Source organism: Suncus etruscus, chromosome 19 (assembly GCF_024139225.1).
Source record: "Suncus etruscus isolate mSunEtr1 chromosome 19, mSunEtr1.pri.cur, whole genome shotgun sequence".
In the NCBI taxonomy this organism is placed as follows: Eukaryota; Metazoa; Chordata; class Mammalia; order Eulipotyphla; family Soricidae; genus Suncus; species Suncus etruscus.
In genome coordinates, this window is record NC_064866.1 from 15,355,019 (window position 1) to 15,427,107 (window position 72,089).

A 72,089-nucleotide genomic window follows, 5' to 3' on the forward strand; every position below is an offset into this window, starting at 1 on the left:
AAACAAAAAAATGTATTTGCCTCCTATAATACAATACTAACATGCCTGGGCATTCTGATACTGAACAGTAATACTAAAACTGAGTTCAAAATATGGAGATCTTGAGTCTAAGTTGGGTTTCTAGACTATAAAGTTTTAATTGGAGTTATAATAATATATATTCTCGGCAGAGTCCTGAATCCTGGAGTGGCCAACCGACACAAAGAAGAGCCAAATTAAAAGTGCTCGCGAGCCACAGGTTACCGACTACTGATATCTAGTATTGAATAAATAGCTGAGTACTGCATGGGGAAAGGGCGAATGCAGTCCCCCACTACCACAAATTACGCAGTGGAGTTTCCCACATTTGGAGAAATCACAGAGGTCAGCACACCCGGAGTGCAATGGGTAGCCTCGCCCTGGGGAAACCACCTTCGTGATCATAGATAGTATCGCCCCTGCCAGCATGCCTGCCAATGATCCTGCCTGCTTCAGAGCTGCCTGAGACTAGATTTCATCTGCGTTCCAGCCAGCCATCCTGCCTGCTTAAGAGGTGGGTCAGGACATATACACACTGATTCCTGCTGGTTTCTGCCAGGAGTCAGAAGGGTGCAGAAGCTATCTTGGGTCATGCTGTTTTCAGCTGCCTGAGACTGGAGTTCATCAGTGTTCCTGCCAGTGATCCTGCCTGCTTTAGAGGTGAATGTCAATTTTCTGGGTGACCCTGGAAATCACAATGAAGGTTTTGGAGGCCTCAAGCTCTTTCACCTTTGTCAGTAAAAAGATGGGAAGCCCCAACCATCTGAAAGGATTACCCATTTTAGACTAGGATTAAAGTTCTAAAGGATTTATGGAAACTCAGATGGCAGCACCCCTATCTGCCTGTCTTCTGTGCTGTGCTGCATTTTCGGCCTGATTTCATTCTGTGTGTTGCTTATATGCTGACAGCTCGCCTTCCCTGGAGCCTTCCCTGGAGGTGAGTTTACAAGCCCAGAAAGGGGAGGCCACTGAACTCTGCTGGAAATCAGATGCCAGCACTCCTATCTGCCTGTCTTCTGTGCTGTGCTGCATTTTTGTCCTGATTTCATCCTGTGTGTGGTTCATCTGCGGACGAATCGCCTTCCCTGGAGCCTTCCTTGGAGATGAGATTACATGCCCAGAAAGGGGAGGCCACTGAACTCTGCTGGAACTCAGATGCCAGCACCCCTATCTGCCTATCTTCTGTGCTGTGCAGCATTTTTTGGCCTAATTTCATACATGTGTGGCTCATTGGTGGACAGATCACCTTCCCTGGAGCCTTCCCTGGAGGTGAGATTACACACCCAGAAAGGGAGGAGCCAGAGGAGCGTGGCCTTTCTGCTTCGCAGCTGTGCACATCATTTAGCCAATTAATACAACCACAACATGTAGAAAAATGCACAATACAAGTGTGACAATGTGGAAACAAAGCAGGCCAGCACCAGACATAGAGAATGACAATGGCAACTCTGATGACTTGAACATGACCAACCAACTAGTCAGTCTCTCAGATAAGGAGTTTAGAGTCGCAATATAGAAGATGTTCAAAGAACTCAAAGAAAGTATAGAAGAGAACACTAATAAAAATTAAGACAATATGAAGATAGAAATCAGAAAACTCCAAACTGAAATTTCAGGTCAAATATCAGGTCTGAAAAACTCAGTAGATGAATTGAAAAAAAATATGGTTGAGCTTTCCCACAGGTTAACAGCAACTGAGGATAGAATTAGTATATTGGAAGATGAGATGAAAAACAATTCCATACAGCAGAAGAAATTGGAAAAAAGCCTTAAAGCAAATGATCAAACAATGGAAAAATTACTCAAAGAATGGGAACAGATGAAAATAGAAGTCTATGATAAGCTCAACAGAAACAACTTAAGAATCATTGGAGTCCCAGAGACCCAGGAAGAAAATTTCCAGAAATAATCAACGGTCAAGAACATCATTAAATAGAAACTACCAGAGCTAAAGAAAAATGTGATCAAATCCTGCATGCCGAAGAGTACCAACTAAAAGAGACCCCAGAAAAAACACCCCGAGACACATCCTAATCACAATGACGAATCCCACAGATAGAGACAGAATTCTGAAAGCAGCATGATCGAAAAGAGAAGTTACATTCAAGGGAACATCCTTGAGATTTACTGCAGACCTATCACCGGAGACATCAAGGCCAGAAGGCAGTGATGGGACATAGTGACAAAACTTAATGAAATAAATGCTTTGCCTAGAATACTGCACCCAGAGAAACTGACTTTCAGGTTTGAAGGAACAATACATGGTTTCACAGACAAACAACAGCTTAGAAACTTTACAGACTCAAAACCAGTCTTAAAAGAAAAACTGAACGGCCTAATTTAAGACAAGACTGACCAACAGACACACCAAATTTCGATATAAAGATGACACTAACTCCCAGGACAATTCTTTCTCTCAATGTCAATGGACTAAATGCACCAGTTAAGAGACACAGAGTGGCTAAATGGATCTAAAAGCTCAATCCAACTTTCTGCTGCCTACAAGAAACACACTTGAATAGTGAGAACAAACATAGATTCATAATAAAAGGCTGGAGAAAATTCATCCAAGCAAACAACACCCATAAAAAAGCTGTAGTGGCCATACTAATATCAGATGATGCAAACTTTATACTTAGGAAAGTTGTAAAAGACAAAGGTGTACATTTTGTATTAATCAAGGGATACATACAGCAGGAAGAAATCACTCTCCAAAACATATATGCACTGAATGAGGGGCCAGCAAAATATTTAAAAAAATTTGTTGACAAATCTTAAAAATATCAATAACAACACAATAATTGTGGGAGACCTCAACACGGCATTATCAACACTTGACAGGTCAACCAGACTTAAACCAAACAGAATATACTAGACCTGAAAAGAGAAATGGAAGAAAGTGGCCTAGTAGATATATACAGGACACTCCCCAGAAGCCTGAATACACATTCTTCTCTAATGTACATGGGACATCTCCAGGATAGACTACATAATAGCACATAAAACATACCTCCATAATATCAAGAGGATAGAAATTTTGCAGGCTACCTATGCTGACCACAAGACCCTGAAATTATATGTGAACTACAAATGGACACAGAAGAAAAACTTTAATACCTGGAAGTTAAACAGCCTAATACTGAATAACCAGTGGGTCCGAGATGAAATCAAAAAGGAAGTCAAAACCTTCCTGAAAACAAATGACAATGGAGACACAGACTATCAGAACCTATGGGACACAGCAAAAGCAGTACTGAGAGGAAAATTTATAGCTTTGCAAGCACATATCAGGAAAGAAGAAGGGCATACCTGAATAGCTTAATGACGCAGCTCATAGAATTAGAAAGTACTCAACAAAAGGACCCAAAAATAGGGAGACAGAAGGAAATAACAAAGCTGAGAGCAGAAATCAATGAAGTGGAACCCAAAAAATAAAAAAACAATTCAAAAGATCAACAAAAGCAGAAGTTGGTTCTTTGAAAAAATAAACAAGATTGATAAACCACTGACAAAATTAACAAAGAAAGAGAGAGAGAAACTTGATAACTCGTATTAGGAACGAAAAAGGAGAGATCACTACTGATATGGTAGAGATTCAAAGGGTAATAAGAAACTACTTTGAGAAACTCTATGCCACTAAAAATGAAAACCTGGAAGAAATGGCTAAATTTTTGGACTCTTATAATCTTCCATGGTTAAATCAAGAGGATGTAGCATATCTAAACACACCCATCACTATAGAAAATTAAGACAGTAATCAAATGTCTGCCCAAAAACAAAAGCCCAGGCCCTAATGGATTTACTAATGAATTCTTTCAAACCTTTCAAGAGGAACTACTACCAATCCTGGCAACACTTTTTCATTAAACCGAAAAAACAGCAACACTTCCAAATAGCTTTTATGAAGACAACATCACCTTGATACCTAAACCAGACAGATATGCTACCAAAAAAGAAAATTACAGACCAATATCGCTGATGAATACAGACGCAAAGATCCTCAACAAAATCCTGGCAAATAGGATTCAATGCCTAATTAAGAAGATCATTCACTACAATCAAGAAGGTTTCATCCCAGGAATGCAAGCCTGGTTAAACATCTGTAAATTTATCAACATAATACACAACATCAACAACAAGAAAAATAGAAAACACATGATCATATCAATAGACGCAGAGAAAGCATTTTATAATGTCCAACACCCATTCTTAATCAAAACTCTCAGCAAGATGGGAATGGAAGGAACATTTCTCAATATAGTTAAAGCCATATACTACAAGCCAGAGGCAAATATTGTCCTCAATAGAGAAAAACTGAAAGCCTTTCCTCTAAATCCTGCCACAAGACAAGCCTGTCCTCTCTCACTACTCCTATTCAACATATCACTGGAAGTACTTGCTATAGCGATTAGGCAAGAAAAAAATATCAAAGGAATCCAGATAGGAAAGGAGGATGTCAAGCTCTCGCTGTTTGCAGATGACATGATACTTTACCTAGATAACTCTAAAGTCTCTATGAAAGTTTCTAGAAACAATAGACTCATATAGCAAGGTTGCAGGCTACAAAATTAACACACATAAATCAATGGCCTTTCTATACACCAATAGTAATAAGGAAGAAATGGACATTAAGAAAACAACCCCATTCACAATAGTGCCACACAAACTCAAATATCTTGGACTCAACATGACAAAAAATGTGAAGGACCTATACAAAGAAAACTATAAAAATCTGCTCCAAGCAATAAGAGAGGACACGTGAAAATGGAAGCACATACCCTGCTCATGGATTGGCAGGAATAACATCATTAAAATGGCAATAATCCCCAAAGCATTGTACAGATTTAATGTGATCCCACTAAAGATACCCTGACATTCTTCAAAGAAGTGGATCAGGCACTTTTTGAAATTCATTTGGAACAAAAAACACCCTAAAGTAATCATTGGGAAAAAGAATATGGGAGTAATTACTTTCCCCAACTTAAAACTGTACTACAAAGCAATAGTTATCAAAACAGCATGGTATTTGAATAAAGACAGGCCCTCAGATCAGTGGAATAGGCTTGAATACTCAGAGAATGTTCCCCAGACATACAATCACCTAATTTTTGATAAATGGAGCAAAGAAAGCCTCTTCAACAAGTGGTGTTGGCAAGTGGCTAGCCACTTGCAAAAAATTGAACTTAGACCCCCAGCTAACATCATGTATGAAGGTTAAATTCAAATGGATGAAAGACCTCAATATCAGACCCGAAACCATAAGATATAGAGAAAAACACATAGGTAAAACACTCGAGGACATTCAGACTAAAGGCATCTTCAAAGAGGAAACTGCACTCTCCAAGCAAGTAAAAGCAGAGATTAACAGATGGGAATATATTAAACTTAGAAGCTACTGCACCTTAAAATAAATAGCGCCCAGGATACAAGAGCCCCCCACTGTGTGGGAGAAACTATTTACCAAATACCCATCAGAAAAGGGGCTAATCTCCAAAATATACAAGGCACTGACAGAACTTTACAAGAAAAAAAGTCTAAACCCATCAAAAATTGGGGAGAAGAAATGGATAGACACTTTGACAAAGAAGAAATACAAATGGTCAAAAGACACATGAAAAAATGCTCCATATCACTAATCATCAGGGAAATGCAAATCAAAACAACTATGAGATACCACCTCATACCACAGAGATTGGCACACATCACAAAGAATGAGAACAAGCAGTGTTGGCGGGGATGTGGAGAGAAAGGAACTCTTATCCACTGCTGGTGGGAATGCTCTCTAGTTCAACCTTTATGGAAAGCAATATGGAGATTCCTCCAAAAACTGGAAATCTAGCTTCCATATGACCCAGCTATACCACTCCTAGGAATATACCCTAGGAACTTAAAATACAATACAAAAAATCCCTTCCTTACACCTATATTCATTGCAGCACTATTTACCATAGCAAGACTCTGGAAACAGCCAAGATACCCTTCAACAAATGAATGGCTAAAGAAACTGTGGAAAAACAATGGAATATTATGCAGCTGTCAGGAGAGATGAAGTCATGAAATTTTCCTATACATGGATGTTCATGGAATATATTATGCTGAGTGAAATAAGACAGAGAGAGAGAGAGAGAGAAAGACACAGAATTGTCTCACTCTTCTATGGGTTTTAAGAAAAATGAAAGACATTCTTGTAATAGTAACTTTCAGACACAAAAGAGAAAAGAGCTGGAAGTTCCAGCTCACCTCATGAAGCTCAACACAAACAGGAATGAGTTTAGTTAGAGAAATAACTACATTTTGAACTATCCTAATAATGAGAATGTACGAGGGAAATAGAAAGCCTGTCTAGAGTACAGGCGGGGGTTGTGTGGGGAGGAGGGAGATTTGGAACATTGGTTATGGGAATGTTGCACTGGTGATGGGTGGTTCTTTACATAACTGAAACCCAAACACAATCATGTATCTAATAAAGTTGTTTAAATAAGAAAATTACTTAAAAATAATGTATATATTCTCAGATAAGTAAACTAAAATGAGGAATTGGGGTTTTGAAAATAATCTGCCCTTCTAAACAGACATTTCTCTTAAGTCAATAGACACAGGAAAAAGAGTCACTTATTATTGATTTTAATTTACTCAAGTCACAACCAGAGTAACTTCATCTCAAATCTGTGATTATTCTCAATAAGAGTGTGGAATACTCACACATTTGATGTTTTTTTATGTTTGTTTTGTTTTGTGGGCCACACCCAGCAGTGCTCAGGGGTTACCCCTGGCTGTACTCTCAGAAATCACTCCTGGCTCAGGGGACTCTATGGGATGCCAGAGGTCGAACCCAGGTCCATCATGGGTCAGCCACATGGGTCATACCCTACCACTGTGCTAACACTCCAGTTTGAAAGGCTTGGAAGATTTACAGAGTTAAGTATTTTGCTGGTATATGGTTGACTCTGGTTTCTTCATGGATAGTGCATATGTTCTTATGAGTACTTCCAGTCATGACTCTGTCTTTTATGTACTTTTTGAATTTTGATGTGCTTACTATGTTCTTAATTCTCCATCTTCTTAAAAAATGACTCATATATTGGGAATCAGGAGTTTATATAAAAAATATAGCCAGCCTTTTATTTCTCAAGACTTCCCAGGTGACCTCAAAGCTCATATAGTCCTTTGTTTGTATTTTTTCGTCTAATTTTTTGAGACCATCCTACCCAAATGAAAATTGAAGGCCCTAATCTGTTTAACTTGATTGTGGTAAAATGCCTCATACTATTTCTCCAGCATCTTAAAGAATTTTCTACCACACTTTGCAAAGATAATCAACAATCCACACCTTTCTAATTTGAGTAGATACTTCCATTTTAATTTTCTTTTGCATGATTTGCCCACGAATTATTTGCATGTTGTTCATCAAATATGTTGTGCTCTCTCTTCCAGAGTTGAAATATTTTAATGAACTAGTTGTACACCAGGAACAGTATATTTCATTCTACCTCTATATGAGAGGAGCCATATTATTGGAATTTGAGTTTGTAATGATGTTTGTTATATATGGGATAAATGATTAAGGGCTAAGAGAGTATCATTTTTTGAGACATTAGTTAAAATAGGTGTATTACTATGCTGAGAAATGGTTAGATCATAAAATTGACTAGTTATATCTAAATTAACAATTAGAGAAAATATTTTGTGATAACTGAGTTGTTTTATTTAAATGACAAAGGTCATTACCCTACTGTATTGTCATTATTAAACTTTGACTATTTGTTTCAGTAATCTGTAACCATAAAATATTTATTAAATCTTTTTACAGTACTTTATGCTGTTGATAGTCTTCCTTAATTTTTTCTATTGCCTATAATCAACTCATCTTTTTGTAATGCCCACTGAAATTCTGAATCTTTTTTCTGCTTATCTCTTTTAAAGATGAAATACTTGTTCTATTCCTGTACTATGTATAATTGCATCCATTGCATTTTTAAATCATATTATTGATTTTTACCAATTTTTACCTCTTGCCTAATTTTTATCCTGATATATCCAACTGTCTATTAAATTTATCTTTCTGGATATCCCATTAATAGATTACAATTAATTTTTCCAAACTAAAGCAACCACTATCTTTCCCTTCTCTTATTGGACCCATCACAGTACTCTATTTGATAAATGGTATAATCTTTTTCTCAAAAAAGAACACTGCAAATCACCCCAATCTATACTTGTTTACCCTCATTGTTTATATCACAAGATATAACCAAGAGTTTTCCTATTGAATAGTTTATGAAGAAGGAGTTCCCTAGCTAAATGCCTCCACTGCAGGCATAAAACAATAAAGTTAATACAGTGCTCCTGCATGCACTGAGTGGGCGATTGGCAGCTCAATTGTGCCTGGCAGCTCTGCTTTTTAAGATTTCTGGTGCAGAAAGTGACTTCCTACCATACCATAGCCAGAAGAATATAGAGCACCATGAATAATGCAGTCATCCCCCAACAAGTACTAAAACTAAAATTACAGAAAGCAATTCAGGCATATATGGGAGTCCCAGTGAACAAGTGATGAATGCAATTAAAGGGTTCAACCCCACTTCATGAATGCCATTACCTAGTAAACTGTAACCAAAATACATTCCAACAACATCAACAGAGGAAAGGTAAGGGTGTAATAAATAGTTCGTGAAACCTTATATTATCTCCATTCTTTATATAATGACCCTGGTTCAGGGTTCCATTATTTTACACCTGGTCAGCCCAGCATAGAGGGTTTTGCCCCACAGACTTTATTAAATTGTCAATTTAAATTTATTTTTCCCATTAGTGAAATAAGAGATAGCAACAAACTTCCATATAGGATTCTTTAAAGCAATGAAGAAAATTAGGTATAGAGAGGTTTTAGAGCAATTTGGCACTGAGCAAGTATACCAGAATACTGGCTATTTTGATCGGAGATTTGGCATTTCTAACTCATCTCCATGAATCTACTCATTTTGTGAGAGGTAATCTCTCAAAAAATACATTCTATGGAGCCTAGGGACAGCTCAGTGGCAGACCACCTGCCTTATAGGCTTGGGACCATGTTTAATTCTCAAATGCAGAGTATGATTTTCACATCTCTGCCATTTGGGATCCCAGGGATATCACCTACAGTGTGTGACAGAAAAACAGAAAATACAAATACAAGCACCATGGTTTAGTATTGTAGGAATACAATCAAGTGTACAATTCTACCTCTGTCATCATTATAAAACAGAAAACAAGGGGAAGGGGATATAGAACACATAAATGCATTTATAGCAAATTCTGTTCACTTCCAATTCATAATGTTAATAGAACAAATACATAATATTTCAAGGTAATACCAGTAGCAACTTGAAAAGAGATCCTAATTGATAAGAATCTTACTGAAAATAGCTATAGCAAAATGTAAGTTGAAGAATTTTGGCTTTGTGAGAAAATCAATTGAATTTTATTAAATAAATATTTATTATTTACCATTATCTTCTGAGTGGAATTTTCACATTAGAAATTCTAGTAACAAATTAGTGGTTATCCTATTTAGCATAAACCATTCTTACTGCATAATGCCCAACCATTTGTTTACTTATAGAATATTCAGAACAATTTAAAAATAGGAAATTCAAATTGAGTAAAAATTCCCTCTAAAAATCATAATATGAAGTTAACTTTAAGTATAGTATATTTAAATACTCTTGCCATTCTTTTTGCACACATTTTATTTCAATAACATTACTCTTTCTCTGTCACTCTCTCTCTCACTCTCTCTCTCTCTCTCATGCACTCACACACATGAACACACACAACCTTTGGTAACCTAAATAAACAATGAAACCATTTAGAAGATAAAAAATATGTAGGTGATTTTATTGAAGAACCTAGAAGGAAGACCAGAAGAATATTTCAGCAGTGCTATAAGTTGCTTGTCTTGTACAAGTCCCACCCAGTGGGCTGTGACATTATATAGAGTTACCCAAGTTTCTCCAAGAGTGATATTTGAGCACAAAGCCAATAGTAAAGACTGAATATATAGAAGCAGAAAAAAAAGCCTGTTTTGGGGGTATGGTCCAAAAAATCTTAGTAAGTAGATAACATCAGAGGGATAATATCAAGAGGAGATTCTACCCTATCCTTGTGTTATACAGTCATACAGTGGGATTGTCTTTCAGATATGCTTTCATTTAATTTTAAAAACAAAATAAATTCTTGACTTGCATATTTTCTATGTTCCATGAGAAATATACCATTAATAATTTATAGTTTAAGACTTCTAGTGAGGTAAGCTTCTTTCCTGAAATCATAAAGAACTGTATTAGGCTTTTTTCCCTAGAGAAGGCTGTGTTCTCTTAAATGGCTCTCCCTTTTTCTCTCCTCACATGTTACTAAATTTCTTCAATAAAAAAATCTTTTTGCTATGGGTCAGAGCAGTGGCACAAGAAGTAAGGCATCTGCCTTGCCTGCGCTAGCCTAGGAAAGACCATGGTTTGATCCCCTGGCATCCCAAATGGTCCCCCAAGCTAGGAATGATTTCTGAGTGCATATCCAAGAGTAACCCCTGAGCATCACTGGGTGTGGCCCCCCAAAAAACAAACAAACAAAATGTATTTGCTAGAGCTAAAGTGATAGCAAATGTGATAGCCAAAGTGATAGCACAGAGCAGCCACGAGGGCACTTACCTTCTTTGCATATAGCAGATTCATGTTTGATCTCCAATAACCAATATCTAATGATCCCCAAGAGCCTGCCAGGAGTGATGGTGAAGTGCAGATCCAGGAGTCATCCCTGAGCACTGCTAGGTACGACCCCCCAAAAAACAAAGAAACAAAAAAATTATTTTGCTGCACTAAAAATTATATAAAGGAATAAAACAGATATTTATATTTTGTTTTGTTTTGTTTTTTGAAAATAAATGTATCAATTCTCAAGAATTATTTCTGTCTTTGAGATCAGGGATCTTTTCTGGCTCTGGCCCTGTTCTAAGGGATCACTCTGAAAACTGAAGCCAATGTGTACAGGAGATTAACATTAACCTCTATTCTATGCCTCCAGTCCCAAGAACATGGGTTTCTTTTGTTTTGTGCTTTGGGGACACATCTGGAGATGCTCAGGGGTTACAAGACTTTGCATTAAGGCATGAATAATTCCTGGCAGTGGGTAGGTGACTATGTGAGAGGTTGGGGATAGAACATGTATCAGCAATGTGCAATGCAAGCAACTTACTGACTGTACTATCCACTGTGGACCTGAACAGATATTGCCTTGCCAGAATATAATCCGACTTGAAAGAGAAGGATAAATAAAGAAAGAGAAAGAAAGAAAGAAAGAAAGAAAGAAAGAAAGAAAGAAAGAAAGAAAGAAAGAAAGAAAGAAAGAAAGAAAGAAAGAAAGAAAGAAAGAAAGAAAGAAAGAAAGAAAGAAAGAAAGAAAGAAAGAAAGAAAGAAAGAAAGAAAGAAAGAAAGAAAGAAAGAAAGAAAGAAAGAAAGAAAGAAAGAAAGAAAAAGAAAGAAAGAAAGAAAGAAAGAAAGAAAGAAAGAAAGAAAGAAAGAAAGAAAGAAAGAAAGAAAGAGAAAGAAAGAAAGAAAGAAAGAAAGAAAGAAAGAAAGAAAGAAAGAAAGAAAGAAAGAAAGAAAGAAAGAAAGAAAGAGAGAGAGAGAGAGAAAGAGAGAAAGAAAGAAAGAAAGAAAGAAAGAAAGAAAGAAAGAAAGAAAGAAAGAAAGAAAGAAAGAAAGAAAGAAAGAAGAAGAAGAAGAAGAAAGAAGAAAGAAAACAGCAGAGAGAACAGTGAGAGTAGAGGGAAAGAAGGAAGGAGGGAAGGAAGAAAGGAAGGAATAAGAAAAGTAGGAAGGAGGGAAGGAAAGAAGGAAGGAAGCAAGGAAGGAAGGAAAGAAGGAAAGAAGAAAGGAAGGAAGGAGGAAGGAGCAAGGAAGGAAGGAAAGAAGGAAAGAAGAAAGGAAGGAAGGAAGGAAGGAAGGAAGGAAGGAAGGAAGGAAGGAAGGAGGAAGGAAGAAAGGGAGGAAGGAGCAAGGAACAGAAGGAAGAAAGGAGAAAGAAAGGATGGATGGAAGGAAGGAAGGAAGGAAGGAAGGAAGGAAGGAAGGAAGGAAGGAAGGAAGGAAAGGAATGGAAGGAAGGAAGGAGGAAGGAAGGAAGGAAGGATGGAAGGAAGGAAGGGTGGAAGGAAGAAAGGAAGGAAGGAAAGAAGGAAGGAAGGAAGGAAGGAAGGAAGGAAGGAAGGAAGGAAGGAAGGAAGGAAGGAAGGAAGGAAGGAAGGAAGGAGAATGGGCTTGCACATAAATAACATGGTAACCGAACCTATAAAACACGGAAATTTCCTTTGAAGAAAAGTTACAAAAGCCAACAGAAATACTACCCCAATGGAATTAAACTTCATTCTTCAGACCCTTTCCACTAGATAAAATATGTGGTTCATGGTTTTCTATAATTTGGGCTTCAGACTCGGAAAGCAAATCCACATCCTCCTATTTACATTCATTGGAAGGAAGGGGTTATATTAGGCAGCAGAAAACACATGACTAGTGAATAATTTTTAAAATCTGGTTCTTTCTAAGACACTGATCTCATTATTGGTTCACCAGACATGCTCTTACTAAATCTATTCACAATTAAAAGAAAAAAAACACCAGCTCATACTATTGAACTGTGCCTTAATTAGAGCAGCCAAGAATGTCTTGTATAATTAACTGGGCTTTGTTTATAATTATTTCCTTGTGGCTTAGGACTTTTTTCTGCATGTAACTGGGACAATGCTAATATTAACACTAGCCTTTGTGTTTTCTGTGAGAATAACTGAAGGACAGGCTACACCTGGGGAAGCAAAACCAAAAGACATGAACACAAAATCTCTTTGTACCTTCTGTTTTGCCTTGGGATGAACACAGTCTTGCTAACCTCTGACCAAATTTAAATTCTAGATGCTGCCATGTAGACTTCTTATGCTTCTGTCAAGTGAAAGAAGGTATAATTTTTCTTTGGGGAAATGGATTGACCCTTTTCCTTGGTGAGGTCTGTGTGCTAACTGTATCATTCAATATCTATCATTTCTAGACCCAGCCTATGCACTGGTGGAAGACACCAATATCCTTTGTTTTCCCATCAAATATGACCAAGATGATCAATATGAAAGAAGGAAAGGGGGTGGAGTGAGAAAAAGAGGGAGAGAGAGACAAGAATGCTATTGTTGTATTTATTCCCAAATTCTTTGCTGCAGTTTTATCTTAGGCAAGTTGCATTCAACACCCAAGTCAAATGTCTTAGCTCCTGTGAGAGACATATGTCCTCTTGGTTTCTGGGACTCACTCTCTCCTCTTATTATTTCTCAAGATATTACACTCCATCTTGTAAGCAGTTCCTATTTAACTCTTCCCAAATTATCACAATTTTAACATTACCTCTCTTTCTAGATAGAATCATTGACACAGCCTGACAACTAGCAAGATGGACTCCTTACCCACTCATAACTTGTTCTAGAAGATACTTGTGAGAAATTTGAATATTCATCAAATGAATGACTAACCAACCGTATTCAGCATACTACATGATTACTGGTAGATCTAGAGACACTGATCAATAATATAGGTCATGTTGAGTAGCATGAGGAATTTTATAGATAGTGACATTTTTTTGTTTCTTTCTATAATTCTTGCTTATTTTAGCTGGTGTGGTATTAGCATACACATATAAAAACTCTAATTTCTTATAACAGTCCTTCTGTCTTATGCTTCAGGTGTACACTCAGAGAAGTCAAAAGAAAAATAAGTACAGGAATTCTGTGTCTTTTATTACATAACTAACTGTTTACCATTATTGTATAACCCAATTATTTTTTTCATGCCTTAATGCTTTAACTTTGCTTTTCTGGCTGGCATTCTTATTTCTTACTTGATATGCTCAGAAGGATTATCCAAGATGTACCTTAATAGTTACTGCCTAATAGTGCATTTAGTACACCAAGAATGATCTCTGGGGGCCAGAAAGATTGCATGGAGATAGGGTGTTTGCCTTGCATGCAAAAGGACGGTGGTTTGAGTCCTAGCATCCCATATGATCCCCCTAGACTGCTAGGAGCGATTTCTGAGCATAGAGCCAGGAGTAACCCCTGAACACTGGTGGGTGTGACCAAAAAAACAAACAAACAAACAAAAAAAGATCTCTGAGCATATCTTGGTGTGACAAAATATAAAGAAGAGAGATCTAAAAATGCTATGGATATAGGAAGAGATATTCATTTTTAGTATATATCAAGGAAGTGTAATAAAAGATCACAATGAAATTCCTCTGTATGATCATTGGAATAAAGAACTAATTTGTTAAGAATTGGAAAATTAGGGGTAGGAGCGATTGTGCAGAGGTAGGGCGTTTGCCTTGCATGCAGCTGACACCTGGGTTCAATCCCCAGTGTCCCATATGGTCCCTCAAAGCAAGGTGTTATTTCTGAGCGCATAGCCAGAAGTAGCCCCTGAGCTTCACTGAGTGTGGCTCCAAAACAAAACAAGACAAAAAAGAATTGGGAAATTAGAATTCTCATAATCTGCTGATTAAGTGGCACATCAACTTTTGAAACTAATAGTATTAGGTAGGTTATATCACACTATGCCTTACAATCAATAATTCTACTCTTAAGTATTATCCATGAAAATCATATGCACAGGCACAACATGTACATGAAAAGTCATATATAATAAAGTACTCTGGTAGCATTACTTATATAACTAAAATCTGAAAATGTTCAAGTTACTTTCACATCAAATAGGCAATTTAATTGTAGCATGCACATATAATGGTGCAATAAAAATAAGCAATATAAATAAAATACGCACCAACTTGAACAAATTTCACAAACTGAAGATGTTGAATGAACATTGCATCATTTCATTGTAAGAAGTTTTTAAGTAGGCAAAATGAATATATGTCATGAAGTAAGACTGTGTGTGATGTTTTTCAAGCAGAAATGAAAAGATGCTATAAGGAAGAGCTCCACTGTGGTTAATTACATGCTATTTCATTATATATAGATAAGTTGTACTGACTTTGCTCAGATTGTGAGAACTCTCTATGCTATGAACTCATGATCATGATTTTCTCGCTCAAATGGACAAACATAATGATCTTAGGAGCCCCTGAGGACAAGAAAGGCAAATTCTTTAAAGAACCACTTGGGGCTGGAGAAATTGTCCAATGAGTAAGGTGTTTGCTTTGCATGAGGCTGACCCAATTTTTGTCTTCAGCATCCCTTATAGTCTTCCATATTTAAAGAAGAAATAAAAGGTATAGCTGACTTACAATTAAATATAAGATTTTGTACTCGCTTCAGCAGGACATACACTAAAATTGGAATGAATCAGAAGATTAGCATGGCTATTGCACAAGGATGACACGCAAATTCGTGAAGCATTCCATATTTTTCAAAAATAGAAATAAAAAATAAATATATGATTTTTTGTTTCATGTTAGCTAAACATTTGGTAATATTAAACATAGTAACATAAACATTTTGTTTTAGTAGCTTGGTTTCTATATTACATAAGAATATGATTATAAACAATATACTCAGCTGAACAATCTAAATCCATTATTAATCAAGCTAAGATGATAGTGTTATGTTTGTTTGTTACATAAAGTTCTCTTACATGAGCCCTAAAACTTTGAAACTCTTTACTGATTTCATCCCAACACATTGAATATGCAACATATATATGCTTATATATATGATATATATGACTACTCTATTCCCTAAATAGCTAAAATACATATACCGACTTTTGTATATACTTTTAAAAGTAGTGAAAACTTCAGGCAACACTGATTTTATGATTGGCAGTTTGTGTTATATAAATACTTGGTCACTCAATAACTACGTTCTTGCCAAAAGTAGAAAGGGTATAATAATTTATCACTGTAGAATTTATTAATAGATTATTCAAAATTACTTTTAATACTTTGAAATAAAATTATTGAAATGGGTAGAAAATGGTTTAACTCTATGTGAAATAGTTAAACTTTTCCTCTTAAGCATTTATATGCTTAAATTCTTGATAAAGTGAACAGACATAAATAGTGAATAAAGATCGCTGATATGATATATTCACTCCTATCTTCAGACTATGGTTTCTTCAAGTATGGATCTGTGACACATGTTAGGACTAGGTTTTCAGTGTCCTCACCTTATGATGTGAAATTTGTATGTAGAATTAAGCATCTGTCTTAATTTTCATATAATAAATAAAAATTATAAGTACCTTAAAAGTTGTTAGGGGGATTTTTTCAGGGAGGGACTTCAGAGCATAAAAACCGGCTAACCTTTGCAAAAGCTGGCTCCCTGTGGGTGACACCAGGCTGGGAAAATCCGCGAAAGTACACCGGCCCAGTGGGGCTCAGCTGTGAAAGACTGTGAGTGTGACCTGTCTATGTCTGTCTACTGTCCTCTTGCGTGAAACTCTTGCGAGTGGGGCAAAAAGAGCCTCCAGAAACCTCGCTCGCCCAGACGCCATTTTCAGGGAGGGACTTCAGAGCATAAAAACCGGCTAACCTTTGCAAAAGCTGGCTCCCTGTGTGTGACACCAGGCGGGGAAAATCCGCGAAAGTACACCGGCCCAGTGGGGCTCAGCTGTGAAAGACTGTGAGTGTGACCTGTCTATGTCTGTCTACTGTCCTCTTGTGTGAAACTCTTGCGAGTGGGGCAAAAAGAGCCTCCAGAAACCTCGCTCGCCCAGACGCCATTTTCAGGGAGGGACTTCAGAGCATAAAAACCGGCTAACCTTTGCAAAAGCTGGCTCCCCGTGTGTGACACCAGGCGGGGAAAATCCGCGAAAGTACACCGGCCCAGTGGGGCTCAGCTGTGAAAGACTGTGAGTGTGACCTGTCTATGTCTGTCTACTGTCCTCTTGTGTGAAACTCTTGCGAGTGGGGCAAAAAGAGCCTCCAGAAACCTCGCTCGCCCAGACGCCATTTTCAGGGAGGGACTTCAGAGCATAAAAACCGGCTAACCTTTGCAAAAGCTGGCTCCCTGTGTGTGACACCAGGCGGGGAAAATCCGCGAAAGTACACCGGCCCAGTGGGGCTCAGCTGTGAAAGACTGTGAGTGTGACCTGTCTATGTCTGTCTACTGTCCTCTTGCATGAAACTCTTGCGAGTGGGGCAAAAAGAGGCTCAGAGGAGCACGGCCGCTCCGCTTCGCTACACGGCCGTGCACTCTTTCTAAGGAAAGAACTCCATTGCAACAAGAAGGAAAAAGCACACTAAGAACGGTGCTATATCACAGAAGCAAACATTTCTCTCTGGACTGTCTTCTCTGTTGCATGCTCGGGCCTAAGATTTGACCCAGTGTGAGGCTTCATCCACGGAGGACTCCCCTCCCTTAGAGGCAAGTCAGCCCATCCAGAAAGGGAGGAGCCAGAGGAGTGTGCTGCCTACATCATATAGACAATGAATACCACTACAACACGTAGAAAAACCCACAATACAAGTGTGACAATGGGGAAACAACGCAGGCCAGCATCAGAGATAGAGAATGAAGATGACAATTCTGAGGACCAGATAATGACTGAACAACTAATCAATCTCTCAGATAAGGACTTTAGACTAGCAATATGGAAGGTGCTCAACAGACTCCAAGAAACCATGGATCGAGTTGAACAGAACACTAATAAGAACCAAGAAAATATGAAGGCAGAAATGACAAAACTCCAAACTGAAATAACATGTCAACTAACAGGACTGAAAAAGTCAGTAAACGAAGTGAATGACAAAATGGGTAAGCTCTGGGACAGGGTATCAGAAGCTGAGAATAGACTTGGTGCTGTGGAAGATGAGATACATAACAATTCCATACAGCAGGAGAGATTGGACAAAAAACTTAAAGCAAATGAGCAGACAATGGAAAAATTAGTCAAAGAATGGGAACAGAAGAAAATAGAAGTCTATGATAAGATCAACAGAAACAACTTAAGAATCATTGGAGTCCCAGAGACCCAGGAAGAAAATTTCCAGGAAGAATCAATGGTCAAGAACATCATTAAAGAGAAACTTCCAGAGCTAAAGAATATATGTGATCAAATCCTGCATGCCCAAAGAGTACCAACCAAAAGAGACCCCAGAAAAACCACCCCAAGACACATCCTAGTCACAATGACAAATCCCACAGATAGAGACAGAATTCTGAAAACAGCAAGATCAAAAGGGGAAATCATGTTCAAGCAAGCTTCCCTGAGATTTACAGCAGACCTGTCACCAGAAACGCTCAATGCCAGAAAGCACTGGTGGGATATTGTGACAAGACTGAATGAAATGAATGCTTCACCCAGAATACTATACCCAGCAAAACTCACTTTCCGGTTTGATGGAAGAATACATGGTTTCACAGACAAAAAACAGCTCAGAAACTTCACAGACACAAAACCAGTCTTAAGAGAAAAACTGAAAGACCTAATCTAAGACAAGACTACCCAAAAGACACACCAAATTTTGAAATAAAGATGGCGTTAAATCCCAGGACAATTCTTTCTCTCAACGTCAATGGACTAAATGCACCAGTTAAGAGACACAGAGTGGCTAAATGGATCAAAAAACTCAATCCAACCTTCTGCTGCCTACAAGAAACGCACCTGAATAGTCAGAACAAACATAGACTCAAAATAAAAGGCTGGAGAAAAGTTATCCAAGCAAACAACACCCATAAAAACGCTGGAGTGGCCATACTAATATCAGATAATGCAAAATTTATACTCAGGAAGGTTGTAAGGGACAAAGACGGACATTTTATATTAATCAAGGGGTACGTAGAGCAGGAAGAATTCACTCTCCTAAACATATATGCACCGAATGAGGGGCCAGCAAAATATTTAATACAACTGTTAACAAATCTGAAAAATAATATCAACAACAACACAATAATTGTGGGGGACCTTAAGACGGCTTTGTCAACACTGGACAGGTCAACCAGACTGAAACCCAACAAGAATATACTAGACCTGAAGAGAGAAATGGAAGAAAGAGGCCTAGTGGATATATATAGGACACTCCATCCCCAGAAACCTGGATACACATTCTTCTCCAATGTACATGGGACATTCTCCAGGATAGACTACATGCTGGCACATAAAACATACCTCCATAAGATCAAGAGGATAGAAATTTTGCAGGCTACCTTCGCTGACCACAAGGCTCTGAAATTATTTGTGAACTCCAAAGAGACTCAGAAGAAACACTTTAACACCTGGAAGTTAAACAGCCTCATGCTCAATAAGCAGTGGGTCTGAGATGAAATCAAGGAGGAAATCAAAAGGTTCCTGGAAACAAATGACAATAAAGACACAAACTCTCAGAACTTATGGGACACAGCAAAAGCAGTACTGAGAGGAAAATTTATAGCTTTGCAAGCACACATCAGGAAGGAAGAAGGAGCTTACCTGAGTAGCTTAATGACACAGCTAATAGAACTAGAAAATGCTCAACAAAAGGACCCAAGAATAGGAAGACAGAAGGAAATAACAAAGCTGAGAGCAGAAATCAACGAAGTGGAAACTCAAAAAACAATCCGAAAGATCAACGAAAGCAGAAGTTGGTTCTTTGAAAAAATAAACAAGATTGATAGACCACTGGCAAACCTAACAAAGAAAGAGAGAGAGAGAAACTTGATAACTCGTATCAGGAATGAAAAAGGAGAGATCACTACTGATATGACAGAGATTCAAAGGGTAATCAGAAACTACTTTGAAAAACTCTACGCCACTAAAAATGAGAACCTGGAAGAAATGGATAAATTCTTGGACTCTTATAATCTTCCACGGTTGAAGGAAGAGGATGTAGCATATCTAAACACCCCCATCACCATTGATGAAATTAAAACAGTAATCAAATGTCTGCCGAAAAACAAAAGCCCAGGTCCAGATGGATTCACTAATGAATTCTATCAAACTTTCCAAGAGGAACTACTGCCAATCTTGGCAAGACTCTTTCATGAAATTGAACAAACAGAAACACTTCCAAATAGCTTTTATGAAGCCAACATCACCTTGATACCTAAACCAGACAGAGACGCTACCAAAAAAGAAAATTACAGACCAATATCACTGATGAATGCAGATGCAAAGATCCTCAACAAAATCCTGGCAAATAGGATTCAATGCCTCGTTAAGAAGATCATCCACTACGATCAAGTAGGTTTCATCCCAGGAATGCAAGGCTGGTTTAACATCCGTAAATCTATCAACATAATACACAACATCAATAACAAGAAAAATAAAAACCACATGATCATATCAATAGATGCAGAGAAAGCATTTGATAAGGTCCAACACCCATTCTTGATCAAAACTCTCAGCAAGATGGGAATGGAGGGAACCTTTCTCAATATAGTGAAGGCCATCTACCACAAGCCAGTGGCAAATATTATCCTCAATGGAGAAAAAGTAAAAGCCTTCCCTTTAAATTCTGGCACAAGACAAGGCTGTCCTCTCTCACCACTCCTATTCAACATAGCACTGGAAGTACTTGCTATAGCGATTAGGCAAGAAAAGGATATCAAGGGAATCCAGATAGGAAAGGAAGAAGTCAAGCTCTCACTGTTTGCAGATGACATGATACTCTACTTAGAAAACCCTAAAAACTCTATCAAAAAGCTTCTAGAAACAATAGACTCATATAGCAAGGTGGCAGGCTACAAAATTAACACACAAAAATCAATGGCCTTTCTATATACCAATAGTAATAAGGATGAAATGGACATTAAGAAAACAACCCCATTCACAATAGTACCACACAAACTCAAATATCTTGGAATCAACTTGACTAAATATGTGAAGGACCTATACAAAGAAAACTATAAAACTCTGCTCCAAGAAATAAGAGAGGACACACGGAAATGGAAACACATACCCTGCTCATGGATTGGCAGGATTAACATCATCAAAATGTCAATACTCCCCAAGGCATTATACAGATTTAATGCCATCCCTCTAAAGATACCCATGACATTCTTCAAAGAAGTGGATCAGACACTTTTGAAATTCATTTGGAACAATAAACACCCTCGAATAGCTAAAGCAATCATTGGGAAAAAGAATATGGGAGGAATTACTTTTCCCAACTTTAAACTGTACTACAAAGCAACAGTTATCAAAACAGCATGGTATTGGAATAAGGATAGGTCCTCAGATCAGTGGAATAGGCTTGAATACTCAGAAAATGTTCCCCAGAGATACAACCATCTAATTTTTGATAAAGGAGCAGGAAATCCTAAATGGAGCAGGGAAAGCCTCTTCAACAAGTGGTGTTGGCACAATTGGATAGCCACTTGCAAAAAATTAAACTTAGACCCCCAGCTAACATCATGTACAAAGGTAAAATCCAAATGGATTAAAGACCTCGATATCAGCCCCAAAACCATAAGATATATAGAACAGCACATAGGCAAAACACTACAGGACATTACAGGCATCTTCAAGGAGGAAACTGCACTCTCCAAGCAAGTGAAAGCAGAGATTAACAGATGGGAATATATTAAGCTGAGAAGCTTCTGCACCTCAAAGGAAATAGTGCCCAGGATACAAGAGCCACCCACTGAGTGGGAGAAACTATTCACCCAATACCCATCAGATAAGGGGCTAATCTCCAAAATATACAAGGCAGTGACAGAACTTTACAAGAAAAAAACATCTAACCCCATCAAAAAATGGGGAGAAGAAATGAACAGACACTTTGACAAAGAAGAAATACGCATGGCCAAAAGACACATGAAAAAATGTTCCACATCACTAATCATCAGGGAGATGCAAATCAAAACAACGATGAGATACCACCTCACACCCCAGAGAATGGCACACATCACAAAGAATGAGAATAAACAGTGTTGGCGGGGATGTGGAGAGAAAGGAAGTCTTATCCACTGCTGGTGGGAATGCTGTCTAGTTCAACCTTTATGGAAAGCGATATGGAGATTCCTCCAAAAACTGGAAATCGAGCTCCCATACGATCCAGCTATACCACTCCTAGGAATATACCCTAGGAACACAAAAATACAATACAAAAACCCCTTCCTTACACCTATATTCATTGCAGCTCTATTTACCATAGCAAGACTCTGGAAACAACCAAGATGCCCTTCAACAGACGAATGGCTAAAGAAACTGTGGTACATATACACAATGGAATATTATGCAGCTGTCAGGAGAGATGAAGTCATGAAATTTTCCTATACATGGATGTACATGGAATCTATTATGCTGAGTGAAATAAGTCAGAGAGTGAGAGAAAAACGCAGAATGGTCTCACTCATCTATGGGTTTTAAGAAAAATGAAAGACATTCCTGCAATAATAATTTTCAGACACAAAAGAGAAAAGAGCTGGAAGTTCCAGCTCACCTCAGGAAGCTCACCACAAAGAGTGATGAGTTTAGTTAGAGAAATAACTACATTTTGAACTGTCCTAATATTGAGAATGTATGAGGGAAATGTAGAGCCTGTTTAGGGTACAGGCGGGGGTTGGGTGGGGAGGAGGGAGATTTGGGACTTGGGTGATGGGAATGTTGCACTGGTGATGGGTGGTGTTCCTTTTATGACTGAAACCCAAACACAATCATGTATGTAATCAAGGTGTTTAAATAAAAAAAAATTATGCAAAAAAAAAAAGTTGTTAGGGAAATTTGTAATATAAGAAAACACTTTTAGCAAAGTATTTGAAATACACTTAATAAGTTTTAAATCCATTTTACAGATATGATGTGTTAAAATATTAATATTTTGCTGATACCTAAATTTAAGTATAAATAATTCAATCCAAAAATCAAAGCTATGTTCAATAATCCTCTTCCATCGACATCAGGAGGTGATAATAAATTGACTTGACCAAGAAGAAAATTATATTTTAAAATAAACTTTTACATCTATGATTCACCCTACATATTGCTGACATATAAAAAATAAATGCAAATTAGTTCACTGTTTTTCACTTTTATTCTCTTTCATTATTACAGAATTCCATATGTGATCTAATTACTTCAATTTATTATGTAGAAAAGACAAGATGGGATGAAAAAACTAATAAAAACAAATCTTACATTTAACGTAACTTGCATCTATGTAACTTCTATCTCTCAACTTCACAATCTTGCAATAAATCCAACTTATTTTTCAGGTTCCTTGGTGTTTATATAGTATCCATTGTCCAAAAAATGTTTAATTTCATATAATTTTAGATTATATTTCTTATAACTACAGGAGAAATTGAGTATGTTTCTTAGTAAAGATGCTGAGATAAAGACTTATACTGTATTCTCTCATTCACGTCTCACATCATTTTAAAATTTGTTCTTTTATCATAATATTCATAGAAACCACAATTGCAGTTATTATTCCTTTATGTACATATGCAAATTACTCAGAACTGTTCATTTTATATTTTAGATTTGTTCTTTGGAAAAGAAATAGTCAATAGATGCTTTCTATGTCTAAAAATTTTGACACACACAGAGGAGTAAATCTTTTACTAAATTTTAGTAAATTTAATTTCAGTAATTTTTTTTCTCGGAAAGCCAAGGAAATTACATAAAGCTACAATATTACCATTGAAGATTTGATGTAAAATGGACTCAAATATTTTTCTGGTGAAAATCTACATTTTAAATACACCTAACTTTTAGAAACCCATCATGTTATCTGGCAGCAACAGTATAGAGGGAAACTTCTATTTAGTTTATTTTCTTTTCATAGGGGCTACACCCAAAGTTCAGGGAGATGGGGAGTAGTGTTGAAAAACTCATTTCTGGCAATATTCTGTGAGACAGAAGAGACCTTAAGATTTAGTATTAGAAGCTCCAGTACTCAGGGGACCAGGCAGTGCTAGCAACAAATTTCAGGCCTCTTCACACATGTCAGACATATATTCTACCCTTGAAGCCATATTCCATTATCTCAAGGGACTGAAAAGTTTTTGTTTGTTTGTTTGTTTGATTGGTTGGTTGGTTGGTTGATTTTTGGGCCTCACCCGGTGACACCAGGCATTATCCTGACTTGGGGACTATATATGACTCCAGGAATGAAATCGTGGTTCGTCCTAGGTGTGCAAGACAAATGCCCTACCATTATAATTACCTTTATTTAAACACCGTGATTACAAATCTAATTATAGTTGTATGATTACAGTCATGTAAAGAACACCCCCCTTCACCAGTGCAACATTCCCAACACCAATTTCCCAGATCTCCCTCCTCCCCACCCCCACACACCTGTACTCCAGACAGGCTTTCTACTTCCCACATTCATTCACATTGTTATAATAGTTTTCAGTGTAGTCATCTCTCCAACTGCACTCATCACTCTATGTTATGAGCTTCATGTCATGAACTGCACCTACCAGCCCTCATCTCTCTTGTATCAGAGATAATGTTAAAAATGTCTTTCATTTTCCTTAAAACCCATAGATGAGTGAAACCATTCTGCGTCTTTCTCTCTCCCTCTGACTTACTTCATTCAGCATAATAGATTCCATGTACATAGATACATGTACATATAGATACATGTACATCCATGTACAGGAAAATTTTATGACTTCATCTCTCCTGAGAGCTGCATAGTATTCCATTGTGTATATGTACCACTGTTTCTTTAGCCACTCATCTGTTGAAGGGCATCTTGGTTGTTTCCAGAGTCTGGCTATTGTAAATAGCACTGCAATGAATATAGGAGTAAGGAAGGGATTTTTGTATTGTATTTTTGTGTTCCTCGGGTATATTTCTAGGAGTGGTATAGCTAGATTGTATGGAAGCTCAATTTCCAGTTTGTGAAGGAATCTCCATATCGCTTTCTATAAAGGTTGTACTAGATGGCATTCCCACCAGCACTGAAAAAGAGTTCCTTTCTCTCCACATCCCCGCCATCACTGCTTGTTTTCCTTGTTGTGACGTGTGCTAATCTCAGTGGCGTGAGGTGGTACCTCATAGTAGTTTTGATTTGCATCTCCCTGACGATTAGTAATGTTGAGCATCTTTTCATGTGCCTTTTGGCCGTTTGCTTTCTTCTTTTTCAAAGTGTCTGTTCATTTCTTCTCCCCATTTTTTGATGAGGTTGGTTGTTTTTTTCTTGTATAGTTCTGTCAGTACCTTGTAAATTTTGAATATTAGTCCTTTATATTATGAGTATTGGGTGAATAATTTCTCCCATTCAGAGGGTTGCCTTTGTATTCTGGGAACTATCTCCTTTGAGATGTAGAAGCTTCTCAGCTTAATATAGTCCCATCTGTTTATCTCAGCTTCCATTTGTTTGGAGAGTGCTGTCTCCTCCTTAAAGGTGCCTTTAGTCTCAATGTCCTGGAGTGTTTCACCTACATGTTGTTCTATATACCTTATAGTTTTAGATCTGATATCAAGGTCTTTAATACATTTGAATTTTACCTTTGTACATGGAATTAACTGGTGGTCTGAATTCGCTTTTTTGCAAGTGGCTAACCAGTTGTGCCAACACCACTTGTTGAATAGGCTTTCCTCGCTCCATTTAGGATTTCTTGCTCCTTTATTAAAAACTAGGTGGTTATATGTCTGAGGAACATTCTCTGAGTACTCAAGCCTATTCCACTGATCTGAAGGTCTGTCTTTATTCCAATACCGTGCTGTTTTGATAACTATTGCTTTGTAATACAGCTTAAAATTGGGGAAAGTAATGCCTCCCATATTCCTTTTCTCAAGGAGTGCTTTAGCTATTCGAGGTTGTTTATTGTTCCAAATGAATTTCAGAAGTTTTTTATCCACTTCTTTGAAGAATGTCATGGGTATCTTTAGAGGAATCGCATTAAATCTGTACAATGCTTTTGAAAGTATTGCCATTTTAATGATGTTGATCTTGCCAATCCATGAGCAGGTTATGTGCTTCCATTTCCGTGTGTCCTCTCTTACTTCTTGGAGCAGTGTTTTATAGTTTTTTTTTTTGTATAAATCCTTCACATCTTTAATCAGGTTGACTCCAAGATATTTAGGTTTGTGTGGCACTAATATGAATGGGATTGTTCTCTTAATGTCCATTTCTTCCCTATCATTAGTAGTGTATAAAAAGGCCATTGATTTTTGTGTGTTAATTTTGTAGCCTGCCACTTTGCTATATGAATTTATTATTTCTAGAAGCTTTTTTGTAGAGTCTAAGTAGAGTATCAAGTCATCTGCAAACAGTGAGAGCTTGATTTCTTCCTTTCCTATCTGGATTCCCTTGATATCTTTTTCTTGTCTAATCGCTATAGCAAGTACTTCCAGTACTATGTTGAATAGGAGTGGTGAGAGAGGACAGCCTTGTCTTGTACCAGAATTTAGAGGGAAAAGTTTTTAGTTTTTCTCCATTGAAGATAATATTTGCCACTGGCTTCTGGTGGATGGCCTTAACTATATTGAGAAAGGTTCCTTTTATATCTATCTTGCTGAGAGTTTTCATCAAGAATGGGTGTTGAACCTTATTAAATGCTTTTTCTGCATCTATTGATATGACCATGTGATTTTTATTTTTCTTGTTGTTTATGTTGTGTATTATGTTGATAGATTTATGGATGTTAAACCATCCTTGCATTCCTGGGATGAAATCTACATGATCAAAGTGAATGATCTTCTTGATGAGGCACTGGATATTGTTCGCCAGGATTTTGTTGAGGATCTTTGCATCTGTGTTCATCAGGGATATTGGTCTGTAATTTTTTTTGGCAGCATCTTTATCTGGTTTTGGTATTAAGGTGATGTTGGCTTCATAAAAGCTATTTGGAAGTGTTCCTGTTTTTTCAATTTCATAAAAGAGCCGGGCCAGTATTGGTAGTAGGTTTGTAAAGGTTTGTAAGGTTTGAAAGAATTCATTCATGAATCCATCAGGGCCTGGGCTTTTGTTTTGGGGCAAATTTTTTATTGTGGTTTTAATTTCCTCAATAGTGATGGGGGTGTTTAGATATGCTACATCTTCTTTATTCAACCGTGGAAGGTATATGAGTTCAAAAATTTATCCAATTCGTCCAGGTTCTCATATTTAGTGGCGTAGAGTTTCTCAAAGAATTCTCTGAAATACCCTTTGAATCTTTGCAGTATCTGTAGTGATCTCTCCCTTTTCATTTCTAATAGGCATTATCTAGTTTCTCTCTTTTGCTTTGTGAGTTTTGCCAATGGTCTATCAATCTTGTTTATTTTTTCAAAGAACCAACTTCTGCTTTTGTTGATCTTTCAGATTGTTTTTTGGGTTTCCATTTCATTGATTTCTGCTCTCAGCTTTGTTATTTCCTTCTGTCTCCCTATTTTAGTTACTTTTGTTGATCATTTTCTAATTCTATAAGCTGCGTCATTAAGTTATTCATGTATGCTCCTTCTTCCTTCCTGATGTGTACTAGCAAAGCTATAAATTTTCCTCTCAGTACCGCTTTTGCTGTATCCCATAGGTTCTGATAGTTTGTATTTTCATTTTCATTTGTTTACAGGAAATTTTTTATTTCTTCTCGGACTCACTGGTTGTTTAGTAGTAGAATGTTTAATTTCCAGGTGTTAAATTTTTCTTCTATGTCCCTTTGTAGTTCACATCTAACTTCAGAGTCAGGTCAGCAAAGATAGCCTGCAAACTTTCTATCTTCTTGATTTTATGGAGGTATGTTTTATGTGCCAGCACGTGATCTATCCTGGAGAATGATCCATGTATATTGGAAAAGAATGTGTATCCAGGTTTCTGAGGATAGAGTGCCCTATATATATCTACTAGGCCTCTTTCTTCCATTTCTCTTTTCAGGTCTAGTATATTTTTGTTGGGTTTCCATTTGGCTGACCTATCAAGTGTTGACAAGCCTGTGTTGAGGTCTCCCACAATTATTGTGTTATTATTGATATCCTTCTTCAGATTGGTCAACAACTGTATTAAATACTTTGCTGGTCCCTCATTGGGTGCATATATGTTTAGGAGAGTGATTTCTTCCTGCTGTACAAACCCCTTGATTAGTACATAATATCCATCTTTGTCCCTTACAACTTTTCTGAGTATAAAGTTTGTGTCATCTGATATTAGTATGGCCACCCCCACTTTTTTAATGGTGTTGTTTTCTTGAATGATTTTCCTCCAGCCTTTGATTTTGAGTCTATGTTTATTCTGACTATTCAGGTGTGTTTCTTGTAGGCAGCAGAAGGTTGGCTTCAGTTTTTTTTATCCATTTAGCCACTCTGTGCCTCTTAACGGGTGCATTTAGTCCATTGACATTGAGAGAAATAATTGTCATGGGATTTATTGCCATCTTTGTGTAGAAGTTTGGTGTGTTTTTTATTCTGTCTTGTCTTTAGAATAGATCTTTCTGTTTTTCTTTTAAGGCTGGTTTTGAGTCTGTAAAGTTTTTGAGCTGTTGTTTATCTGTGAAGCCATGTATACTTCCTGAAAGTGAGTTTTTCTGGGTGTTGTATTCTTGGCGAAGCATTTATTTTATTGAGTTTTGTCACTATATCCCACCACTGCCTTCTGGCCTTGAGTGTTTCTGGTGACAGGTCTGCTGTAAATTTCAAGGATGCTCCCTGGAATGTAATTTCCCTTTTTGATCTTGCTGCTTGCATTATTCTCTCTCTGTGGGATTCATCATTGTGATTAGGATGTGTCTTGAGGTATTTCTCTTTTAGCTGGTACTCTTTGGGCATGCAGGATTTGGTCACATGTTTTCTTTAGCTCTGGTAGTTTCTCTGTGATGATATTCTTGACTGTTGATTCTTCCTGGAGATTTTTTTCTTTGGTCTCTGGGACTCCAATGATTCTAAAGTTGTGTCTGTTGAGCTTATCAAAGACTTCTATTTTCATCTGCTCATATTCTTTGAGTAATTTTTCTATTGTCTTATCATTTGATTTAAGGCTTTTTTCCAATCTCTTCTGCTGTGTAAAGTTGTTATGCATCACATCTTCCAGTGCATTAATTCTATCCTCAGCTGCTTTTAACCTGTTGGAAAGCTCATCCATTATGTTCTTCAATTCGTCTACTGAGTTTTTCAGACCTGTTATTTGACCTGATATTTCAGTTTGGAGTTTTCTGATTTCTATCTTCATATTCTCTTGATTTTTATTAGTGTTTTGATCTAAACTTTCTTTGAGTTCTGTGAGCATCCTCCATATTTCTTCTCTAAACTCCATTTCTGAAAGACTGCTTAGGTGGTTGACCATTGTTGTCATCAGAGTTTCCATCTTTATTCTCTATGGCTGATGTTGGTCTGTGTAGTTTCCCCATTGTCACGCTTATGCTGTGGGTTTTCTACATGTTGTGGTGGTATTAATGGCTAATTATTGGCGGCCACGCTCCTCTGCTTTGACCCCTTAGAGGTGGGCTTAAGGGGCCCAGCAGAGTCAGCTTCATTCGCAACTCCGGTCCAGAAAAACTCATCTCAGCAGAGGCAAGCTGTCAGAGGATGAATGCCAGAGAAGATCAAAGTTCCCAGGTTTAAGCAAGCCGGGGGAAGCCCCAAAATGTCTGCCAAGTTTTTCTTTCTTTCTTTTTTTAAAAGAGCTTTTGTAATAAATTTGCTGGCAACAATGGTAATCCAAATGTAATAACTAAAGACAATTTTTCCCAGTTAAACCTCTACACTTTGGTGCAGGATTCCTCAAACTGGGGGCCCGCTGGCCACATGCTTCCTACCTAGAAAATTTATCTGGCCCACCAGGTGTTTTTGCTGTCGCTGCCTATGCTGCATGTCACAGGCTGCAGAGCACATGTGTGGAATGTTTGCTGCACTCTCTGACCCCCTTCTTTCTCTCTGTCTCTCAAATTCTTCTCTCTAAGTCTTGATCAGGAGTCCTCAAACTATGGCCCATGGGTCACTATTGTTCATAGTTTTTTTCTTTTCTTTCTTAATTAAATAATTTTTATTTTGACCAAAGTGAATTACAAATCTTTCACAGTAATATTTTAGGTATATTGTGACATTGAATCAGGGGCATTCCCACCACCAATGTTGTCCTCCCTCCACCCCTGTTCCCAGCATGCATAATATGGTCCTCGAATGGTCTGAGGGACAAAGAACTAGAAATAACTACACTAACAACTACCATGGCAATGTTAATTAGTGATAGAAGTTGAAGGCCTGTCTCGAATACAGGCAGGGATGGGGGAGGAAAAAGATGGAGGGCATTGGTGGTGGGAGGTTGCACTGGTGAAAGGAGTGTTATTTTTATGACTGAAATCCAAATGCAATCATGTTTGTAGTCATGGTGCCTAAATAAAGATACTATTTAAAAAAATTTAAAAAAACTGGAGGACCCTGACTTTGGTGACTTTTACTTATTACTTCCAATATTATTTTAATGTTGCAACAAAGTAAATTGAACAATAAGACTGTTCTAATGATGTATTATGCACAAAACTGACCATTTGTTTTTCTAGTGTGACTGATCAAATGGTGGGTTTGTCATTATGCAAACATAGCCCAAATGGGACAGATTGATAGATGACAGTATTAATTTAGTAAAATTTCCTATGTGATCTAAGAAAAGTTTTTAATAAATTGCCCTGATGACTGGTACCAAACATTTACTCATTCATTTATTCAACAAATGGTGAATGTAGAGACATGCAAGGCATTGCTCTGCCATGTAACATTTTGGAAGGAAGTTCCTTAAGAAAACAAAATGAAGCTCACCACAAAGAGTGGTGAATGCTGTTAGGGAAATAACTACACTAACAACTACCATGACTATCTTAATGAGTGAGAGAAGTAAAATGCCTGTCTTGAATACAGGCGGGGTAGGGGAGAAGAGTGAGAGCATTGGTGATGGGAATGTTGCACTGGTGAAGGGAGGTGTTCTCTTTATGACTGAAACCCAACTACAATCATGCTTGTACTTATGGTGCTTAAAGTTTTTAAATAAGAGAACAGTTCCTTATCTGCTTTCCTCTTTGTTATCCTAGTACTTGCACATAGGTTTTTTTTATTCAAGGTAAAAACTTGTAATTATTGCTTTCATAATTACTTTAGATGTTATCATCACTATATAAGAGAGTGACACAATAATAGAATGCATCAAAGTTTTTTATGTTTATGTTACATTGTCTGTAAATAGAGCTTCTTGTCCCAGTGGTAAAAAATATTCAAATAAAGAAATCCAAATAATGAGAATTCTTTTTCATAGTAAAAATGTTTTACTATGAAGAGACTACATCATTTTCTAAATTACTATATATCTACATATAATAGTATATAGAATGCCCCATATTCTGGAACTAAGGACCTGATCATTATATCAAATAATTTCTGGTTCTTTTAATCATTTCTAAAATGCTAGCAGTTCTTTTTAATGTCTAGTCAATAAGCAGATTAAAACATAAATGCCACTAAATATGCTTTAAATATCAGCTCCATTGAAATATTTCTAAGTTCTGTATCCTCTTAAAATAATCCCTATTCAAAATTGAGAGGAAATGTCATCCATATGAGTTTCTTCAGAATTTAAGCTCTGATTATACAAGGAATTATGTACTATAGCTTTGTGAATTGGATAATTAAAGAAGTACAAGATTCTTTGTTGATGACATTTTAAGCTTAGAAAGTTGTTATCAATGCTACAGTAAAAATCATTTTAAAATAATGTTGCACATGCTGAGTACATTTCTAACCCCAATTAAAGCTAGCACCTTAAGATGAAACTATGAATAAAGGCAAAAAAAAAAAAAGCACAATTACATCCATTAAGTCAAAGACCCTGGTGACAGAGATGCACAACGTCTATCTGCTTTGATGAAATCTTAGTAGGGAAATGGAAAGAAGTATAAAATTATAATGAAATTACTATTTCTAATGAAATAATGTTCTCTCAAAGAAATTTAATTGATTCAACTGTGAATTAGTTTTACATGTCATTTGAATTGATTTTTAAATATTTCCTAATCTCTTTTTTTATGGGCCTTGGTTTGAGCCATATCTGGTGTTGCTCAGGGCTTATTCCTTTCTCTTTGTTTAGGGATCATTCCTGGAAGTTCTTGGGGGATCATACTGAAGTGATAGGGTTCAAACTGGGTTGGTTGTGTGCAAGAGAAATACCTTAACTATGTATAGTAGAATAGAGCAAAGCAGAGTATAGAAGAATAGAATAGAGTAGAGTACTTATAGTATCTATCTCTCTTTAATCTTTATTTCTGAAAGTCGTATGCAAAAAGGAAGTTTCACAGGGTCTCAGAATAAAACTGATTTTGTCGTGGGTAAAGTGTCCCTAAACTGGACATATATCACAAATATGATCTTTAGCTCAAATTTCTGTTTTCTTAAACTGGTTTTTATAGTCTCTAGAAGGACTCCTCCCATTTTTTGCATGTTTAAATTTTTGCTTCCCCTTTTTTTTTTCTTTTTTTTTTTCTTACCTTCAAACAGAACCACATAACTTGAACCATCTTATTCTGCCTCACAAATTGAGGAGGAAATAATGGAGGGCACCAAGACCAAACAGGCATATGAACATTGAGTAGAAATAAAAAATGATCAGACTTAAACACCAAATCCAAAGCCAACTGCAACAGAATCGATACCCAATCTACAACAAGCTAGATACAGAGGGACCACTTATACTAGCAGCCCAGAGGGCAAAGGAGGGTTGATATAAGATTCATGCTGGGAACAGGGTTGGGGGGAGGACAACATTGGTGGTGGAAATGCCCCTTATTCAATGTCACTATGTACCTAAAATACTACTGTGAATGATTTGTAATCTGCTTTGGTCAAAATAAAAAAAATTAAGAAAAATTTTTATACTACTGAAAATAAAAAAGTACCATACATGTTAATATCTGATAAAGGATAAGGAAGATTTTGACACTGGTTTTCTATTATCAGAGACTTTCCCTAAAAGAATCCATCTCTGTTCTCTTTTCAGTTATTGTACTTTGTCTTCTGCATTGTATTCTATACCAATAACCAGGCACTGTATTACAAATTCCTAAATTATATGTTTTACTAAGGTTTTTTAAATGTTGTATGTTGTCTTCAGCTTTAAAAACATCAAACTTCTGAGGGCCTGCATTAATGACTCAATAGACTGCATCCATGAGTCTTGTATTTAAGACCTGATTCACTTGGTTTCTTGAACACTACCAGGAGTGACCCCTGAGAACAGAATTAGTAGAAAGTCCTGAGCACGTGTAGTCAAAAAATAACCCATATATATGCATGTATAAAAATATCATATATTAAATATATATAAGTATATGTATGTAAATGCTGAACATCATTAATCTTTTTTCTTGGAAGAAATTTTTCATTAGTCCCAGAATATAGTATATAGTGTAAAGGTCAACTGACATTATTTATTCTTTAATTTTGCAATGAATAAAAGTCAGATAGGTTAAAAGTCTTGCTTTAAGTCACAAAACTACCACCATAAAGATTGTTGTTCTAATTATGACATATCAAAAAGAAAAAGAACTGGGGAAAAACTGTATTGCTAAGGATACGGTAAAAAAGAAAAAAGGAGAACTCTTAGATCTATAGAGATAGTATTGCAGGTAGGATACTTGCCTTGCATATGGTTTATCCAGGTTCAATACTTGGTACCATATACAGTTCCCTAAGTCCACCATAATAAACAAGAAATAAACCTTAACCACAGTCAGGAGTAAACCCTAACCACAGCCAGATGTGGTCTAAAATTTAAAAACACAGAGAATTCTCATCCACTACTAGTAGGAATGTTGTCTTGTTCAACCATTATAGAAAATAATATAACTAGTTTTCAGAAAAATTTAAACTTGAGATACCATGTGAAAAAATTAACTTCTCAGTTTCTCCAAGATACCTCCAAGACACAAAAACATTTATTTGAAAGAACATATGCACTCACTGGAATTCTCAGTACAGTACTTAGAAAATCCAAATAAAGAAAATTCTTTATATGGCAGTGCTTAGGATATGGATTTAGCCAAGATGTTCAATGATAGACGATGGATAATTAAGGTATAATATATATGCAAGAAAGTACTATGCAGCTGTAAAAAATGAAAAAATCATGCAATTTTCTATAACTTGGATGGAACTACTTAATTTCATGTTAAATGGAGTAAAGTTAAAGGAAGGTCAGACACTAGTTGATCACATATATTTGTGGTATACAAAATATCATAAGATACCAAAGATGAACAATCCATTAACCCTAGATTACAGAAATGAAAAAGCCAGGGAAGAAAATAAATAGAGGGGGAAAGCAAAAAGAGGTGAACAGAAGATAACTGTGATAAGGATCACACATTAGTAGTATAAAGGTGTGGTTTATGTATGTATTTAAACTACAGAGACATCAATACTGTAAGCATAATAGCTGAACTTTAAAATACGGCTGGTGGGGCCGGAGTGATAGCCCAGCAGTAGAGTATTTGCCTTGCACACAGCCTACCCAGGGACAGACCCGGGTTTGATTCCCAGCATCCCATATGGTCTCCTCAAGTCTGCCAGAAGTGATTTCTGAGTGTAAAGCCAGGAGAAACTCCTGAGCACCACTGGGTGTGGCCCAAAAACAAACAAACAACAACAGCAACAACAAAATTTATGTTAAAAAAGAAGGCTAGGGGATAGTAGAGAACCTGGGAACATTGGTGAAGTGAAGTTAACACTAGAGTGGAATTTATGTTGGAACATTGTATACCTGAAACTATTACAGACATATCTATAAATTACAGTACCTAAACAAAAATGTATGTAAAAACTCACCTATAGGTGTATTGTTGTATATAGCCTCAAACTTCCAATAAATTGAAAATTTTCCCATTTAGACTAAAATGAAGTTATCAAACTTCTTGAAACTATAGCCCAAGAGATGGCCTACGTGAATAAGAAGGAAAAAAATTATGTCTTCTGTTTGCTGAGGAGCTGAGATACCCAATAATCACCTTTTTCTTTTCTTTTTTTTTTTTTTAATTTTTATTGTGGTTGAAGTGAATTACAATTCTCTCACAGAAATATTTGAGGCACATAGTGACAATGAATGAGGCGCATTCCCACCACCAGTGTTGTCATCCCTCCACCCCTGTTCCCAGCATGCATCCCACATCTCCCTCCTTTACCCCCGTAATGTTAGTGCAACTGTTCCCTCTTATATAGCTTCTTGTAGGCACCTTTTCTTAACTGGCACCAAGCCGTCATAAAATCTGGCAGTGGATCTCACCTTCAGTAAAGCACCTTTTGAAGCAACTTGATTGAAAGGATAAGAAGGGGGCTCTAGCTGTCTCTTGAGACCACTGACATCTGGGACTGCTGAAACCAAATTAGATGAACCCAATAGCAACTCAAGAGAAAAGGTCAAACAGGTTTGGGTGAGAAATTCATGATTTGCAAATGTCAGCTAAGATTTGGAGAAGCATCTGGCTTTTGGTTATATATTTGAAATGAATAAACACTGAAATCTGGAAGATCAAACTCACTGGACCTAATCCACTCAGGATTTAACAGCCAGAAAAAGAAATCCTGGTTATGGTATGAATTCCACAAACTTTTAAATCATTTACACACAAAAACAAAGAAGCACATATGTATCTATCTGTATACATATGTAAACATGTCTATACATAACTCCCACACATGCAAATATGTGTATATTTCTGTACATTTTCTGTAGCAATGCATGTAGGCTTGAGTGTGTGTGTGTGTGTGTGTGTGTGTGTGTGTGTGTTTAAATTTTCCAAAACATTGGGCCAGTTGGCCATGCATTAAGTTTCTCTTGGAAAAGATTTGCTTCATATCTAATAGAAATATACAATCTGGTTAAATGTTGCTGGTAAAATATCTAACACATGGATGGATTGAGATTGTGAACAAGTAGAGAATACTAAAGCAGTTTGATGGAGATAGACCCTTTGAAGGGAGGCCAGAAAACATTCCATTCCAAAGAGAGAGGATATGCATCTATTGTTTCTCCAGCTGGCTAGGCAAAGGCAAGAATGTTTCCTACTAAACAGCCTCATTAACATAAGCATAACTACAGGGTAAGATTTCAAGCTCATTCCAAGTGAATTCAAAGGGGTGGGGGAAGAAGGATGCTGTTAATATGCATAACTCATGCAGACAATGATATGAAGTTAATTCATTTCATCATATTATCACCATAGCATATTAACTTAAAAGAAATAATAAGACAACATGGAAATGTTTGCATATTAGAGAGAATTCTCGTTGTACCCTATTAGCACCATATCCTATTAGTATTGCATTAGGCTACCATGCTGCCATGCTAAAATGATGAAATCCCACTGTGAAAACTGATATTGAATTCTTATAATGTTTCAGAATCATTTTTAGCACCGGATATAAATAATTCATGGGAGCAGATCTAATGAATTGATGGAAGAAAAAAAAAACATCCCTTGGCATTGTGAGCGTATTTATGAATGTAAAGTCACGAGCAAATCACTTTCTCATGGAAGGTGGGCAGGGGCTCTCGTGTGACATCTACTTCAGAGCTAGTTATTAATATAATAAGGAATTCTAGGTCAAGTCCAATTGAAATATTCCTGAAAGGGCATTTTATTCTAGAAAAGATAGAAAAATATCGGCTGGTACTCCTCTGTCCTTTCTGAATCTAGATTATAGATGAACTGAAGATCTAGAGAAGTAGTCACAGCCACTAGCCAGCTCCACAAAATTAGTTTAATACCTAAGGGCACAAGTGACTATATATATATATATATATATATGTATATATATATATGTATATATACATATATATTTTTTGCTTACTCCCAATGTCTTTGTTTAATCCTTAATCAACCTGTGTTACAATAATTTGATTCTCCATCTATTCCGATCACTGAACTACACTTTTTGAAGTCAAGGATCATAACTTATTCATATTTATAATACTAATCCCTTCGCCGAGTACAGTGCATGACCCTGAATGGGAAGTCAGTAAACATGAAATGAATAGATGGATGGCTGAATGAATATATTTATTCTAAAGATTCCCATGTAGAAATTGGGATAAAGGAAGGAGTGAGTCATTTATGTTCAGACCTGATTGTTTTTGCTAAATTGAACCTGTGTTTGCAATGCTGAATATAATCGGTGCAGTTTCAGTTTAGAAAGGCGTTCTAATTCAGTGGAATTCTTCTGGAGTTAGACAAAATTGTTTAAGTTCTTGCTTTAGATTAATGTCTATTTTTTTTCATACTGGCTTTTTTTTTTCATACCACATATTGCATATTGGTGTCAGTGTGCTTGCAGAGAACTAATCCTAATGCAATTTCAGCTCCCCAGGATGGAGATTTCCTGCAAAGAAAGCTGTCATGTAAAGCACATTTCCTTCCATAGAAATATCACAGGTAGTTACGGTAAATTGCAGGGCATAAGCCAATGACCTGTTTTTTGGTTCTCTGTGTAACTGGCTTGTGGGCACTGTGATTCTTTGCTACAACTCTCTGGAGTTCACTACACTTAAGCTCCACATCCCTCCTGGCCTATTTCCTAAATTCTGTTCAACAAACAGAACACACATAGCCCCCAGTTCTAGGCCCTCTTTCTGCACAGTTAGTTTCAAAGTTAAACTAAATGGAAAAATATAGAATGAATTTATTTTCCTGGATGAATAGGTAGGTCTGTTTTTCTCACTTTTTTGTTTTTGTTTTTGTGTCACACCCGATGACACTCAGGGGTTACTCCTGGCTATGTGCTCTGAAATTGTTCCTGGTCATATGGGACCCCAGGGAATTGAACCATATTCTCTCTTAGGTAAGTGCATGCAAGGCAAATGCCCTACCACTGCACCACTGCTCCGGCCCCTTTTTTCTCACTTTTGTGCTAAAAAGTGATATTCCTACATGGGACTAAAGGAGACTGACTAGCCCACCACATAATACAGCCTTACTGTGTTCATAAGTATGTGTGCACCCCACCATACACACACAAACATTATTAGTCATTTAAATTTGGTTAGGTATTCTTTCAATTCTTGGATCCATTCACCAATCGGAGTATGTTTTTCATGAGGCAAATAGACTAGAAAGTAACTTAGAAATACGAATCTCCTGAACAAAGGCTATGTGCAGAAAATGCTAGTTCACTCGTTTTCTGGTACACAGCTTGCTGCATTAAAATTAGGTGAGCAAGATTCTGGAATAAAGTCTCATAGGTGCTTCCTTGTGATTTATTTTTATTTAATTCCCCAAAGTCTCAGACTGACTATTGTCAGTAGTCAATACTGAGAGCAGTACCATAGCTTTTGTCCAGAAAGCAGGTGGAAAGGAAGACCAACATAAAGGATACGTGTTTCTCCCTCTCTCTGATGAGTTAACTGTTATTTTTACCTCTCTTCTCCAGCCACTAGGACGTTGCATGTAGGTTGGCAGGTCAAATCAGATCACGCAGTAATATATGCGTGGCATGGAGATTCATTGATATGGCATAAGAGACAAATGAAAACACAATCTCTATTTCACCAATTAATTAAAAAGCCATCTTCTAAGCTGTGCATTTTTTTCAAAACACAAATGCAAAATTGTGAAGTGTAGTTGATTTTAACATTGAAACCAAGAAAATGATCAGCAAGCAAGATGAAGCAGTGATTTTTTTTTTAGCCACAATTTGTTCTTTCTTTGCTGAAGGATAGATTTCAGTTGCTCAACTCTTCTTCTTTTGTGGTTCAATGATCACTGCAGGCAAATTGCTTACCTTGTTTCTAGCTACAAAACACAGGTTAAAAAAAATTGAAGTTGAAAAAGCTCATGTCTTCTCTTTATTTTTTGGACAAAGAAAGATAGAAACATGTTTTCTCTGTTTTTCTTATATTATTTTTTTATTTCTATGTACTGGTTGAGCACCAGTTCCCTATAGTATGGCTTCATTATTTGTTGCATTGACATTTTACTGTTTAGAAGACTAAAACTCAAAGACATTAAGTGATAACTTCTGTGAATGGTGACTAGATATACAGATGAAGTTCATCTCATTCCTGAACCTATGTTCCTGATGACAAAACAAGTTTAAGATCATGTCTAAAACACTGACCTAATAGTAAGAACCAATTTCCCACCCAGACTTAACAAATAACAGGTAAGATCCTAGGCTCTTTCCATCATTCTGGAAAGAAATATTAAATGGATTAAATCGATCTGAGACCTTCTTCATGGTCAAGAAAAACAGGTGAATTAAAATAAGCCTACTTCCTTTCTTAGTCATTTACTATAAAAATGAAAAAAAAAATGGTGAGTTTATCAACACAGACCAAAAAGAAAACAAAGAAGCTTGTCTTTAGAGCTTAAATTTTGTGTGATTTCTTAGTGCATGCATTGGAATCAATGTCTTAGGTTTTCCAAATTGTGAATCTGTAAAATAGAAAAAACACCTAACTGATAGCGTTAAAAAAATTAAATGAGATTGTCACAGTGGCTGCCACATAAAAACGCTCAGAACTTGTTACTTTCTTTTCTTCACACAGCAAGAATCTGATGTGGATCCAAGAACAAAAGTATCTTTTGCCTATTCTAAGCTTTCCATGCCCAGGCCTACAATGTCTTATCAAATGTTTTTCCTATGGATCCTATGAACTAATATAGCAGGAAGGGTGCCTGGTTGCATGCAGCTGACCAGGGTTCTATTTCCAGCTTTGCTTTCCTGCATCCAATACAGCTTCCTGAGTACCGTTATAAGTTATTCCTCAGTGCAGAGCCAGGAGTACACGCTGAGCACAGCCAAGTGTGTCGTAAGATAGATAGATAGATAGATAGATAGATAGATAGATAGATAGATAGATAGATAGATAGATAGATAGATAGATAGATAGATAGATAGATGATAGATGATAGATAGATAGATAGATAGATAGATAGATAGATAGATAGATAGATAGATAGATAGATAGATAGATAGATGATAGATAGATAAGTGGCTTTCCAGTTTAAAATTTTAGTTCCACCATGCTTTTAAGAGTGATTCCAAGAGTACTAAGAGTTAGGAACAACATGTAGAGACTTACTTTGTTTTTCTATGTGTTTGCTTTTGGGTCACATCCAATGATGCTCAGAGGATACTCCTGGCTCAGCACTCAGAAATTACTCCTGGCAGGCTCGGGAACCATAGGGGATGCTGGGAATCAAAAAAGGATCCATCTGGGCTTGGCCTCTTGCAAGGCAAATGCCCTACTACTGTACTATTGCTCCCACCCTCTAGAGACTTCCTTTTGAAGTAGCATCATGAGCCTAGATGATGGGTATTACCTAAGTGATATCTAATGTAAGATATTCTTAAAAGTAAATATTTCACCAGAAGATACACCCAAACTGGTGTTTTTCTTAATGGGCTATGTCCTGTGAAAAACCTGGTTCACTGTTTACCCATTTACTTTTCTGGCCAATTTTCAGTTCTGATAATTTGGAAACAATTCTCATTCTAAATAAAAATCTATAAGGACTAAACCTTCACTGTTGTTAGATGCTTCACCTCATACAATCAGTCAGAGACATGCATTCAAGCGCATCTTAGCATCAATCAACCCTGGGTTGATTCTGAGAGACATAGGAAGTATGTGGAGATTCAAATAGCACCTTAGGGATCACCATAATGCCTAAACCTTGTCTGAAACTCAATCAGATCTCACTCTTGAAATGAATCCTACGAGAGACTCAATACATCTATCTCCTTATTGGAACTGGTCTCACCAAATAACCACATTTAAAGTTTCTACTTCAGGGGCCGGGGAGATAGCATGAAGGTAGGGCGTCTGCCTTGTATGCTGAAGGATGGTGGTTGGAATCGCGGCATCCCATATGGTCCCCAGTGCCTACCAGGGGCGATTTCTGAGCGCAGAGCTAGGAGTAACCCTTGAGCACTGCTGGGTGTGATCCCAAAACAAAAACAAAAAAGTATCTATTTCAGTGTAAACACCAACTTACAATGACAACTTTGATATTTAAAAGATTAGCTAACAGGCATTCACAGTGTCTGAAAAAAAATGAGAGATCATTTTTCACCCCTACAAAACTCACAGCTCATCAAAATCTCAGTCAAAGTATGTGTTAAACTTCAAGCTTTACAAAAAAACTATCTCAGAGTTACATAAGGCATAATTCTAGACTATCATAGCAACTGCAATTTCCTAAAATTGCCTGTATAACTAAATTTCTCATCTTATTTTATTTTATTTTATTTACTTTTTTTGGTTCAGGGACCACACCCAGCGGTACTCAAGGATTACTCCTGGCGTCTGCACTCAGAAAGCACTCCTAGCAGGCTTGAGGGACCATATGGGATGCTAGGGATGAATCCATCCCTGGTCAAGCACTTGCAAGGCAAATGTTCTGTCGCCGTGCTATTGCTCCAGTCCCTAAATTTCTCATCTTAATTAAACCATTCCTCAAAGACTCTATCCTCCATTATTTCTCCAAGCTAATCAAGTATTCAGGAAGTGTCCTTGTAAAATAATCAGGACACTGCAAGGTGACCCAACACATCATCACTACTTCTCAAGGTATTTCACCTTTCAATTAACCAAAACAGATCAACATTCACTGCCACAAGAATTTCTGCTTTTAATTGGGTGTCTGAGTAATAAAGGAACCAAAGTGTGCATAGTGCCCACATTGTTTACATTCAAAATAATAGCCTCATCTAAATGTCTTCATGAAAATGTCAAATTCATTTCTGATGTAACAGAATATGTTCATCGCTAATCATTTGTTCATTAATATCTTATACTTCCATCATGCCATTATTGGTTCTAATAATACCTAATTACAATAATAAATATCTAATTTTAGAGATTTGTTTATTTTCTAATGAGACATTTTTCCCATTTTGATTCTGCCATTATTCATGAGTAATCATTGCTAGTCATAAAATAGAATTATCATTAAGCCTATATAAACTGGAGCCAGATTCTTAGTGAAAGTAGGAATTAAACTTTTCCTGCTTTATGTTCTAATTAATTTTTTTCTCTGTTATGTGGCACTGCTCTGAACAATATTGAGGAAAAATGTAAAGCAGAGGGCTGGTATTCAGAGCATTTTCATAATTATAAATTCGCTGTAGGGAAGTTTAAAAAATCATATAATTGGGGTTTTATTCTTCTACACTCAGTAGGAACCAAATAAGCTTTTATCAAAAGACTTCTGATTTGTCAGTATCTTGCTACTCGAAGACTTAATCTTATTCTCCTGGTCTACTGTTTAAGACTGAGCAAAGTGGAACAACTAAAAACCCTTTCTGGCTTTGGCTTCCAGATTTACCTCCTTCATTTTGTCCCTTTCACTGATCATAAAAGCCACTGCACAGTAGTTCAAGCTATTTCTATAGGCCACTATTGATTGCCAAAGATTTTCACTTCATTCTATATGTATATATTGTTTTTCTACTTGGATTGACCTTCTTTTCTTCAGTCTCAGAACTTCTGCTTATCAATTCAAGGGCAATACACTTCTCTATGAAATTTTATTGATGCTCTTAAGAAAACGTTTTTTATTCTTCTTTTACTATAAAATTAGTTTTATGGGATTGGAATGGTGGCGCAGCAGTAGGGCATTTGCCTTGCATGAGGCTGACCTAGGATGGACCGTGGTTCAATCCTCTGGCATCCCATCTGGTCCCCTGAGCCAGGAGCGATTTCTAAAACCAGAGTCAAGAGTAACCCCTGAGTGTCACTGGGTGTGATCCAAAAACAACAACAACAAAAACAAAAACAAAAAAATGGTTTTTACATTACGACTTACCATTCTAGATTTTAGATTTTAAATATAACTTTTTTGGGGGCGGGGCCTTGGGCAAGGATTGGAAGGGCTTGAGTCATACCCAGCTATGCTTAGGACTTACTTATGGTAGTACTCAGGGAAACCATATGTGGTACTGAGAATCAGATCTGGGCCAGCCACATATAATGCAAGTTCTTACCTGCAGTACTATCTCTGGCCATTTCTTTATTTTAATTAGAACGTACTTTCAGTTCCATTAAATATTAGTATTACCCATAGGAACAGTGAGTTCAATAATGCATGCTAATTTTCCATTTTTTCTTATTTTATTCTTCTTAATCCCTAATTTATTTTCCCTAATCTATTATTTTTAATGGCTTAAAACAATAAAAATGTTTTCACCCACTACTCTGGGGGCCAGAGATCCAAAGTCAACTTCACTACTTGCAAGACTAGTTTCCTCAAGGGTACTTGGGGATAATTTATTCTCTTTCCTTCTCTAACTTCTCAATGCCATAGTACTCTTTAGCTCATAACCCTAGCTTGCATCATTTCTATTTATTCCTCCCATTACCAAGATTCCCTACTTCCTCTCTTGACTTTACCTCCCTTAAAAAAATACAACCTTGTAATTATATTTAAAATTCACCCAGATACCCCAGAATAATATAGCTATCTCAATATCTTTAACTTAATCATACTTATATTAAAAAACATATTCAAACAAAGTAACCTATTTCCACAGAAGGTAATAAGTACTGAGAATTAGGAATGTTAATTAGATTCCTAATCAAGAATAAGGTATCTTGATGGGGGCAAAGAGCAGTTATTTAGGCTATGACCCCTGAGAATTATTGCTAAAATTAATCTGACACAGTATATTCATACCAGATATGCTGCAGATAGTTGTTAATCAAGCTAAAAGCTAATCCAAAGGAAATGAGAATATCAAGATGGAAACAAGTTTTTTTTGTTTGCTTGTTTGTTTGTTTTGGTTATTTGGACCACACCCAGCTATGCTCAGGGGTTACTCCTGGGTCTGCGCTCAGAAATCGCTCCTGGCAGACTCAGGGGACCATATGAGGTGCTGGGGATCAAACCTGTCTGTCTAGGTTGGCTGTGTGCAAGGCAAATGCCCTATCACTGTACTATCGCTCGTTCTCTAAAACAAATCTTAATACTAGAAGCTACAGGTGAATGAGGCATATGCTAGAAGATAATGCCAAGGGATTTTTTTTGGGGGGTGGGGCTCTGGGGGCATTGATGGACTTAGTAAAAGTGGTTTCAAGATCTAATTGCTAAATGACAGTGGAACTAGATTTATTTCCCAAAGTTGCCCAAGAGATCTGTACAACAGAGAATTCAACATCAGAAAACATGAGTATCTATAAATATCAAACCAGTTCTGTATTTCAACATTTCACTAGTTTCAGAGATTAAGCTTTCTTTATACAAGAAGGTCTTCCCTGGCCTTGTCAACCTGCTTGTGATTCCTGGTTGCTTTTATTAGTCCTGGAATTTTTTTTAATCCTCTCATAGTTACCCAATTTCATAACTTATTTTAGATCTGGTTTCTCCAAATGGTTGAATTCTTGAATGGTAGATGCCCTGTCTTTCTTGTTTCCTTCTTAATCCCATGGCTCCTTGCACGAAGGACTTCTTCAACAAATACATATTAAATGAAAGAAAGCCAGAAAAACCCATGAATGTGATTTTTAAAAAAATGAGATCGCAGTCCACACGTGAAGCCGAACTGAAAGGGAGCTTAGAGATCTGCATTTTGGGTTTGAATTGGCATCTGCATCAGCAGAAAATACTGCTAAACTAGTTGCAGGAGTGTGCAGTGGAACCTGAGTCCTAGAATTGCTGTCAAATTCACAGGAGACCTCTAACTGTTATTAGTCAAATTCATATTTAGTGAGGATCTTCATCCAGCTCTTCTAAATCCCATTTGCACAGTAAGAAGTCTCTAGGAAGCTTTCTTTCTTTCTTTCTTTCTTTCTTTCTTTCTTTCTTTCTTTCTTTCTTTCTTTCTTTCTTTCTTTCTTTCTTTCTTTCTTTCTTTCTTTCTTTCTTTCTTTCTTTCTCCTTCTTTCTTCTTTCTTTCTTTCTTTCTTTCTTTCTTTCTTTCTTTCTTTCTTTCTTTCTTTCTTTCTTTCTTTCTTTCTTTCTTTCTTTCTTTCTTTCTTTCTTTCTTTCTTTCTTTCTTTCTTTCTTTCTTTCTTTCTTTCTTTCTTTCTTTCTTTCTTTCTTTCTTTCTTTCTTTCTTTAATAATTTTTATTGTGACCAAAGTGAATAACAAATCTTTCACAGTAATATTTAAGGTACATAGTAACAATGGTGTAAGATTCCGGCAAGATTTGTGCATTTGTTTTGTTTTATTTTTCTTAATGTTCTTTGACTGAAAGTTCAAAATTAAGGTGAGAATTCTATTTACGGATGATTGTCTTCCCATTGTAACTTTACCTTGTCCTCTTTATTTGCATCTTTGTTCTCATAATAAATAATAAAATTTATAAAAAGATTCCAATGAATATTCAAGGCTGACTGATAGTTTTTCACCAACTTGGCATGCTTAGGAAGAAACTAAATTACTCAAAAGATAAGTTAAAGGTCTAATTCACACAGTCAGGAGGACTGGCAGAAGTATGTGTATATTTGTGTGGTTGTGGGTTTTACATGTGTGTATATAATGCCCCACTCCCAATCTCCCTTATTGCAGGGTTCTCTAACACACAGTAAATTCAGGAAGGGAAGAGAAATGGGGGAAACAAGTTTGAATTTAGACACAGCCTGAGCGATCCTGGGAAGTCGATGAGTGGATGAGAGATGACTCAGATGTGAATTCCCTGCTGGCTCCCATTTTCATCCCCTTGGGCAGTGTGTAGGAGAGGTAGAACTGCATGAAGAGAGCATTGTCAAAGAAAATATCCCGGCTGATCTATTTTAGTTAAAACAGCTTTTTTCCCCCCAGGTACTATGAGATTGCTTGTCTGCCAGGGTGTCGGCCTTGAGCAGGAGCTGGGCACCAGGGAAAGGTGTTTTTAGTGCAGAGAGAAAATAGAAATAAAGAGGAAGGCTGAGCCATGGGGCGCTGGTAGGGGAGAGAGTGAGCACTGAGCACAGTGATGGCTCCAAGGCTTGTTCTTCATTGCAAATATCCCTGGGCTAGAGCAGATCTTCTGCTCTCGCTGTGCAGGTGGAAATTAGCATTTTCTCTCACCCCAAGAAATGTCTACCCTTATTTATATTATCATATTGAATTCGTCCAGTTTTTCTTAATTCGCTTATGAATTTATGCTTTTTTAAAAAAAATATCCTGACTACTCTCTGGAAGGAGTGAATAAATATGTATAGCACATAATGTGTATTGTGGTTGGCTGTCAGATTGCAGGATTATGAAATAACCCTAACGAGTAGACACTAATGTTTTGTACCAAGACTTTGGACTGTGTCAGAGGTGACAAAAAATAAGAGTTAAATATTGGGGACAGAGAGAGAAAATGCAGTGGAACGGGTGCTTGCTTTGTACAACACTGATCCCTGTAAGATCCCTGGCATCCCATACATCTCCTGAGCCCAATAGGAGTGTTTCCTGAATGCAAAGCCATGAATAACCCCTGATCACAGCCATGTTTGGCCCCCAAAACAACACAAAAGCAATAAAAGGAATTCTAAGTATCAGCAGTGGTAAGGTAGGAAGAAAGGGATCAAGTAAAGAGCACAGAAGATCAGAAAATAATAATAATTAACAATAATAATATATGTGTATATATAAAGTGTATTTGCCATTCATCTGTGACAAGGTAAATACAGTTACCCAACCTAATTTAAAATTCCTTTTCCCCCTATGTTCCTTTCCCTTTCTTGCAGCTGTGTTAACCAGGGGTTGCATATGTGTGTTGGTGATGTTCTTTATGAATGGCATACCTGTGGGTGCATTGTATAGACAGGGTACTCGCTGGTTGGTTCTTCTAGAGTTGTGGTGCTTGTGAAATTATAGGGAAGAGGAGTCCTCAGTGGTACTTACAGGTCTCTGTCCATCAGAAGTGCAATCCTAATCATAGTTGGGTGTTCACTTTTGTTTGGCTGGCCAAAGTGGGCAGGAGACACCATACTTCATTATGTTGCTAGATTTAGTGTATGTAGGCATCACCAGGGATTGAACTTGTGGTGTCACACTTACAAGACAAGCACTTTTGAACACTGAGCCACCATCCTGCTGTGGATTGGAGTACTCAACTGAGAAAGGTGGATTGTCTCTCTACATACAGAGGTAGTAAACACCTAGGGATTGAAAGTTTGCTGATTTCTCGTTTTGGTCCCTTACTGGTAAATGTCACAGGTATGTTAAATGTTACAGGTAAAATGTCACAAGAAACTCTTGGGGCCAAAGAGATAGCACAGTGGTAGTGCATTTACCTTGCATGTGGCTGACCCAGGAGAAACCCAATTCAATTTCCAGCATCCTATATGGTGCCCAAGCCTGCCAGGGGTGATTTCTGAGTGCAAAGCCAGGAGTAATCATGAGCACCATGGGATGTGTCCCAAAAGCCAATCAATCAATCAATTAATAAACAAATAACATTTAAAAATAAAGAACCTTTTATAAAATCTATCTTTATGGGATCTTCTACTGCAAAAAATTCATTTTATAGCAATATCAGAGTTACAACAGTGCCTAGCATTTTGTCATAAAATGGATCCTAATACAGTTTGTGGGGACTGAAAGTTTTTACATTTTCACAAAAGTATAGTGAATTAACCTAGCAATGTAAATATTACTACAAATCATAATACCACAATAAAAGTAATATAAATAAACAAAATAAAATGTATATTGAAATGATTATCTTAGTATAAGAACCCCATTTTTCTTTCTCTTAAAAATTGCAGAATAAAAGATTAATTCAAAGAATCTCTAACAAAATGTTTTTTCCCTTCTTTCAGAGGCTTCTCTGGTGATGTTAATGCTTCGATCAAAGCAGGAAGGTGATGTTTTGTTTCAGACCTCACAGCTAAGTCACGTATAGACTAGGCATGTTCAGGGCTGCCTGTGCTAAGAGAGCGAGGGAGTGAGATGGGGACTATCTATCTCAAGCAAACAGCCCAAAATGCACCTGAAAGGCACAAGTCAAGGGCGTTTAGTGCAGTAGGTAGGGCACTTGTTTTGCATACAGCTGATCCAGGTGTGATCCCTGACATTTTACCTGGTCCCCTGAACTCTGCCAGAACTGATCCCAGATGTAATCAGGAGTAAGTCTGAGCACAGCCAGCTATGGCCCCCCAAACTAATTTAAAACCAAAAAAGCTCAAATGCAGATGGGACAGATGGGAGATATGTCTCTATAGGGGTTGACTTTGCCTACACTTAGTTTTGATCAAACTTTATTTCAACACATATTTAATATTAATGACATAATATTACAATTATTAATACCTTGAATTCAAGCTCAGAAATGAGAAGTTTCTGAAATTGTCCACTTTGCCTTTGCTCTATTCAAACACACAAACTAAACACAGTGACCTTAATGTTCTACTCTCTGTGATGAAACTATATTGGCTTCTTGATTTCAGAAGCCATTTTTTGCTTAGAGTATCTCCTTTTGAAGGCAGGTCATTGTAATGTCTCTCTCTCTCTCTCTTTTTCTTTCTCTCTCACTCTCTCTCTCCTTCTCAAACACTAGCACTTTATGATAGAAAATCTTTTTCAAAGACCATTGCATTCTTTGTTTCTTTTTTAATTTTGGGCCATTCCTGGTGACACTCAGGGGTTACTCCTGGTTATGCACTCAGAAATCGCTCCTGGCTTGGGGGGCTGGGGGATTAAACGGTCCATTCTGAGTTAGCCACGTGCAAGGCAAACATTCTTCTGCTGTGCCATCACTCTGGCCCCATCCATTGCATTCTTTTTGAAATGTCTTTCCAATTCTTTGGGTGGGTCAGAACCTAACTTCCTTGAGGATTTGTTCTTAGCTGAAAAACCGTCATTAAAAGTTACTTTTCCACTGGTTAAAACCAATTAGCAAACACAGATAGCCTATTATTATTTACACTTCAACCCAACATCTTTCTCTAGACCTTTGTTTCAACAGAGTTCAGACTGCTCTTTCTATTCCTGTAAACTTGACCAAGTCATTCTTGCCCTTTTTAAGAAAAACTACAAAATTTTTGCTTTGACCACATATATGTGTTTATTATTTGTTTGTATATGGGTGTATATACATATGTGTGCATATTCTTGGGAAACAAAACTTTATTTTTCTGCTTTTAGGTTTTCAGTGACAAATCTTTGGTCATGGGTGCCCTTTTATTATGTTTTCACACAAGACCTGAAAATAACATGAACTGATAACTATTTCTACTAGTCACTGACAAAACTTAGAGATAGTATTACTCTTAACATATGCCAAGAAATTTATGTTAAAGTTTGAAGTGTATATACGTGTATAAAATAAGAACTATTTAAATTAAAAAATAGAAATTTCAAACTCAATTTCTCTTACTTCTTTTCACCTGTGTCTATTGTATGCACCTTGGGGTGTATTTTTTTTTTCTTTTCTGTGCTCCATGTTACATATTCTCACCTGGACAAGTACTTTAATTTGTTTAAAGGAAATTCAGAAAACAATTCTCGGAAGAAAATCTGAAGAAAGTAATTATTCTAGAAGAAATGCTCAGCTGTGTATGGAAATACATTACAGTTCATCATTGGTAGTCAAGAGAAAAACAAAGAGAAGAAAAGGAGATAATTTTGATCTGAAAAATATGTGAAGAATAAATTTCCACATACTAATTATAAAGAATCAAAGGCAGAGCAGATAAATTATATATAATGTATCAGAAAGTAAATTTAGGGTGCAAGATATAATGCACATATAGGACTCTTGCCTTGTACCGCTAGGCTTAGATTTTATTCTCCAAAGTCCAGCCATGAGTAATCCCTGAGGCTAGACCAGGAGTAAGCCCTAAGAAATTCTGGATAAGGCCCCAAAACAAAAGAACAACAATAAAAGTAAAATTTAGAAATTGTTACATTTACAAAAGAATGAGATAACAATAAAAAATATATCCCAGGGGAAGTCAAGAATATTAATATAAGATGTGCCTATATATGTGAACACTTATTCTAGGACATATATGATGATTTGTGTGCCCAAAATTTTGAAAACTGCCTACATGAAGAGAGCTGTTGCCTGCCCTGTTCTGGAATATCAGGACACTTTATTTCTTTCTATATTCTTCCCTTCCTCTTTCCCTTCATTCCTCCCTTCCCTCTCTCCTTCCACCCTCCCTCCTTTTCTTCATCCTTTCCTCTCTCCCTTCTTCCCTCTCTCCTTCCTTCCTCTCTCCCTCTCTCCCTCCTTCCCTCCATTCTTCCCTACCTTCTTCCCTCTCTTCCTCCCTTCCTTACAACCTTCCTCCCTTCCCTCTTCTCTCCTTCCTCTCTCCCTCCCTTCCCCCCTCTTCTTACTCACTCTCTCCCTTCTTCCCTCTCTTCCCCTTTCCTCCTTTCCCCATTCTTTCTTCCTTCCCTCACCCATCCTTCCTTCCCTCCCTTCCCTTCCCTCCCTTACCCTTTCCTCCTTCCCTCCTTCCTTCCCTTCGTTCACCCTTCCTCCTTCCCTCCCTTTTTCCCTTCTTTCCCTCCCCCTCCTTCCTTCCCTCCTTTCCCCCTCCTTCCCTCCTTTTCCCCCTCCTTCCTTTTCTCTTTCCCTCCCTCTCTTCCTTCCTTCTTTCTCCCTCAATGCCTCTTTCCCTGCCTCTTTCCCTCCCTGCCTCTTTCCCTCCCTCCCTCCCACCTTCCTTCCTTCCTTCCTTCCTTCCTTCCTTCCTTCCTTCCTTCCTTCCTTCCTACCTTCCTTCCTTCCTTCCTTCCTTCCTTCCTTCCTACCTTCCTTCCTTCCTTCCTTCCTTCCTACCTTCCTTCCTTCCTTCCTTCCTTCCTTCCTTCCTTCCTTCCTTCCTTCCTTCCTTCCTTCCTTCCTCCCTCTCTCCTTCCTTCCTTCCATCCGTCCTTCCTTCCTTCCCTCCTCCATGTCATTGCTCAGGGGTTACTTCACTCAGGAATTACTTCTGGCTGGATCAGGGAACTGTATGAATTGCTGGAGATGACAAACACCCTACCTACTATACTATAGCTCTGGCCCAGTATCAGGGCACTTTCTAAAAAAAGATGTTTTAATGATGCAAATTCTAGATTACTTCTTACTTGCTCTAAGCAGAATAAACAAAGCACTAAACCCATTAGAAGGTACTTGTGAGGCAGTCTTAAGGGCCTTGTTCTGATGACTATGAAATTAGAATTAGTTCTCATTTGGAAAAGGGTTTTGTTATTCTATTTAGTTTAAATCACAGCTAACAATCCTTACTTTACATGAACTATTGTTAGTTTCTGCATTCTAGTAGGACTCAAGCTTTTCAAATAAGACACTTGAACTGTTCTCTGCAGATGGACAGATATCTACTTATGAAAGGCAATATGTATCACTTCAACATTTATATTCACATGTAAATTTGGCATTTGATTTGTTTACTAGAAAACATTCAGAGAGTAAAGGGTTCTAACTCCTCTAAATTATGTATAAAATCTGCTGATATTTCTTATGAATTTCAATCTTTCTCCCAACATTTAGAAAAACAAGATTGGATTTCCCCATTTTCCTTAGTTTGTAAATCAGGCAATTGGTCCTGAAGCTCCAAGATACACAATAACCTTTAATAAATAATTTCTTTTTTATGAACTGTGTATGTTTTATGAACAATTGTGTATGAGACATTGCATTTGTACATGACTATCCACCCAAAAAAAGTTTGAATTTGGGGCCGGAGTGGTGGTGCAAGCAGTAAGGTGTCTGCTTTGCCCACCCCAGCCTAGGACAGACCATGGTTTGATCCCCCGGCATCCCATATGATCCCCCAAGCCAGGAGCAAATTCTGAGCTTATAGCCAGAAGTAAACCCTGAGCACCACCGAGCTTGGCTTAAAAACCAAATTTAAAAAAAAAAAAAGTTCGAATTTATCACACTTGAATTTATATGTCAACATTTTCACAATGCTTTGGGAAATGGATAGTACAATGTAGTTATAATAATGCATTGGCCTGTTCAGTGGGAGGGAAGAGGTCATTAGGGAGGGTCAGAGGGAAACTGGGACATTGGTGGCAGAAAATGTGCACCTGTGAAGGGTGTTATACATTATGTGACTGTAACTCAATTCTGAACAACTTTATCTGCAGACAACATGTATTATGAACAGCCTGTAACCATGGTTTTTATTTATATTTTTAAATATTATCTTTATTTAAGCACCTTTACAAACATGGTGTGGTTGGGTTTCAGTCATAAAAAGAACACCCCCCTTATAAACCATGGGGTTTTTTTTTTGTTTGTTTATTTTGGGGGAGGGCACACCCATTGATGTTCAGGGGTTCCTCCTGGCTATACACTCAGAAATCGCTCCAGGCTTGAGGGACCATATAGGATGCCAGGGGATCTCTCCTAGACTAGTGCTTGCAAGGCAGATAGATGCCTTACCTCTAGTGTCACCATGCTGGCCCCCAAAAACATGGTTTTAAATTAAAAAAATAAAAAATATATATATTGCAGTGGCCTGAGTTTCATTATTTGTATCTATAGAAAACCTCACTGAATCACTGTGGAATAGAACAAGACATATCTAGAGTCTTTATCACATTGCCTAGCACTTGTTCAATAGATAGGAGACAGAAATGCAAAGAGGAATTTCCACCACCATATTAGAAAAAGTGTCAATCTGTGGCCTTACCTCCACATACTTAAATTAAGTGTAAGCTGTGTGTCCTTTGGCTCTCTGATTTTATAGCCATCTTCTGACCGGCTCTAAGACAGTGAGATTCAATGGTGAAAAGCTTCTAGAAGCTACACACCCTTAAGGGCAAAAAGATTCAGTTATAATAATCATCCTTGTCAGCACAGCAGGATCCTTGTCTCACACATCTGCCTGAGTGCAATGCTTAGGATAGCATTAGACAAGTATCATTTTGTCAATTAACCTTGTCCCACTCTTAGTTTATTAGAGCTTAAGCAAATGCATTTACTAAACCAAGAGGGTCTTTTATTTTTTTGACACCATACTCGAAGATTTAAACACAGCCCACCTGCACTTTCCCCTTACAACAGGCGGAGTTGTGCCTCTGTGGTAAATTGGATAACCCTGTGTCACGGTGCATCAGAATATCATTTTAATTTATGGAAGATCTGGGTTTATTTAGCATAAAGAGCAGCAGATGTCATTGCGTTTAGCTCTTCTTTTTCATAGTCAGTAGGTCTGAGAAAGCAGAGATTGAGCTCTTGCCCATTATCAGTGACTGCTTTATTCTTAGTTGTAGTTTTCTCAACCTTCTTCATTGGGGATATGGAAAAAATATGAATATATATGTGTGTTTGGTCAAATGTCAACACTATTTAACTTAAATGAATCATGATCTCCTACTTATTTCTTCTAACTTCTTCTCCCACAATTCTCTAAGGGATATATAACAAAATAGTTTACAATACCTTAAAAGTGCCTAGTAGGCTAAGTAGTTATATATCATTACATTATTACTCCCACAATAATGTTATAATGGAAGGTATTATTAGCTCCATCTTCAAGTGAAGAAACTATAAAAAATACAATAAAAAGCCAGTAATCAATTAAAGTTGTTCTTACACTCATGCCCATATATACAATGCTTACAACTCATACATGACTTGAAATAGAATTCTTATTCTATGAAAGTACAAATGAGTACTATTTTTCTACTAAATAATCTGAATTTTAAAAGAATATTATATCAACTAATATAATATAATTATAATACATATAATACATGGTATGTTGTGCTGAGGGTTCTGGTGTGATCAATAGTACTATGTGGTCCTAAGAATCACAAAGTAAAATCCTAGAGATCTCTTAGTCTCTATAGTGGGTTAGCCTGCAGACACTGGCATGGCAGAACTATAACAGCGCCACTTTCTAAGGCTGGAAAATTAAACTGTTTTACTGGTTAGTAAGAATCAGCAGGAATGGCCCAGAGCCATCTTGAGCACTGTTGGGGAGGCTTTCATAGTCCCAAAATAATAAAAAAATAACAGATGCAACTATACAAGGAAAATATCATTTCAGAGAAAACTATCCTTCCTAATATAATGCTTTTGGATATTTCTTATTCTTAAATATTTTAATATTTTCATTAGAATTTAGATATAATCTTTCTAAATGGATTACAACACCCACTAATGGGCTCGAATTAGAAGAAGTGTGAAAATCATGTTTTAACATTAATATAAATTCAGGGGCAGGAGCAGTGGCATAAGTGGTAGGGCATTTGCCTTGCACGCGGCTGACCTAGGAAGAACCTTGGTTCAATCCCCAGCATCCCCGATGGTCCCCCAAGTCAGGAGTTATTTCTGAGCACATAGCTCGGAGTAATTCTTGAGCATTACCAGGAGTGACCCCAAAACAAAACAAAACAAAACAAAACAAAACAAAAAGATGAATGTAAAATCAATAGTATCTATTTTATTCAAATACAGAAAAATGAACAGATATAAGATAGTACTACCTGATGATCTGAAAATAGAAACCAAGCGTTTAATATAGTGAAATCACAGAAGATAAATTCTTAGTGGGAGTTGTATTATCTTGGTAGTCCAGACATCATTATTCTTATTCTACTTTGTGTTAGAAAATTCAGAAATAGCCCCTTTCTGCATAAACTACAGCAGTTCAATGTCACTCCTTCCAACCTTCAATAGAAACAGCCCAACTTCATGTCTGAACTCAAATAATATGAGCAGCTAGATCCTCTCAGGTGAGATTAGACTACAGGGCTGAAGGCTCTGGGACTTTCTTTTTGGAAAGGGATTTGGGCCAAACCACCCCCCCAAAGAAAACTCCGAAGCCCTTCAAATTGTCACCATCTTCCCTATAGAAAAATGGCCGAAGTTCTCCACCAAGCTCCAGAAGAAAATAATGACTGCCGATATGTCACAGGTCATCAGGTACGAGCTGATACATCTATTTCATTTTCAAAAATGAATTGGGAGGAGCCAATTCTCCTTTCTGCATGAACTTCAGCAGCCCAGCGTCTCACCCTGACCCCTCCAAAAACCAACTCCACAACTTAACCTCATCAAACTTCCAAGCCATATATTTGTTTCAGATCTATAAGTCCTGGACCACAACACATCAATATTTATGAGTGATGACAGTAGTGTCACATGAAACCTGATGGGAAAGTTGCATAGAAATCTTCCAAGCTCAGTGGGTCTCAACAGTAATACAGGGGTTCAACTTCTGCCAACCATGGGCCAGTAAATCCTTAGACATTGATTTTTAGTAATACCATGGTGAGTTATGACAATAATTTCAAATTGGTTCCTGTTGATCTAAGTTTTGAGAATTCCACTTGCCTGTGTTGTAACAAACACAAGTATATTTGTATCTGCATGGAAGTGGTCTATGGTGGTGGTTAGGAAATTGAAGTCACTGGTGAAGGGAAGGTCACACTAGGAGTGGGATAGGTATTTGAACATTTAATGTCTAAAATGATTGTATTATAAAGAACTTGGTAAATCATGGTGTTATAATAAAATTTAGGGAAAAAACAAAGAGAGAAGAAAAACAATGCTTCTATTTTTCTGTTAAAATATTGAGTTGCTATTAACAGGATTTTCTATTATAATTATAATTTATTGTAAGCCTGTGTGCAGGCTTCTTCTTGTGGAGAACCTGACATCCTGATGGCAGCCTGCATATATTTATTGTTGATAATAGCAGTAATAATACTAATAATGATAATAACCCAATTAATAGAATTTTTGGTAGCAACATTCAAAGCAAGGATTTTAAGAATGTTTCTCCCACTTTCATTTTTCCTTTCCATGGCTTAGATTTCTTCCTTGGAAATACATTTCTCTTTCCCCTCTGACAGGATCTGTTTAGCAAACATTAATTTCTGTATATGGGTATTCCCCCTCAGAACTTCAAAATTAATGCCTTTGTGTGTTGTGTGTGTGTTATGTGTGTGTTTATCTTACTAACATCCTGATGGGATTTGGACACAACTAGAATCAGGGGATTCATCTTCAGTGTTGTGAAGAAGCCATGTATCCATCTACCATCATTTCTACTGTTTTTTCCCTTAATTTTCTCTTTTCTCTTTCTTTTTGTTTTTGGGGGCATACTCAGTGCTACTCAAAAGCTATTTCTGTCTCTGTGCTTAGAAATAAACCCTGGTAATGCTAGAGAACATATGTACTACTGGGATAAAATTGAGGTTGGCTGATTGCAAGTACTTTGTACTATCCCTCTGACTTCTTGCTCTCACTTTCTCCAAATTCTAAGTGATGTGTTTATTTAACTTAGAAATAAGAAATATGGTAAGCCATGTGCTTTCTTCCCATCTTATAAAAGATTTTACTTTCAAATTGAAACTCTAACTGTACAGTGGTAGAAGCAAATACAGACAAGTACCTATTTGCCAGCAGAAGGCTAGGTTTGCCTAGGTGATGGATATAAAAGCAAAAAATATACGTAAGAGTGATTCATTTTTCATGAATCTGGTTTGGATCCTATGCTTATGTGTACATGTTTTGAGCAGAAGGAAAGTGGTTTACAAAGTAAGACAGTGTAAACGATATATAAAACATGATCTGAATAATTTACTGGAGGGGTCTTCTTAAAAGAATTGAAAGGAGGAAGAGATTATGTTGTGATAAATAAAACTGTTTTGAAATAAAATAGAAAGATAAAAAAATGTATATGGGTTATAAAAGTCAAGATATTTGCCAGGGGCCAGATAGGTGGCGCAAGCGGTAGGACGTCGGCCTTGCATGCACTAACCTAGAATGGACTGCTGTTCAATCCCCCACCATCCCATATGGTCCTCCAAGCCAGGAGTGATTTCTGAGTGCAGAGCCAGGAGTAACCCCAGAGCATCACCAGATATGACCCCAAAATAGAAAAACAAAACAAAATATATTTGCCTCTATTTCTCACAGTTAAAAAAAGTTCATTAAGTTTTCTCTGTATTAAATGTTTATAAAGATATTTTAGTGAATTTGAGTTTAGTATTAGTTGTTCATTTCAATTTTAATTTTTTGTCTTTTTTGGACCACACCCAGTGATGCTCAGGGGTTACTCTTGGCTATGCACTCAGAAATCGCTCCTGGCTTGGGGAACCATTTAGGACACAGGGGGATAAAACCAGTTTGTCCTAGGTCAGTGCATGCAAGCCAAATGCCCTACTGCTTGCACCACCACTTTAGCCACAGTTTTTAATTTTCTGTTTTAAAATGGCCAGATAGTGAACACAAATTGCGGGATAATAATCATTGCATCTCAAAAAAATCAATTAAAATTTATTATTATTAGAGTGATCTATACCTAGCTATTAATTAAATATCAAACACTCCTTTTCATTGTCACCAAAATTATTCCAGAGACTTGTTAAAACCAAGTCCTGATCATTGATTTATAAAATACCATCACCATACAATATCTTTTATAAAGTATTGATTTCTTCTGAAATGTTTTTTCTGGCCTAGTTTTGTGCCTATCTTTTCTATATAACTTTCAATGACTTCCACTCGGAATAACCAATTCCACTTATCCTACACCTCGCTAAACCTGTAGCTGAAGTTCTCCTTCATATTCTGTCTCTCCACAAAAAAAGGGAAAGCTTTCCAATCTCACTTCAAAAATTTAGACACATAATTAACATATTACAAGAAGAGTTTCCATCTGCCAGAAGCAGATAAGTCGCATCATTTATCACATCTTCTTGGGAAGACTGCATTCCTTTTGCTTCTATTCTAGCTACACTCCCATGCCTTTCCTGTGGTTGTATTATTAGAACTTTTAAAGTTTGTATACATTAAAGACAAGATTTACATGCTTTCCACATACTGTCTTCTGAATTTTGTAAATTTAATTCAAGGGAAAATATCCGAACTGAAGGTGGAAAGAGAGAAAGCATGACTGAATTATCAAAATAATCTTCCAGGAGGCTCTGCAGGAGACTGCAGAAGCTGCTGTGGCAAAATAAGTGACAAGTGACATCAATATGAAGATGTTTGCCTGGTGATGTTTTAAACAAAAGCATACACAGCTTTGGGATGTTTACAGAGATTCACGAGTCCAGGGATGCTTGTAATTATTCAGCCAAAATAGGCATTTTCTTCTGCTTGTGAAAAATTTCCTGAAATTTTTATATTCTATCTCACAAAAAAATCTCTGAATTTCAATATTGCTTATAGACAAAGACTACTTACTCCTACTTAGAAAGAAGTTGATTATTTTTAGGTGTCTACTTAAAATATGTATTTGTAGCACCAAAAAAGATATAGGTTGTATGTTACATAAAGACAGTTTGAAAGACTGTTCAGGAAGCTAGGGAAATGGCTCAAGTTGTATTGAGTGGCGTATATTATGTGAGAGTCCTGAGTTCAGCCTCACTGTACTGTAAATCCATTCCAATCTAGCAACAGTGCCATATGTGACCCATCTAAAGACACAAGAATTAAATCAATGCAAAATAAGGTATGAAAGGATAAAACAGAACAAAACTCTCCTCAGAGATAATAGGTGCATTCAGTCAGAAAGGTTGAGAAAATTATAAAATTTAAATATTTAAACATAAATTTGGAGATACCGTAGTTCAGGTAACAATTAGATAAGAATAAAAATTATATGAATACACATTAAATTTGAGGGGGGGGGCACACACAGTAATTCTCAGGAGTTACTCCTGGCTCTGCATTCAGAAATTGCTCCTGGCTTCAGGGACCATAGGGGATGCTGGGGTATCAAACTGCGGTCCATCTTGGGTCAGATGTGTGCAAGGCAAGCGCTCTACCACTGCACCATCGCTCCAGCCCTTACACATTACTTTTTTTTATGGAATTAAACCAGAGCAAAATTGTGCCTGTTGGAGGAACACTGGCCTCTTTGTACGTGATATCCTTTAGTATTACTCATCACACTGCTCTAACATATTACATTGCAATTGACAAGTTATTTCATCTTTTCTTTTTTTCTCTTTCCTTCTAATTTAAAAATAGAGAGTAAACAGAGAGGAAGAAAGGAAGGATGGAAGGAAGGATGGAAGGAAGGAAGGAAGGAAGGAAGGAAGGTAGGAAGGAAGGAAGGAAGGAAGGAAGGAAGGAAGGAAGGAAGGAAGGAAGGAAGGAAGGAAGGAAGGAAGGAAGGAAGGAAGGAGGGAGGGAGGGAGGGAGGGAGGAAGGAAGGAAGGAGGGAGGGAGGGAGGGAGGGAGGGAGGGAGGGAGGGAGGGAGGGAGGGAGGGAGGGAGGAAGGAAGGAAGAAGGGAGGGAGAAAGGAAGGAAGAAAGGAAGGAAGGAAGGAAAGAAGAGAAAAAAGAAAGGGAGGGAGGGAAAAAGGAAGGAAAGAAGGAAGGAAGGAAGGAAGGAAGGAAGGAGGGAGGGAAGGAAGGAAGAAAGGAGGGAGGGAAGGAAGGAAGAAAGGAGGGAGGGAAGGAAGGAGGGAAGGAAGGAAAGAAGAAAGGAGGGAAGGAAGGAAGGAAAGAAGGAAGGAAAAAGGAAGGAAGGAAGAAGGGAGGGAGGAAGTGAGGAAGAGAGGAAGGAAAGAAAGAAGGGAAAAAAGAAAGGGAGGGAGGGAAGAAGGAAAGAAAGAGGGAAGAAAAGAAGGAGAGAGGGAAGGAAGGAGGGAAGGAAGGAAGGAGGGAAGGAAGGAAGGTAGAAAGGAATGAAAGAGGGAAGGAAGGAGGGAAGGAAAAAAAGAGGGAAGGAGGAAAGGAAGGAGGGAAGGAAGGAGGGAAGGAAGGAGGGAAAGAAGGAAGGAAGGAAGGAAGGAAGGAAGGAAGGAAGGAAGGAAGGAAGGAAGGAAGGAAGGAAGGAAGGAAGGAAGGAAGGAAGGAGGGAGGGAAGGAGGGAAATTCCTGTTAAGTGGCTTTAAACAAACGCCAATTAAGTTCTTTCATCTTTAAAGCTTTACCTGTATGAGGATAAATCTGGAAACTTAGAAGCTGAAGTGCTTTGAATTAACTTTTTGTTTAGCTGGTACAGATAAATATGAAAGGAGGATATTTTAAACTGAGTGTTTTGTCATAACCTCTGAAATACAGAAGTTATAAAAAAAACATTAAAATTGGCTTTTTATTATTTTTCCATATGGAAGCTACTAATTTCTTTTTATAATAAACATGATTCTAAAATCCATTGCTTAATTTTGAAATAGGGTAAAGACTTATCAGCAATCCTATTAGACATATATTCTTGCTGTAGTCTAGACCTTGCTTTCAGTAACTTGTTTCGTTCATATTGCAGCCATTCCTTGCACAATTCCTACTACCTACTTCCTTTAATCCCTTTACTGTCTGCCACATAGTTACAAGGTGATTTCTGAAAATATCCATCTTTCTTAGTATCTTCAGTGACAACTCATCACCAACAGGGTTGAGTCCCCATTCTTAGCTCCCAAGCAATGTTTTCTTGATCTTAACCCTCTTGACTTCTAAATTTGCATCCTTGAATTTTAATCCTTTATTCAGCCATTCAAAACCACTCCTAAACTTCAAAGAAGTCAGGAAAAATCTTCCTGCCTTTGCACATCTTCTCCTTTTATTCTTTTCCCATCTCATTTTGAGTTGCACTTGACAAAAAGTTTCTTCATTTTGCCTTTATTTTTTATTTATAATATCTTTATTTAAGCATCTTGATTACAAATATGATTGTGATTAGGTTTCAGTCATGTTAAGAACACTCCCTTCACCAGTGCAACATTCCCACCATCAATGTCCCAAATCTCCCTCCATCCCACACCACCCCCACCTGTACTCTAGACAGGCTTTCCAGGTCCCTCATTCATTCACATGATTACGGTAGTTCTCTGTGTAGTTATTTCTATAACTGCACTCACCACTCTTTGTGGTGAGCTTCATGAAGTGAGCTGGAAATTCCAGCCCTCCTCTCATTGTCTCAGGATTGTTGCAAAAATGACTTTTATTTTTCTTAAAACCCATAAATGAGTAAGAGTATTCTGCGTGTCTCTCTCTCCCTCTGACTTATTTCACTTAGCATAATAGATTCCATGTACATCCATGTATAGGAAAATTTCATGACTTCATCTCTCCTGATGGCTGCATAATATTCCATTGTGTATATATACCACAGCCTTTATTTTTTTAAATGAAACCTTAGCTGGAATTTTCTGTTCTAGGTTGTTTACTCTGCTTTCTCCTTTGCCTCACTGTTTGCCTCACTGTTTAAAGGAGCTCGTTCTTAGCATTCAAGATATTTGTATATCTATTCTCCATCTTTATTCTTTGCTACAGGGGTAATAAACCATCTACCTATTTTTATTCTTAACATTCCTCAATATTGTAATGTCAATTTACTCCCTAACTTTTTTGGGGGGAGTCATACCCTGTGGTGCTCAGGTGTTACTCCTGGCTTTGCACTCAGGGATCACGTGTTCGGGTACTATATGGAATGCCTGGGATGGAACTCGAGTCAGCCGCATGCAAGGCAAACACCCTACCCACTGTATTGCTATCACTCAGCCCCCTACTTTCTATCTCTTTAAAAAGCTGAACAAAACCCTTCTTTGTTTCTTTTCTGCTATTTTTCATTTCAGTTCTTCACTAATGATATCTTTTGTTCCATTTTCACTTTTCAATGATATAGTTAGCAAGATAGCTGATATAATTCAATACTTTACTTCCCTTCACCTTCCTTTAGACTTATCTCTTTATCTGACTCATCCATTTTCTATGGTTATACTTCACATATTTATAATGGCCAGATTCCTCTCAGCAAGTTTTATATGTGCATTATTACTTTTTACAGTACTCCCTAGCATACCAAATATATAATAAATATTAAATGTGCTTGCAGAAAACAGCAATGTCTGTTAAATAGATTTTTGTTTTCAGGCCATATCTAGAAACATTAAAAAAATGAAATAGAGATGCTGTGTCATAGTGGCCAATAAAGGCTTAAAATTTGAAGAGATTAATTAGTTGAGCTCCAAAATCATATTCTATATATTAAGCTTGAGTCATCCCTCTAACCTTTAACTTCTAGATGATTTTCAAAAAATGACAACTTTTAAACTGGTTTGCTTATTCATGAAAGCAAGTAAATTCACATAAATGATCGTATTACTTCAAAGTCTAATTGGGAAGACCTAGCAAAATGTGTAACCAACAGCAAATAATGAAGAAATGTTATCTCACTTATTTATTGATACCAATTACTGATATGAACATCTATTATCATTGTGGCTTTGGTGAACTTCTAGTATAATATTAAAGAATGTTTGATGAATACTTTCAAGTTTGCTATTATGAATAGGAGAGAAAGGGACTCTCATTCACTAATGGTGGTAATGTAGACTGGTTTATTATTTTTGGAAAAAAAGAATATATGCTTAGGCAGCACATACACTATAATTGGAACAATACAGAGTAGATTAGCATGGCCCCTGCGCAAGGATGACACACAAATTCATGGGAAAAAAACTAGAAATTGAGCTTTCATATGGTCTAGCAATACCAATTCTAACAATATACCCCCAAAACACAATGTAGAAAAAGCCTTCTTTATCCCTATGTTCATTGCAGCACTATTTATAATAGCCAGAATTTGGAAATTACCCAAGTGCTCAAGAACAGATGAGTGGCTAAAGAAATTGTGGTACATCTACACAAAAGAATACTACACAGCTGTTAGGAAAAACATAGTCATAAATTTGCTTATAATGGGTGAATATGGAGACTAATAGCTGAGCAAAATAAGTCAGAGGAAGAGGAATAGACACTCATTTGTGGGATATTAAAAAGATAGTATGGTAATAATATTGAAAAACAATAAAGAAAAAGAGCCAAGAGGATCAGTCCATGGTAGAAAGCTTGCCACAAATAGCTGGGGAGTTCATTTAAGGGAAAGAAGGAACATAGGGACAATGATATTTGGAAATGACCACTCTGGACAAAAACTGGGCACTATAAGAAGATAAAGTGATATGCATGATATCCCTTTAGTAACAAATATGCCAACTAAAAGATGGAAAAAGGCAAAAAAAAAAAAAAAAAAGAGAAGTGTCTGACCCAGAAGCAGCTGGGTGAAGGGCTAGAAGAAAAAGGGGAACATTGATGGTAGGAGATGTGCAAATGAACAACTCTGACACTGATAAAAACAACAACAACAACACTGCATTATGAACAACCTTGTAACCACAGTGTTTAAAGATGGATGTCGGGCTACCCTGTTATGCTCAGGGGTCACTCTTCATGGTTCTCAGGGTATCATAGGTGTGTCAGGGATCAATCTGGAGTCAGCTACATGCAAGACAAAAATAAAGCCTTAACCCTTGTATTATTTCTCCACCCTGGTTTTATTTTAATAAAAGATTCACTGATAATCTTTGTCTTGTAACCAAGGCTTGTTTTAATAGATTATTATTCCACTTTGTTTCCATCTAAAGTCAATATTGGACCTAAATCACAACCAGCAGCTTCAGTGTAATCCTAAGTTTCAAAAAAAAAAAAAAAACACATCCTGGAGAGACTGTGACAAGCAAGAAATCAGCACTGAGCTCTTCTAACTGTATTTTCTAGAGTGATTTTATTACTGTTGTTTTCATTATTACCCTCCCTTTCCGTTAGCAGTAATGAGAGGGAAACAACTTAAAGAGCAAGAAGGATAAAGTAGTCACAATGATGTATTAAAGTATCATGAACAGGAAAAAATCGCAGAACCTCAACACTAACGCAGGTACCATCTTGTGACTTCAGTTTTTGGACAAAGGAAATCTCTCTCTTTGATAAACACTTTGGGGTAATTTTCAGCTTCTGATATTTGCTTCCTTTTAGACAGCTGCTGTAACAAAAGCCTGTAGGGAGAGCTAAAGATTCGCCTATTTACAATATCCACATGCTGTCGCTGTTTAATTTAAAAAAAAAAAAGCCATATCTTCAAATCACTCTCATATTTAATATTTGGTCTTAAAATAGCCCTCTTTTATTTGCTTTTAAAATTAAAACGTAGCTTTATATAACAGGCAGCAGGGAAAATAAGAGATAGAAAATATATGACAATGGGAGTGACGGTTACGACAGAACAGTTTCTATCTCTTTGAGACTGAGGAGAAAACAGAACCTGACAGCATTATTTCTTGTGTTTTTTGTTTTTTGTTTTTTGTTTTTTTTTGAGCCTACATGACCACATGCCATTGATTTCAATGATGCCTTATGTTTTGGGGAGAATACACACATGCACATATACAGAGATATACTTGAAATAAATTCTACAATAAGCCACCTGTTTGTTAAGTATGATTACACAAATGTGATTTAAAAGTATGCCTGTGTTCCTTCAGTTCTCTTTTTATAAACAAACTGGAAGACACCTGTGGATTCTAGACCATGTGGTGCCCCCCTTCCTATCTTCTTTCTAAATTCAAAATCATTAGCTTAATTGTAAGGTGTCAAGACTTTCCCACCTTCCAAAGAAGTCACTGATCCGTGAAACAATACACAAAAGCACCTGCAGGTCATATAACTTGGTCAATCACATTTAAAAAAAATTTCTCTGGCTTTTAGCAGGCTGGGCTTCATGCTGCCTGACACAACACATTGGTTATGTTCAGTCACTATGTTGTTGTGATGTTCTTTGATGCCAGCAAACCCTGGCTTTATGCCACCATTGAGTATAGCAGTTCTATTAAGCTTTATTTATTGGATTTTTAAATCCTCTTGTACAGTAGGTGTTGATCTCTCCTGAAGTTGTGATGATAGCTTTAACTATTGACACTTCTATCACAGCCAGTCTCTCCTTTCTGTGCCCTGATGCTGACACTACAGCCTATGAGTCCTTGAACCTCAACCCTTTTTGCACGGGAAGAGAAGACATGGATGCTAATAATTTGGTTTCCTTGGCAATATGGTATCTTCAAATTGCTTTTCCTTTCTATATAGCTTCTTCAAAAAGTCATAAATAGTAGATATAAAAACAGACTATAAACATTTAAGGTCTCCAGAAGCCATTTGCATATAAACAGCTGCCTATTTCCATTCAAACTTTACTTTCTGCTATTTACCACCTAAATAACAGAGCAGCCATTAATTAGTTATGTAACAGAACAAGTGACTCACTTCTCTGAGCTTCAACTATCTCATCTATAAAATGAGAAGACATGGCCTTCCCCTCAGCTTTCCTGTAAGACTTAAAAGGTGTCTGAAAAGATCTAACATACAGTACCTTGCCAGTTAGTTTTTATTTATGTCCAATTTTGTCCTTTCTGTATCATGTTCACTAGATCATTTGCTGAACAGACAACCATTTTGTCACTTTTCTTCAACTTAATGTAAATAGATTGAGGAGACTTGATCTTACTATTTGTGTAAGTTTTTTTTTTAATAACCAAACTGGCCATGTGAGTACCTGGAATTTTAATACTCTCTTTTGTAAAGCAATGATGCTGTGATGCAATGAATCTTAATTAATTAATGTTAATTTCAATTTATGTTTACTTGGCTTTAAGATAAATAGTGGTAGACCAGAGAAATATAAGGTGGTTGTTAAAACATGTTCCCCATATTTTGGTGGGCTTATGCATACAACAATTGCCACTCTAATACTGTGCTCCTTTGAATCTAATCCTTAAAAAAACCACTTAAACTTTTGAGATTAATTTAAACTAATATGCATGTGCATGGAACTGTAAAAAAAGAAATACTATGGCTTCAATGTTAAAAGAGTTACATAAATTTTATGACTTTAGATTGCTTTGTGTACTGCTGAGAAATGTTATAATGTACTACAATCTGGGGACTTGGGGGACAAAGTAATTGTGCATGGGTCTGTTTTATTTTTCTTAATGTTCTTTGGCTGAAAGTTCAAAATTAAGGTGTCAGCAAGGAGATTTCTTCTGAGAATTCTGTTTATGAGTGATTGTCTTCACAGTGTAATTTTACCTTGTCCTCTCTCTTTGCATCTTTGTTCTCATAATAAAAAACAGACAAACAAACAAAAAAAGCAAAACAAACAAAAAACAAACAAAAACAAACAAACAAAAAAACACGCCATGGTCTTGAAATGAGAAACATGGCATAGCACATAACGAAAGAAAAGAAAGGAAGAGAAAATATAAGTATGATTGGGGACAATTTCAATACTCACACCCAAACAGAGAAATCGACGAAAATAGATAGGTAAATAAAAATAATAATAACAATAATAAATGGAGGTAAAAATACATATATAATAACCAAGGTTTTTTCCGCCCAGTTTCGGTGTATTAGACCCTTACCCCAGTTTATTACTTTTCTCTTTTTCAAACAAAACCACGCAACTTGAACTAGCTAGTCCTGCCTCCAGTTAGATGGGGAACTAAGGGAGGCATCAAGACCAAACAGGTGCAAGACTACTAAGTTGTGGGTTAGATACAGAGGGGACCACATATTCTAGCCGCCCTGGGGTGAGGGAAGAGGATATGGGAAGTAGGACAGAAACGGAGGTGTAGGGAGGACAATTTGGTGATGGGAATCCCCCCTGATTTTATGTAAATATGTACCTAAAATATTATTGTCAACACTATGTAAACCACTATGATCAAAATAAAAATTAAAAAAAAATAAATAAAAGTGTGTTGGCACTACAAAAAAAATAAATAATTAATAAATAAAAGAATTATATAAGAAATCATACATGTATAATAAAATAGAAGGATATGAGAGAAGAAATAATAAAAATGCAAACAAAAATGTCAGACTGAAAATCTTGCTAAGCAAAATAAAAAATTAATTGTAAGTTCTCACCAGCAGAGTAACAGCTACTAAGGACCTGAATCAGTGAATTCAAAGATGAAGTGCAGCAGACACACCAAATCAACCCAGACTCTGAGTATGTTGGTATTTGGGCTGACATTTCCAGGACTTTTAAAAAATGTGTGCTGTCATGCTCCCCCACCTTCTCATACTTCCTGAAGACCTGGCAACCAAAGCCATGCCCACAAAACTACAAAAATGAAACACAGAGCTTGGAACTCCAATTTTTTTTTCTAAATCATGATCCTAGTAGGAACACACCAGTTTCAATATCAAAATGGATTTTTTTTTTTTTTTTGGTTTTTGGGCCACACCGGGCGGTGCTCAGGGGTTACTCCTGGCTGTCTGCTCAGAAATAGCTCCTGGCAGGCACGGGGGACCATATGGGACACCGGGATTCGAACCAACCACCTTTGGTCCTGGATCGGCTGCTTGCAAGGCAAATGCCGCTGTGCTATCTCTCCGGGCCCTAAAATGGATTTTTAAACAATGTTCAAAAACAAATAACAGAAAAGCAACTAGCAACAACTAGCAAACCTTCTAACAATAGGTTAACAAATTTCTTGAAAGATGCATTCATTTACATAATTTTTCCTATTGTGGTAATTGAAAATAATTTTAGCACTTCTTACCAGTAAATAAGCAACATAAAATGTATTATTTTATGCCTTTCAAGGTGGGTGGACTTGGAAATGGGTGGAAATCTGGGGACAATGGTAAAAGGAATTTTACATTAAGGATGGGAGTGGCCTTGTAGCCAATGTATTATGAGCTACTATGTAATGCATTGTCTTTAAGTAAAATAATTTTTAAAAAGAGAGAAGTGCAGAAAACCTCCAGACAACAAGAGAATATGGGGGAAAAGCTTCAAAATAAACAAACGGATGACAAGAGAACATTTGGATCAATTCAAGACAAACAACATAAAATCAGTGGTGTCCCAGAGAACCAGGAAGAAAACTCGTACAAAAAAATAATAGTCAAAGTGTTGACTGCTGAGGGGAATTCTCTAGCTCAGAGCTAGATAATGTATACATCCACTTTCTGGATGCCCAAAGAGTACTAGATAAAAGAGACCAAAAATAATAATATCCCAAGACAATCCCAATCATGATAATGAAAAACATAGAGATAGATTACTGAACAAGATCTAAAAATTATATTACATATAAAAGAGTGGCATTAAGATTTACAGAAGATTTATCTAAGGAAGTCATCCTGGATATGAAAATCAAAATCAAAATGCAATATTACCTTACACACTATAGCAATTGGCATAATCAAGAAAAATAAGAACAAACAGTGCTGGCAAGGATGCTGGGTGAAAGGAATTCTCGTTCACTGTTGGTGGAAGTGTCAACTGGTTCAGCCTTTCTGGAAAACAATATGGACTTTTTTCAAAATACTAGAAATCGAACTCCTATTTGATTTCAGTAGTATTGCTCCTAAGAATATATACTATATATCCTAGGTGTTCTAATAATCTGTACTCCTATGTTTACTATAGCACTAATCACAATAGTCAAGTCTGCAAACAACCCTAGCACCCAAGAACAGATGAGTAGATAAAAATTGTGGTACATTTTTGGAGTATTAGACTCTTACCCCAGTTTATATATCTTCTCTTTTTCCGGCAAAACCATGCAACTTGAACTAGCTAGTCCTGCCTACAGTTAGAGGGGGAGATAAAGGAGGCATCAAGACCAAACAGGTGCAAGACTACTAGGTAGTGGGTTGGATACAGAGGGGACCACATATTCTAGCCGCCCTGGGGGTGAGGGAAGAGGAAATGGGAGGTAGGACAAAAACGGAGGTGTAGGGAGGACAATTTGGTGATGGGAATCCCCCCTGATTTTATGTAAATATGTACCTAAAATGTTATTGTCAACAATATGTAAGACACTATGATCAAAATAAAAATTATATTAAAAAAATTGTGGTACATCCACCTAATGGAATACTATGTAGATGTTAGGAAAAGTAAGACCATAAAATTTGTTTAGAAATAATATACATGGAGAATATTGTGCTGATCAGGGAGGGTAAGAGGAAAACTTTTGACATTGGTGGCCGGAAATTCTCATTGGTGAAGGTGCACATCGCATGATTGTAACTCAATCATGAACAACATTATCTGTGGGGGGAAAAGAGCTGTAGTATGCACATTCTTGTAATCATGGTCTTTAAATAAAAATTTAAAAAATAAACAAATATCATGCTGAGAGAAATTAGTCAGAGTGATAGGGACACTGACAATGAATGAACGTATTTATCTGCAGGATATAAAATAAAATGTTTGAGAATAGTACCACAAGATAATAGAAATGATGGGTGGGAAGTGTAAGACAGGAAAGGGACCACTGTAATAATAATAGTTGGAAAGCATCATTCTGGACAACTGGGAAAAGAAATAAAATGCTATGTATAAGGAAACAGAGACACCTATGGCCCCTGGCCAGCCATAAGAGTGTTTCTCAGCCTTTAAGGGTGAAGACATCAGTTATCAGAAGCAACCTTTTGTAACTATGGCAGGATAGCAGTTAGTGGAGTGGGGTGGGGTGGCAGGGTGGGGGGGGGGGTGGTATAGAAAGTCCTGGCTAGAGTTCTGGAGGGAGCAGTCGAGGAGATTTTGTTGATCTTGGTGGATGGTCACTGCCTGATTGCTGGTGAAACTGTGTTTTGGACTCCCAGTTCTTGCTGTCTTTTGAAGTTTCTCCTACTGGTCCAGGCCTAACACTAATATAGATCAGGTTTGCAATACTGTTACTCAAGGAGTATTATATATATGTAACAGTATTGCAAACCTAAAAGAGAGAGAGAAAGAGAGAGAAGAAAAGTCTCTGCCTTAGAGGTAGGCTGGGGTGGGATTGTTGTGGGTGTGGGACAATGAGAAAACAACTGGAGAATTTGGTGGAGGGAACTGAACACTGACAAAAGGGATGAATACTTAAATAAATTATGACTGAAACTCAACTATGTACCTTTTTAACTATGTATCTCATGTGATTTAATAATTATTTTCATTTGAAAACATCTATCATCCCCCACCAGTGTCATCTTTTTTAGAATAAATATTCACAGTGTCCTCAGTCTTTCTTCGCTGAAAAAAAATCATTTTTTGGCAACAAAATGATTGATTTCTTTTTATAGGCTATGACTTTTCAATGTTTCCATAAATTATAATATCTAAAACAACACAATATTTGCTATATGTTTTGGGGACCAATTTAAAAAATCAACAATATCACTCATAATTTTTAACATAAACCTATATATATGCTTTGTGTCTGATATTATTCAATAGACTTTACATATCTATCTTGCAACTAACCTGTGAGGTTATTATATTTATATTATGTTTATATTATTACTTTTTCTTTTTGGTTTTTGGGCCACACGTGGTGATGGTCTGGAGTTACTCCTGGATATACACTCAGAAATTGCTCCTTGATTGGGGACCATATGGGATGCCGGGGGATTGAACTGTGGTCTGTCTGAGGACAACGTGTGCAAGGCAAATGCCCTACCACTTGCGTCACCGCTCTGGTGCAAATATAGGGGCACCCCACCCCTATTATTACATTTTTATAAGAAAATTACAGTAGAGGCTACATTAGTTGTTCTAAATCTTTAAAATTGAACCAAAATCATCAGAAGTTCTTATTACAATTTAGTTTTAATTTATTAGGGTTGATAAATTGAGGTTCTTATTACTCTGCATGCATAACTGGTAATATTAGTACTTCTGGTCTAGAAAATATAAACAAAGCAACAAGTATATATAATATATCATAAATATCATAATATATTATATATAAATTATATCATATCTTATCATCTATATATGATACTAACTGATAAATTAAAGGAACTTTGGCCTGGGGAAATGACTCAACTGGCAGACCATATGCTTTGCCTGTGTGAACTGGGTTTGATTCCTGGCACTACTTAACTCTCCATTCAGAACTATCGAGTGAGGCCCCACAATGATAATCAAAACCAAAGGCTAAATCTCAAGGGTCAAGAAATATCCTTCACAACAAGATAGGAAGTTTCAGAGAATTTATGTGTATTTAATTAGAGAACTAACTTATATCTTAATTTGAAAGATTTCAATTCATTCTTTCTCTCAATAGGACATTGCTGCTAAAAAAAATATTCTAGCAGCGAGGGAGAAATAATTAGCATTTAGTTAATACTCGCCATATGTCAGGTGCTGTTGTAAGACTCTTAACTCTCTCCTATGACTTTATATTTCCAACAGTCCTGTGAACTAATCCTATCATTACATTATTTTGAAGATGAGAAACTCAGGTAGACAGGAGAGTAAAACTAATTCCTCAGTGCTTCTTGTCAAATGGAAACACCACGTTGAAGAAACTAGACAGAGCTCGCACAGAAAGTGGCACAGCTGGGATGCAAACTCACCTGACACCTGTGCCTAACTAGAAAGTGCTGTCACCTGCCTGTACTCAGACAAGAAGGCAATTTTCTAAGATGTGCAGAGGCAGAAAATGACATAGGCATGCAAATAGAAAGGGGCTATTTACTATGTGGAATAAGAGCTATGGAGCAGACCTTTCTCTTGCATACCAAGGGGGCAGGCTTGGGGATGGGTGGAAATCCAAAGACAGTGATGAAGAGAATTTTACACTGGTGGTGGGATTGATGTTGGAACACGAATAACAGAAATAAATGTTATATATGAGCAACTATATAAACTACAGTGGTTAATAAAAGTAATGAAAATATTTTAATGTTAAAAATATTGGGGCCGGGCGGTGGCGCTGGAGGTAAGGTGCCTGCCTTGCCTGCACTAGCCTAGGACGGACGGCGGTTCGATCCCCCGGCGTCCCATATGGTCCCCCAAGAAGCCAGGAGCAACTTCTGAGTGCATAGCCAGGAGTAACCCCTGAGCGTCACAGGGTGTGGCCCAAAAAACAAAAAACAAAAACAAAAAAAAATATCACATCAAGTGCAGGTCTTGTTTTGAATGCAAATCTAATGAAGGCCATTCCTGCTGTATTAGAGCTAATAGTCTAGTTTGTAAGTCATATATAAACCAAAGGCATTTTAATAAAATCTAACAAATTCTTTAGCAATAACAGAATAGGATTGGGACCAGAGAGATAGCATGGGGGAAGGGCGTTTGTCTTGCAATCAGAAGGACAATGGTTCGAATCCTGGCATCCTATATGGTCCCCTGAGCCTGCCAGGAGTGATTTCTGAGCATAGAACCAGGAGTAACCCCTGAGCACTGCCGGGTATGATCCAAAAACAAAAAACAAATAAATAAATAACAGAATAGAATGTGGTATTACAAGAATGCAACAGCAATAATATTAGCTAGTTTAGTGATAGAGCATTTTGACAGAGAAAACTATTGAACAGAGTATACACATCAAATCTTACTTTTATGACAATAATTTTAATGATACAAAGTATGATGCTTTATTTAAATATTTATTCCACCTAGTAAAAAGCAACCATGTTCATTATTTTAATCTATTTTTATTTTTTCTTCATTTCATAATTCTCAAATTATTTTATAATTATCAAATTATATATGTAATATAAGTTGATCTTGTTTTTGAGAAG

At 37.0% G+C, this 72,089-nt stretch overlaps 3 non-coding genes across 3 annotated transcripts; 2 read left to right on the top strand and 1 right to left on the bottom strand.

The window, feature by feature from the left end:
* Nucleotides 1-285: 285 nt before the first annotated feature.
* Nucleotides 286-447, bottom strand: LOC125997840 (U1 spliceosomal RNA). Its single transcript, XR_007491845.1, has one exon. It is a non-coding gene; the product is annotated as a U1 spliceosomal RNA (small nuclear RNA).
* A 14,899-nt stretch (nucleotides 448-15,346) lies between these two features.
* LOC125997724 (U6 spliceosomal RNA) lies at nucleotides 15,347-15,451 on the top strand. The gene has a single exon (XR_007491754.1). It is a non-coding gene; the product is annotated as a U6 spliceosomal RNA (small nuclear RNA).
* A 46,637-nt stretch (nucleotides 15,452-62,088) lies between these two features.
* LOC125997717 (U6 spliceosomal RNA) lies at nucleotides 62,089-62,193 on the top strand. Its single transcript, XR_007491749.1, has one exon. It is a non-coding gene; the product is annotated as a U6 spliceosomal RNA (small nuclear RNA).
* Nucleotides 62,194-72,089: the final 9,896 nt, after the last annotated feature.